The sequence below is a fragment of the Chelon labrosus genome (genome assembly GCF_963514085.1).
Source record: "Chelon labrosus genome assembly, chromosome: 4".
In the NCBI taxonomy this organism is placed as follows: Eukaryota; Metazoa; Chordata; class Actinopteri; order Mugiliformes; family Mugilidae; genus Chelon; species Chelon labrosus.
Genome location: NC_140340.1, coordinates 1,602,080 through 1,658,069, shown reverse-complemented (window position 1 = coordinate 1,658,069; position 55,990 = coordinate 1,602,080). Strand labels below are relative to the sequence as shown.

The 55,990-nt window shown below is 44.0% G+C and overlaps 1 protein-coding gene across 1 annotated transcript; it reads right to left on the bottom strand.

The window, feature by feature from the left end:
- Positions 1-7,836: 7,836 nt before the first annotated feature.
- Positions 7,837-55,683, bottom strand: mmp24 (matrix metallopeptidase 24; the record flags this gene model as incomplete). Its single annotated transcript, XM_084543674.1, has 10 exons — positions 7,837-9,443; positions 10,282-10,548; positions 11,073-11,211; positions 14,201-14,406; positions 16,583-16,744; positions 26,472-26,676; positions 26,871-26,970; positions 33,065-33,181; positions 33,844-33,992; positions 55,510-55,683. 10 exons carry the CDS (start codon positions 55,681-55,683, stop codon positions 9,085-9,087), a joined length of 1,878 nt encoding a protein of 625 aa, XP_084399800.1. The 3' UTR covers positions 7,837-9,084.
- Positions 55,684-55,990: the final 307 nt, after the last annotated feature.

The following is a 55,990-nucleotide window of genomic DNA, read 5'->3' as shown; positions in this document are numbered from 1 at the left end:
GACAAACAGAGATATTTAATAAACCAACAAATGTAATATAATAGAGTACAATTAACTGCAGTTCCTCTCCCGTCCACTAGAGGCTCCACCTGTGAGTCAGTCTCCACAGATCTCCATGTTAAACCAACATGTTTACAGCTTGATACTAAAACTAATTTCTCCATCCATGGTGAATGTTTCTAGAACTCACCTGTTTATAATTGTATCAAGGACTGAAGTTCTGCAGGATTAAGGGGGCGTGGCCTCTTTGATTGACAGGTAGCTAGCGGTCTTTAGCCTCAGCTCTGCTCATGCTCCACCTCTTTATCAAATCAGATGGAAGTTAGGTGCAGTCAGACGAAGATGGAGACGGACGGAGACGCCACACTGACCTTCAGATGATATAGCTGCAAGCTAACATGTTAATGTTTCATAAAGATTCAGCTTCTTAGACAGTAATAGCTTTCTGATTAGCAGTAAACACACGTAAGAACCCTTGACCTGGTCTGGAGTCTCTCCGCTGGGAACTGATTCTGCTCCAGCAACACTCTGCCGGGCCAATCAGATCATGTGGGCTGGGCTTAACGGGGTGATGGACAGAAGAGTGAAACAAAGCTCAGCTTAGACAATGAAGTTTTCACTTTTATTGACAGTTCATTGAACAGAACATGGTGTTATTGGTTTATAATTGGCGTGAGACAGTCAAACAAACCAAACATAGAAAAAAAAAACTTCTATGTTTCAGTAAACATTTTAAATAAGAAACCTCTTAGAAATAAAACTGGATTTATAGAATAATCTCATGAACGTAAACATGCCTATCCGATGTAAGCATCGTCTTAAAAACAGTAGAACGTTATGTGCAAAGGATGAAGACATTTCGTCTTAAATAAGAGAAATAAAAATACAAAACTTCTCAAAAGCTCCCGTCGCTCGGTCTATTTACAAGAGCTCACATCCGACCGGAAAGAACGACATGATAAAAACAAATCTGTGCATTATTTTGCGTTAAGAAGTGAACAGACTGAAGATTTTTTTCCATTTTGATTTTATAACCAACCCATTTAGTCAAAAAACCCAAAACCAAACAAAACAAATCAAAGTTTTTACAGAAAACGTCTTTTTTTTATTTTCCTTTAGAAGAAACTGAATTTCTCTTAAAGCTATTTCTGATAAAATCTCCCTACAAGTAGATGTAAGTAGTAGTAGTAGTGACATTATTCAAAGAACTTCAGTACGTCGTCAAAAAGTCTGTCCAGACTACCGTTGATATGTTTTTATTACCCTACATAGTATTTCATTTTTAAGAAAAGAGAACGTTAGAAACTAAAGGCAACAACAAGTTAAAGGAAGACTCAGCCACTGGAAGCCGCCCTCCAGACTCACGCAGGCGTTGGTCGGAGATGGTTTAGATTTCTGGACGTAAATTATGAGTTCAACGGAACGGAAGGATTTACAGAAGCAGCATCTGGGGTTGTTTTATTTTCCTGTCCTGTTAGCCGAGCTCTAGCGGTCTGAATTAAACACTCGACCCTCTGTTGATAGTATATTCTGAACCAGAGACCAACCACAAACAGGCGGTGAATACACCAACGATTGGTTTACGCCACCACAACGATGCTAAAGAAGTCACAGTGTGGTTTAATACCTGTATTATTTTAGTTAGATTTTCCTAAATTCATTTGTGTTTCATGAACAATTAGCAGCAGGATCCAAATCGAAAAGTGGCTTATGCCACGACATGCCGTCAGCATGCCACGCCCTCATACCACTGCTATGCTCGTTGTATATTTATGTTTTTGTGATATGACTGTAAAGCGAGTTCACAATCTGATATGTCTCTATTTCCTGCTGAAGTACTCAAAGCTAACAGGCTATTAGCATCAGCCACAGTAGCCAATCTAACTGAAACTAACTGAGAACCAAAATGTCTTTATAGCCACCTAGCTAGGCAGATGTAGGACGCTGCCAGCGTATAACTAGTATTAGTTCTAATAGTTATATCCACACTGTTATAAACACACAACTATTCAAAGACAAACAGTTCATTTTAACAAAATACCCCGAGGTCGATGCCAATCACATCTGTACTATTAGCATGATAGCGAACTCATGTAAAGTATGAATGGTGAATAAAAAATAAATCTGTATACCTGGTTACAGTTGAGTGTGTGTTTGTGTTACAGTAAAAGCAAGAACTTTTACTGTTTTCAATTGGTCAGACTGGCTACTGTGGCTAGGCTAACAACAGCTAGGGCTAACGCTAATAGCCTGTTAGCTTTGAGTACATCAGCTGGACATAGAGACATAGTCAGACTATGAACTCACGTCACTGTCAACTCACAAACATTCAGGCAAATACACAAATGGCCAAAGCATCGTTAAGGGGCGTGGCTTACTGGTGGCGTGCCACTAGCATGTACTGGGTTTGAATTTTGGAAAACATTAATAAAAAAACTGTACTATACTGCATCGTTTTGGAAGATCTAGTTATTTGTTTTTTTTAATTTTCTGAATTTACACCATCTCCGTCAACTGCCCCCCTGTGTGGGAGTGGCCATGCCAGATAACTAAGTCTACCTTTAAAGGCAACTCACTGTTGTCCGAAGCCACCAGAACGTCATCAGACCTGGGACAAAACCACACCGAGCTCCGCCGCTAAACTCAAGTCCTTCCTTTAACCTATCTGCCCGGCACAGTGGCAACCAAGTCCCTCCCTTCATTCCTTCGCGCTGAGCTGACTTTGGGAAAGACGATCGAGTTGTGGCAGATAAATCCAACAACAGCGGCGGAGGTGAAGCGGCGTTTTCTCCCAGGTCTGCACACAATATCCACAAAAGAGGCAAATTTCCAGAGGACCCTTCGCCCTCTGCGACGAGTACAGATCTGAGCTGAATAAATAACAGAAGAGCTGTGGACCGACAGCGTCCACCACACACAGTAAAAATCTCATGTACATATATTTTGTCTTTATGCGCGTTCCGTTAAAGTAATATGAACAATGCAATCACTACAGTATGTTTTCTTCAAGTACCCTTCTTCCATTGCCACGAACAGACATCTGCTGAAATACACTGTAAACTGCTATTCTTCTGTAACTCAGGAAATATTTACACACTTTCAGACTTTTCTCCCGGAGGGTTAAAGTGGAGGAGCGGTGTCTGTTTACCACAGAGCATAATATGACTTTAACACACCTGTACAGGTTATTCTTTCAGCTAAAACACAATGGAAAGCAGCGTTATGACCTGCTCACCTTCCCCTACTTGTTCAAATTTGAACAAATCCCCGTCTTCTCATGCTGAACTCCCTACACAAGATGTAAAAACCTCCACAGAGTTAAAAAAAACAAAATCACAACCTGATGAGGATCATTTGAGAACAGGGGGCCGGTTTCACAAAGACGATTTTTATTCTGTACGTCTTATAGCTAAAAGTATTTCAGGACAAATTGTGAGCTTGGGGTCACGATGAGGGAAGTCGTGTGAAAACAAGTCACCAGCTAACGGTTAGCAAGCTAGCCGCTGGTTAGCTTAATGTCCACCAAACGTTTAGCATTCAGTGGTAAGCTGTGAAAAACCCGCTGCTCGGCAGATGTTGGCATCTAAAAGCCACCAAGGCTAACAGTTAGCGAGCTAACCGGCAGCTAGCTTAAAAGGTTTAGCATTCAGGTGATAGCGTCAGCTGTAAGTCGTGAAAACGCCGCTGCTAGGTAACAGTTTGTGTCTAGAATTTAAAAATGAAACCTTAAATCACACTATATACAATTTTTTTCAAAAGCTAACTAGCCTAGCTTACTGAAGACGCCTCTGATGGCTGTAAAGTTTATCAACCCAATGACTAATTTTTAATTTTCAGCTCTAGCTTAACATTTAGTTTGAAGGGAGTCTGTCTTTGTGAAACCGGCCCTGGGAGTCATTCATCGTCTAATCTGTTAAAAGCTAAACACAAATCCCATCAACCGACCACCAGGTCACCAGCCTCAATGTGTGTCGTGAAAATCAGCACCATGAACCGTGTGTAAGAAGCCATTCTGTCGACATCTACTGCCGAAGTGCCCTTGAGCAAAGGCACTTAATCCCAGAATGCATCAGTTCACCGCTTCGGCAGCCTGCGACATGTAAGGTGGTTCAGTCTGCCCCTGGTTAGCTCGATGCTAAAACACAGAGATCAAGCTGCAACTCTCCCGTCTCGTCACCAAACCACAACACAGGCTACCACGAAGCTAACGAACCCGCCAGCTTCACCTGCAGGGTGCACCCCCACCTGCCCCCTCCAGAAGTGTTCAGGAAGACGACCGACAAATTAAACCATAACACAGTTCTTGAATCAAGATGAACAGTCCGAAAATAAAGATAATTTCCTGTTGACCTTCTTTCAGCTTGTTTTTTTTTTGTCCTTTCATTAAAATCCAACCTGATCTGGTCTCTCCTGTCCATCTACCTGGTCTTAATATAAATGTGTCTCCATGTGCGTCCCCAGCCAGCACTTGAGATCTGATCTCAGTTTGTGTGTCTGTAAATCAGCAGCGCCATCATGTGGTCAGTAGAATATTGTACCAGCTGCTGTCTCTAATGGATCTCTACCTACCGCTGGATCAGAACCATCAACAGCTGCTGGTTGACTTGGAGACATGATCCAGATGTTGGAACAAGATGGAAAGACTCAGATTAGAACTGAACCTTGGAAGCTTCCATCCACAGAGGAACCAGGTCACTGGTGAAGGAAGGAAGGAAGGAAACTCCTCTTCCTCAGATCAGCCCTGTTGAGTAGGTGGTCTTTAATGTGACCCAGGACTCATTGTGTGTTCACACTACCAAAGGAAGGAGGTCACATGTGTCCCAGACCACCTCCACATGTGGACTGACACCAGATCAGTGTTCACACCTGGACCTGTTTAACCTGGACTCTAGAGACCAGATCAGGATGGATGTTAATGGTCTGAACGGAGCCTTTGAGCCATTAATACGACCACATCCAACAACAAAGGAATCAATGCTCATGTTTTTTTTTTTTTTAAGCCAACTAAACGTTTTCTGCTTCCGTTTCCCAACATGATTGTTCCATCTCTGGGTTTGAAAAATGTCACTTTGGGCTCCTCAGTCTCTGACATTTAATCAGGGAAACAAGCAGCACATCAGCCGATAACGATTAAATGTGAGCAGCTTTTCCATTTTACTCGGTTTAAATGTTTTTTTTAAAATCAATCCAGCAGCTCTGCCTGAATCACAACAACTCTGACCCAGCAGCAATTTCTTCCTCCAGATAGTCATTCATGTTTTCGGTCGACGTACGCGGCTTTAAGGTAAAAAGCAGAGAATGTCTTGTTCTGTGTTTATTGTACACCCTCCAGGAACAAATATGCGCTTCGTCTCCCCAGAGAGTCCAAACAGCGCTGCAGGATATTGAACGCCATCGATTTGTGCTGAACGCTGCATGCGCTGAACGGCTCTCGACAGCGGCAGCAGAGTAAAGATATGCGGCGGGAACACATTCAATTACTGCAGGACAGCGAGCTCGGGCGGATAAGGTACAAAGCCCTGCGAATCACAACGAAGGGGGGTGGAGAGAGATGCGAAGGACGCGGACGTTATGTCTCAAGCAAGCCTGAAAATGAAGTGGACGGCATCATTAAAAACATTGTTTGCCTGGGTTTAAAAACCTCTTAAAGAAAGGCAATGAATGTTCAGCAGAGTTACACACACACACAGTCTGGATTAACACTGATTTCCAGCTGGAGGTGGGAGGTCTGAAAAATCCTCTGGGGAGCTGGATAGCCTCTAAGTGAACCATTATGAGTCACGTTGGGAAGTTAATGGCATTTAAATGAGCAGCTTGTGTGTTTAAATAAAGCATGCTTTCTAGTCAGAGCTGCAGTGATGCCGTAGCGTTGCGTAACACAAAAGTTCAAACTCGGCAACAACGTGAAAAGTATTAAAATCCAGCCTCAGTGAAACCCTGACATGAAGTAAAGAGACTGGATGTAACACCAAGACGACTACAAGAAAAGGTAGATCATATGAAACAATTCATCAATGCCTCACAGAAACACTCACTACCTCTAAATCCTCATTCCTGCAAAGCCCTGGAGACGACACGCAGAGAAAAGACTGTACACAGCTTCTGTTCCAATTTACACTAAAGCAACGCAACGTTAAAAGAAACCCTCCTTCAAAGCCGACGCGTCGGAGCCAGAGACGAGAATTCTTTTGGCACCTTTGACAAAACCCGGGAGCTGAATTTGATGCTCCACAATAAAATAAAGCACCCGTTAAAAGTAGAGATGCACCGGATCCTGATTTTTAGGATCCTGCCGGATACCGGATCCACTGCTTAAGATCCTGCCGGATCCGGAACCGGATCCGGATCCTACTCCGATCATCAGCTTGTACATTATAATGCAGTAAAACAGCGGAGATGTTGAGTACACTTTAACGTTTTTACCTCGAGACAAACTTTGACAGCAAAGCGTGCATATCGCATGACTTGAATCTCCCTCTACCAGTTTAAAGTACTGCCACACAGCACTTTTTCGGCTCCCTGCTTCCATTTCCGACGAGGACTGCTAACACAATGTAGTGGATGGCTTCTCTAAACATTAACCGCGTAATCACGTTCTTCCGGGTCCGGATCCGGTTGCCACGCTAGGTATCCGGCAGTAACCGGACCCCATAAAAACGCCATTATCCGGCCGGATCCGGATCCGGAACCTGGATCCGGTGCATCTCTAGTTAAAAGATAACGACAGTCATTTGTTTGGTCGGCGTGATCGAGGCGCCGGACACCGGATGGATGCTTGAACATGAAAAAGGTAAACGTGAAGGGACGGCGAGGTCAGCGGACGGGGAGCGCCGCAACAGATGGACGATTAAAAACGACAAAGACGAGGGGCCGGAGAACGGCGTGACAAGACGGCGGGATTAAAGCCAGGGATGTGGAGGGCGAGCCGCCCCCATTAGAGCTTTGTGAACAGAGAACCTTCATTAAGCTCGGTCGATGTCGTCGGGCCACAGCCTGAATACTAATAGTCTGTCTGTGGCTCTACTTTGTCTATTTCCGCTTTTCGCTGCACATGTCTCTACATGCAAAAGAATTTGATTTTGGACTCTTGGTCAAAGTTACGAGCAGATGTTTGTCTGTTTAGACCAAAGTCTGCAGCAGACTCTTCTTGAATTTACCCAATAAATTCATATAGACCAGGAGAATAATTAATGCACAGCATGCTATTGGCAACTAATCAAGGTAAAGGTTATTTTTCTTGCTGCTGAAATGTTTGTTGAACATCTTCAGATGATGCCTTTGCATATACATATGGCGCACTTACAGCAAAAAAATAAAAAAAGGGTGTTTCATCAGATGTTTTTATGACTAAACGAGCAAGTGAGTCACAGAACTTGGTCAAGTATCAAGCTTCCAAGCACAAGTAAGAAAAAAAAAAAATACAGAATTTATGATCCACACATCAAGAAGAGCTGCAGAGAAGGGTTAATACAGAAAAAAAAGATTTGCAGGGACTTTAAATAAAACAATTTTTTCTTCCTGAACTGAAACCAAAGTGCTTAAACAGTATGAGAACATAATTTGTAGGAGACAGGGCTATCCTCAAAAAAAGGAGGATTAAAAAGAAAAACTAAACTAAATCTAGATCTACCTGCATTAAAAAGGTTAAAAGCAGGAAGTGCCAATCAGACACAATCATTTGTCCCACTTACTGCTCTTTCTTAGGTGATATGTTTTTCTGCATAATCCCGTGTAATTGTAGTTTTTCTTGTAGAAATTTTTTAATCTCCAGTAGCAATCTAATATACTATCATAATATAAAACAGGTATAAGTCACTGAATTAGAAACTAAATTCTACTGTAATATATGAAATTCAGCTGAAGAGAATGTGACTGAAAAACTAAATAAATACTTTGTTGTTATGGTTTGCACCAATGCTACATGCTAATAAAGAAACGGCGCTCAAGTAAAATGCAAATAGAGGGCTAGATTATTATAATTATTATTTTTTTAATAAACTGATTTACACTGTTCCATGACCCACCGATACTTTCTACAATCACTAAAAACATTATCTCATCAGGTGTGTGCTCACTCGTTTCTAATCTACAGCCATCAAGGATATACTTTAAGCTAACCGATGACACCTCTGGAGCTCCCCTTGGATCTGAGAGCATTTAAAAGACGTAGGAAATGTGAAACCGCTTAAATTCTTACATTAAAAGTGAAGGTCTGATTCCATCGTTTCACTTTGAGCAGCAGCAAACATCTTGACATAGATAAGGCTGTTGAGCTGTTGCGTTTCTATCCCTACACGCCGACGATTGACTATTCTATGTCTGCATAAAACCATCGGTCTGAGTGGCGCAAATCAATACCTCTCCAGTGTTGTTGTTGTGTGACTAGCCAAGCTGTAAGCTAGGAATGGTGCTGAGTGTGATTTGTTGTGTATGGTGAAAAACAAGAGAGAAAAAGGTCCTCTGACAGTTTTATGTCTCCATACAACTGAAAATAAACGAAATTCAGTGATCCACAAGAGATCATTGGTTTTCTTTTTCTTATGGCCCTTTTACCTGTATTTTATCTTCAAGTTTGATGTTTTTAAACCATTTATTTTCTTTTTTTTTATTAAATTCCATCCTAACTCACGTGTACAAGCTGTTGTACAAACAAACTTGGAGGTGGTGTCTGGCTTAGAGGAGCATTTTATTTTATGCCCCAGATCCTTTTTTTTTTTTTTAACTTCTTTTTGTTTTCACTGAGAAGAAGAGTGGTGCGTTAGGTCCCAGAAGAAGAAGAAGAAGAAGAAGAAGAAGTAGTAGTAGTAGTTCATTTTCCCCTCATAGCTTCCCATTTTATTTTCAGCCAGGGAAGATCCAATCAGTTGTTCCGTCTTTCAGATCTCTCTGGTCGGCCATGTTTGACACAAATCTCACAGTCACCAACAGTCGAAGTCTAAATCTACTCCTACAGAGCTTTTGTAGTCTTCTTATAGCTAGCACAGTTACTGTCTTTGCTAACGCTTTTGGCCAGTAGCTAACATCAGCTAGCAGCTTGATCCCCTATCCCCAATTCGTGACCTTTGACCTTTTGCAAAATGCCTGTCATACCCACTCCTGGACTGGGTATTTGTAGTAGTGCTGCGTCATGGTGTTCTGCTGCACCCCTTTGTTTTTAAACTGGAATATCGTGTACACCAGCACCAGGATGCACAGCGACAGAATGCAGGGGATCACCACGGCAATGGCGTTGACCGTCGTAGGGACGTCGTTGATGGCGACCATGATGTCCACGTCGTCCAGAGGCAGCTGCCGGTCTCCGCGGTTGCCGCCGGAGCGCTCCATGTCGGACTGGTCGCAGCCCATCCAGTCGCGCAAGATGGACTTGGGGTATCCGGGTTCCACTGTCAGCTTCTGGTTGTCGAACTTCCAGTACTCCTTCCCCTTGTAGAAGTAGGTATAGTCTGAGTAGGGGAGGGCGGAGGGGAGAGGACATGGGTGATGGAGGGGGATGAAAGGGAAGGTGGATAGGATGTGAAAGAAGAAAAAGGGGAATTCGTAAGAGTGGCCCTAAGGAGGGTTACTCTACTCTGTAACTCTGTGTCTATGAGATTTGATCAGTTGCGGTTGTTTGGCAAGTACGAAGAGTCCTTCATCCTCCGTTTGCTAAGTCCTGTCTTGAAGAGGGACCCCATTTCAAAATTTAGCCATATTTAGTCAGCTGTTGGGAGATGACTCTCGCCTAAGACCCAAAATAAATCAGGACTATCTCCAGAATCATCAGGTCCAAGTTCCTAGTCTCCATGACCCTGGTCTCTATGGACTCTGGTCTCCATGGACCCTGGTGACCTCATTCAGCAACCCCTTGACTAAAACTGGACCAAGAGTTTAGGGAACTACCACAAAGGTTCTAGTTAAAATAGAACCAGGCCCACTCTCCATTTGGACATGTGGAGAACCAAAGAACCCAAAGTGTTCCACATTGGGTTCTTACCTCTTGAAAGGGAATCTGGCTACAAAATCCTACTGATTCCACTACAGGTGGCAATGTACACACAATTCAACCTTTGGACATTTTATTTAGCCTGGACATCATCACATTCTACCACTGTGCACATTATACAATCCAAAAGAAGATTGATATCCATTCATTAAACTGACTAGCTACAGATGTTGTAAATGTGTACTTTTACTAATAAACATCAGTTACTTCTAGTTTCTACTCATTAGGTAACACACATTATAACTGATCTGACAACGAGAACCAGATCAAACCTAAAGAATAATTTGTTGAACACTCACATCCCTCCCGGCTGATGAAGGCTCCCTGAGGAGCGTCCGGTACTCCCTTCCACACAGTGATGGGTTTGGGGTATCCCGGGTCGGCCGTGTGCTTGTCCTCGTTGTAGCGCCAGTATTGGTCGCCCTTGAAGAAGTAGGTCTTCCCGACGGGCTCCCAGCGAAGCGCCGTGTCGATGCCATCTTTGGGGAGGCAGCTCCCGAGCTCCACCAGACTGTGAGGGTAACCCGGCTCGGCTGTGACCTCCTTGAACACCCAGAACTTATCACCTGGAACGAGGAGGAGGAAAAGTGAGTCAATGCTATCACAAGTTTGTTGTCAGGCCCTAGTCAAAGCAAACATCTCTCACATTTTAAAAGTTGATTTTAAGACTTTAATTTTGCATGAACAACTTTAAGGAAGTTTCCTGCTACAAAGGGCGAAAGAAACTTTCACATTCTTAGAACAAACATTTTTTAACCTTAGCACAACTCTTCAGTATATGAGTCACTGTCTGTTTTTGGACACACCATTTCCTAAATGATTGAGAACCTTAACAAAGGACTTGTTATGTTTGTAGAAGATGTTTCCTCAAAGTGTTTAGCTCTAAATGGAACATCTGTGGGTGAAGTCCACCTGAAGGAACCTGTCCTGATTCCGTCTTCAGTCAATGATTCTCTAATTAACCATTAATGTCCAGAAGCATCATCAGTCTCAAGATATGAATTAAACTGCTCAGGGACAGATGTTCAGACTGTGTTGGAAATTCATAGCAATTTTTTTTCCCCCCAAGTCTACATCTTTCATATTTTACCTTTGAAAAAGACGAATTTGCCATCGGACCTCTCGTAGGCGGCGTCGATGCGAGGCGGCAGGCCCTTCCAGAACTGGTCGATCTGCATGGGGTAACCCTCCTGCACCTTGTTGTTCCTCAGACGCCAAAACCACCGATCCTGGAACACAACGAGATTCAGTATCACTGCAGCCAGCTACGCTAAACCTGCAGCAACATTGGAGAAAGCTACTGGAGAGTGTTCCTGAGACGTATCTGAGTCACTGAGAGAGGCCTGCAGCTCTTTTCTACCAGACTGCCCAATCAAAATCATCCTCTGCAGCCTTAAAGCAAGGCCGTACTTTATTATTACACACTACTTATTCACATTTTACGTCAATTATTGACATCTTCTGATTGTATCTGGTCTGTCTTTTGTTCGTTTTTATAAATATATAAAATATCTGGCTCTGGTTCCAGATTAATCTCGTTGTATATAGCGATAATAAAGTCTCATCTTATCATTCATCAGAGCTGTCAGTTAATTTTAAGATAGCAGCTTGTTCGAGTAGAGAAAAGTGACAGGACTTAGAAGATGAACTTGTCATTTAAAGGGTCATATTACTTCTGACAGCCACACTTCACATCCTGCTTGCTTTCCACAGCATTGCTTCATCACTTCCTGATTTTTCCAATCAACGGCCAGAGTATGAGGTCAAAATAACATGAACCTTATAACCTCTACGACACTAGAATTTAGTGCCAGTACACCTGATGTTTTGAGTAGGGATGCACCGAAAATTTTCGGCCGAAAAACCGAAAATGCCCTTTCGGGCCATTTTCGGCCAAAATTTTATCGTCGAAACAGGATGTTGTGATGATGCAAGCAAAAACCGCAGCAATTTTCGAATTTCCGAAAATTTTCGGTGCATCCCTAGTTTTGAGAAATGATAGACCCAAATAGACCGGGATCTTTTGGTGGATGATTTTGCCAGGATGGTAAACCAACAGTCATTATTATAACAATCAGTGCTTTAATATACAACACTGAGAACAGTAAGAGATAGAGAAGATGAGGAAGATGAGGAGGAGGAGGAGGAGGAGGAGGAGGAGGAGAGCATCAATCTGAGTTCATTATCATTGGCTTCACTGAATCTAGGACACAGTCAAAAACAGTTCACACACAAACTCATGTTTCTATCTGTACGAGGACATTCCATCACCCCTAACCCTAACCCTGAAGCTGTTTGAGCTTCGTCTTAGTGAAGATCATCAACCAAAACCTGACAAACTTCAACAGCTTCGTGGACGTTTTGTCCCAGAGTATAAATGTCCTCACAAAGATGGATGAACAAATACACACACTGCATCTCAAAGGATCCAACATGATCCACTTGCTGCTTTTTTATTTTTTTTTCGACTGAAGCCAAATGGAAAAAAAAAAAAACAACAACAGGAAAATCGATGCTTCACATCCTGCAAAAAGGAGCCACGGTAATCCCACACATCCCATAATAAGTGTCTCCTTTCAAACGCCCACCGGCTCTCACAACTCTGTGTCCCACACTAAAAGGGAGAAATGATGCCAGTGTAGCACACAACAACAGGTTGACTGAACAATTTACAAAATTTAACTTACGGAGACGCACGAGCAACGAAGAAGAAACGGAAAAGACGCAGAAGACACCTGGTCTCACCTGTCCATCTACCTGGTCTTAATATAAATGTGTCTCCACATGCGTCCCCAGCCAGCACTTGAGATCTGATCTCAGTTTGTGTCAACCCAGATCAGCCCTGTTGAGTAGGTGGTCTTTAATGTGCCCAGGATTCATTGTGTGTTCACACTACCAAAGGAAGGAGGTCACATGTGTCCCAGACCACCTCCACATGTGGACTGACACCAGATCTCTTAAATGTGTCTAAACTGAACAGCGCTCAGTGAATAAATATTAACATGATCATCATTAAATCCTCATGTCAATCACAGACAGATACAGATTCAGGTTTGAACAGATGAAGGACAGAGAAGAGAACGACGCCCGTTGACGGACATGGAGGCCGGCAGACGGAGAGCTGGTGACCTTTACTAACATTCAGTTTAAAGATCAGAGACGTCAAAATGGATTTTTCTTTTTCTTCACCTCTGCTCGTCACTGTGATCCTCTGTGATCTCTCTTAGAGACGGAGACCGTTCAATTTCTAGCAAGCAGGAACCTCCAAAGCTGAAAACGTAAGCTAACACAAAGAGCTGTAGTTCCTCCAGTGTCCACTAGAGGCTGGCTCTGACTGTTAATAACCATCAACTGGACTAAAGGTCCGAACAGTTTCCTGTTAACAAGCTGCACCTCCGCATGAAGCAGAGCTGGTGACCTTTACTGACATTCAGTTTGAAGATCAGAGACGTCACAATGGATTTTTCTTTTCCTTCAGCTCGTCAGCGTGATGCTTCCTGTCTCTTTCACAGACGACGACACAAGAAACTAAATATATGTTTACTCTGTACAGATTAGAACATCACATCCTCCTGTTTCTGATTTATATTCAGACATACACTTTAAAAACTAAACACTATGGTGTCACTGCTGCTTAACCAGAAACATATGAGCAGCTACGCAAAGAGCTTGCTTTAGCTCCGAGTTTTCAACAATAATCTTTTGGTAGTTTGATGTTTATTGTGTCAGGTGGGGGCCCTGTAAGGTTGTTACATGCTCCGTAAGAAGCAAGAAATTTGTTCCGTCTCCTAGGGCTGCAAGAACAAGAACAAAGTTTGCTCTGGCCAGGTCATTTATACTTAAGCTCAAGAGCCAAACTCCAGGGAAGTCCTCATAGGCCCCTCCCACTGCAGCATACATCACACATGCTAAGCATCGTGGGAGATGGACAACGAGAGACACTTTTCTTATTATTGTCGGATGTTGTCCGTATGACGATCTCTACCCAGGAGAGATTAGCGGTCACACGGAGAATATCAGCATCTGGGAGCTAACAGAGTGGCTGCTAGCATTTCCGATTTTCCACACAAACGAGGCCTGCAAGAACAAAATGTTCTTGCAGGCCGAGGAGCAAGAACAAACTTCTTGCAGAGTATGTAGGCGCTCCTACTGTCGCTAATAACTTAGCACATTGCTTTTCTTTTGTCGGGTTTGTGTTCTCGTCGAGTCTCTCCTTACCTTGAAGACGAACATCTCCCGCCTGAAGAAGGCCACCGTGTTGAAGTTGCCGTCACAGATGTTGGGTTTGCCGTTGCCGGGCAGGGCGGGGCGATCGCCGGAGGGGCGGGCAGGGCGGGAGTTCTTGCGCTCGGAGGTCGAGTGAGTCCGTCGGGACGGTAAGGTGGGTAACGGCCGGGTGGGTTCCAGCATGGCTGTGGGGATACCTGAGGAGAGACACCGATAATAACGTGAGTCGATCCCGTTTGGAGGCTGCATCCTGTTTGTTCATGAAGAGTGAATATTTGGCCCCTGGTTAAAGAGTCTCCTTGGGGCCTGTGCGTAATTGCAGCAGAGCAAACAGGATCAACTCTCAGCAGAAGGAAATAATAAAGACTTTGTTATCCACACAGAGGCAGAAATACTGTTGGCTGCTCTGTCTTAGCTTCTATTTCCCTCCAACACTGACTCTTAAATGTCACTCGTGTTTCATGACCTTTAACGTGGAGATAACTGATTATTAAAGGAAACCAGAACCAGCAGCAGATAAATGCTTGAGATTCTGACCACGTCTGGACGCAAATATTCCTCCGCAGCGTCTTATCTCCGACCTGACGGAGGCGTTTAGTTTCCGTCTCCTCGCAACACAAACAAATGTTCCGCTGCATTACAGCAGCAGTGATGGTTTCAGAAAGCCTGTCAGGAAGTGTGTCGGCTGCTGACGGGCAGTCGCTGAAATCTGAGGCATCCTCTCTGAAACGGAACAAAGCGTCTCCGGCGTAAACAGGAAGGAGAGGATTTCTAATATATTTTCTCTTTCTAAGTAAAGACCGCTCAGCTCGGTGTTGTTCATGGGTTAAATGAGAAACCGCTCTGCTGGTGGCCACTGGACACGGAGCACATCTTTATAATTCAGCTGCACTCTGGGTTTTAAGATAAATTATTCACATCCAACGTGTGCCGCTTCTGCTTTGGCAAGCTTTTGCTTTTAGGTCCCAAGTGTTCAGACCGTCCAGTATCACCAGTCTGATGTGGCTTCAATCAGCTCTTATCAGAATCAGAGTCTGGCTAACTCGTCGTTTGGATTGTACATCTTATAAAGTAGACAGAATTAGACGTTTTCAGTTTCTGTTTGTTACTGATGTACAGACGGCTATCACTGAGGAGGAGACTTAAAAAAAACTGATGATTCTGGTTCTGGAGATATAAGGAGCTTAATTTTATATATGATTTCAAATTGTCAAACAGTCCTCCAACCAATCAGAGCAATGCAACATGTGACATTAATTCTTGACAAATACTTTAATCGTTAACTGTCCTTAAAAATGTATGTCAATATCTTTTACAACGGACGTGATAGTTGACTCGCGGGTCATTTTTCGGCTGAAAACTGCTGCGGTTGTTGCTAGCACGTGTTGTTTCGGCAATAAAAGTCCGAAAATTTTCGGCCGAAAACCGAAAATGCACTTTTGGGCTGTTTTCGGATTTCGGACTTTTATCGCCGAAACAACACATGCTAGCAACAACCGCAGCAATTTCAACCAAAAAATGGCCCGAAAGTGCATTTTCGGCCGAAAATTTCCGGTGCATCCCTATTATAAACTAATTCAGATCACACGTATGACTACTGTTACTATTCTGTCCATTACCACATTAAGCCCCACCCACACTGATCCGATTGGCCCGACAGATCTTAGCTGGAGCAGAATCAGTTCCCAACAGAGAGACTCCAGATAAACTATCATCCAAAAGTAACATTTGCAGGTGGAGGAAGTTGGTTTGGCTTCCAGGCACCAGTTTTGCTGCAACAAGTCCAAAATTAGTCTCTCATTGAAATCAGAACCTATTTCTGAAACTATTCATTTTCTTTTTCTGTATTTTTAAGGCTGAGACACACAAACCAACATCAAAGAAGTAACGGCAACCAAGGCTGACTGTGATGTCTCCTGTTACTGGACCGTAAAAGCTGCACTTGAACTCACCACAAAGACAATGTCCATGTCAGAGTCTCCTTTTAACTTGTCTGGTGTTGCCCTGTCTCTTTTCTTCAAAATAAAATAATATGCAGTACAAGGCAACATCTGCACTGAACACACTCGCCTCACATTTAGTCTGAAACTCTGGTTTGGAGAAATCTGGGCCTTCTTGGAGGAGACACACATTTACTGGTTCTATTAGCAGATACTTTAGATTATTTTAACCAATATATCCCTTAATTTAAGACTTTTATTTCTTGTTTTTTTAAGTTTTTTTCAGAGTACGTCATTAAAGAAGCATCAGAAACCTCCTGATGGCTGAAACTGTACCCATTTATTTTGACTAATTAGGATTTTGATCATCTCAGCATCAGAATAAACTCTGTTCTACCTGCCGATATAAACAAACAAGCCATGTGCTGCTCACCGTAGATCTTCTGAATGCCCTGCAGGTCGTCCAGAGGCAGCTTGAAGTTGTGCGTGTCCATGTACTGGTAGAACGGAGCCATGATGGCGCTGGGATCGTTGGAGTGCTCCAAACCCAACGCGTGACCCAGCTCATGCACCGCCACCAGGAACAAGTCATTACCTGGACAGAGGACGAGAAGAAGGATTAGCGGGAGAAGGGACAGGACGAGAGTAAAAGACGGAGAGAAAACAATGAAACAGCTTCTTAAAAAAACAGAAACCTGGAGAACTGGAGCGACAGAAAAGGAACCGGAGAGAGAACACGGAGCTAGAGTCGACTCATCAGCGGTGGAGTATGAGCCTCACATCAAAAGGGGAACTTGTGAGCGACTGCCGTTAAATCCGAAGAGTCCACTTCTTCAAAGGCTGCTGCTTGACGGGGATTACTGCAGAGTACGACGCCACGTCAGACTTTAAATTTATAATCTGTGAGTGTTTAAATAATGTGATTTAAAATATGGAGACGAGTGGAGTGTAAAAATAACCGAGCGCTCCGTGATTTAATGTGTCACCGTCTGAAAGTTTCGGCTCATGAATACAACTGAGACGGCACAGACTCCAATTAAATCTCTGACGATGATTTTATAGATCTGCATCTGTGTTTTGAATCTACTTGTGATTGATTTTTGCATCTCTGGTTGTTCTGGATCTTGGTGGTTGCTTCACATCCTTTGCTCTGTGCTTGTTCTGCATTTCTTTGTGGTTGAATTGGATAAACTGTTGGCGTTGTCCGTCTATTGGTGGTTATTCAACACCCTTTTGCGACTTTTTCTTCTCTTTATTGTCCTGTTGGATCAATTTGTGGCCGGTTTTTGAATCTCTGGTTGGTTTGCATGTCTTTGCCTATCCGAGTGTTTCTGTACCTACTTAGAGTCTCTTTGAACGGTTTGGCTTACCAACAACAAATGGGGATCATGAGTGAGAGTCGTCCTCTGGAGGCCATGAATATCTTGGGATCTATTTGAGGTTGTTTCGCTTCACTTTGCGGTTGGTCTGCATCTGTTTGTTGTTGTTTTACCAAGTAGTCATGGACGGTATTTGAGATGTGTAACAGTCTTTTCCATTTTGAAGTAGCTTAATTCCTGCATGTGGATTTTCTCCACAATGAGAAACACAACAAAGAACCTTCAGACCAGAGGATCCTCGAATAAGAGCTGATTTTCCAGGTAAAGTGTCCGACGGCCTCCCAGAACCTCGTACTATTCAACAAATCAAATTAAGGATGAGAATAGAAGGCCATGTATTCCCCAGCGTCGTGTCTTCGTGTGCTCTTTGTTGAAGCAGACCTGCAGCTGCTGTCAGATGCTTAATAGCTTCTCACGCGTCTGAACACAGAATCCAAATGAATACATTTCATGGGCTCCGTAATTGGTTTGACTCCGTTTGAACCTAATTACAGAACATAATTATCTTTTTTTTTTCTCTCCTGACTCACAGACTAATGTAAAGATGGAGAAAAGCTGCCGACTGTTTCAACTCCTCCATTAATTCTCTGTGTCTCCGTCTGATTTTAACAGATCTAGATTTTCTCTCTCTTTTGCCATTCGGGGGAAATCATTTTCATTTTTCCTGCGTTCGTACAGACCCTCGAACTCATCGTGAAGCAGTTTTCACAGACAACATTCAGAGAAGTTTCTTCCTTTGTTTCCTCTAAGGTTTGTTTTTCTTGCAGACGAATGAAACGCCGTCGATGCAAGAAGAAAAATATTTACCTCCCCTCCTTCAGCTCTCACCGGCTACGTTCACATGGATCAATACGTCTCCATCCTGATCAATGGCTGCCATCAGAGATGAGCCGTTACCATGGAGATGATCAGAAATGTCAATCACTGTAGGACTTTATGGATGAAGAGGAGCATCACATCATCTACAGGAGGAAAAGAAGAAAAGAGAGGAGATGGAGGAGGAAGAGGAGCACAAGAAGGAGGAGTAGTAGTATGTCCTCCTCCATGTCCTCCTCCTCCATGTCCTCCTCCATGTCCTCCTCCTCCATGTCCTCCTCCATGTCCTCCTCCTCCATGTCCTCCTCCATGTCCTCCTCCTCCATGTCCTCCTCTGGTCCTGAATGTCTAGAGTCTTAGAAGACGACCAAGATGTCTCCACGTCCTCCTCCTCCTCCATGTCCTCGTCCTCCTCCTCCATGTCCTCCTCCTCCATCTCCTCCATGTCCTCCTCCATCTCCTCCATCTCCTCCATGTCCTCCTCCACGTCCTCCTCTGGTCCTGAATGTCTAGAGTCTTAGAAGACGACCAAGATGTCTCCACGTCCTCCTCCTCCTCCATGTCCTCGTCCTCCACGTCCTCCTCCATGTCCTCCTCCTCCACGTCCTCCCTCCTCAATCCATCTCCTCCATGTCCTCCTCCACGTCCTACCTCCTCAATCCATCTCCTCCATGTCCTCCTCCTCCACGTCCTCCTCCACCACGTCCTCTTCCTCCTCCATGTCCTCTTCCTCCATGTCCTCCTCCTCCTCCGCGACCTCCGCCTCTTCCACGTCCTCCTACACGTCCTCCTCCTCCATGTCCTCCTCCATGTCCTCCTCTGGTCCTGAATGTCTAGAGTCTTAGAAGATGACTAAAATGTCTCCACGTCCTCCTCCTCCTCCTCCTCCATGTCCTCGTCCTCCTCCTCCATGTCTTCCTCCTCAATCCATCTCCTCCATGTCCTCCTCCATGTCCTCTTCCTCCATGTCATCCTCCATGTCCTCCACGTCCTCCACCCATCTCCTCCATGTCCTCTTCCTCCATGTCCTCCACGTCCTCTTCCTCCATGTCCTCCACGTCCTCCTCCATGTCCTCCTCCTCCTCCACGTCCTCCTCCATCTCCTCCATGTCCTCCTCCTCCATGTCCTCCTCCAGTCCTGAATGTGTAGAGTCTTAGAAGACGACCAAGATGTCTCCACGTCTCCATCGTCTCTGTCCACATTGACTCCATCTTGGTTCATCTTGTGTTTCTACCTCCATGTTTCTGTTTCTCCTGGAAACTCCTCACCTGATGATGATGATGATTAGTGAAGGTTACCATGGTTATCACCACCACAACCTCTACTCTAAATCTTTAGAGGTAAACTAGTGTCATACATGAGTCTGTGAAGGTTCTCAGTCATCCAGGTACGTCCTCAAACCAAAGATGAGTCATGTGAACTTGTTGTGTCTGCAGAAGACGTTTCCTCCAAGTGTTCAGCTCTAAATGTTTTTATCAGGAACATCTGGGGGTGGAGTCCACCTGAAGGTCACATGACTAGAGTCTGGTAATGACCTGGAGGAACCTGGACCTGAAGGAACCTGTTCTGATCCTGGTTCAGTGGTTCTCCAGCGATTGATTAACCTTTTTTAATTAAGACTGTGTTGATGTAGCCCTGTGATAGACTGGAGACCTGTCCAGGGTGGACCCCACCTCTAGACCAATGACAGCTGGGATAGACTCCAGCCCCCATGACCCTTCACAGGATAAGAGGTTAGAGAAGATGAATGAATGAATGAATGTGTTGATGTAAACTGATCTCAGGTTACAGATGAATCTTGCCGCGAGCTTCCGTACGAGTTCCTGGCCTGATCACCTGACTGACTCATCATCTGTCTGGAAGCTTCCATCATCAGAGAAGAGTCAGAGTGATGACGAGGATCCATCCAATAATTACAGGAACATCTGCATCAAAGTGTTGGAAGTCAGTAAGTTTGTCTCTGTATCGGTTTAATGCTCATACATTCATTCTGCTTTCTCTCAGCATTGATTCGTTTCTTCTGTCCATGCTGCAGTTTCTTTCCTCTTTTATCTCCTGCTCTCGCCACAGACCTCCTCCTCCTCCTCCTCCTCTTCCTCCGTCCACGTCGTAGGACAGATAAAGATGATTTCTCGTACAACGGCTTGAGGGTATTCCCAGTGGGTGCGCTCAACGTCTCGGCTCGCCCCCCTCGTGGTCGGCCCGTCGTAACGATAACGCCGTCTTCTATCGTGTCGTCTGCCCGCCTGCGATAAAGAAGCCGTTTGATATCGCCGCGATGAAACGTGTCTCTCAAGTAGTCCCAGCTGGACGTGTCCTCAGAGTCTGCCCGGTTGAAGTCGGCTTCTGAAATTAACTTTACAGCTCACCGGCCCGCGACCAAAATAAATCAACAACCGGAGTCAATTTAAAACCATTGAGATGTGATTCACCGTGTCCTCTGTGAATTTATTTTACGCTCGTTAAATCACTTATATAAAGGATCAAGTCTGTAAATCACAGAAATGAAAGGAAGAATGTGTCGGTCCCTGCAGGCGGAAAATAGGGACTTGATGAAAAGAATAAAACTTAAAGTGAGAAAGACAATCTTTACAAATTAATCTTTGGCTAATATTTCATCTCGTGTGCCTTTAAAGGAGACACAGAGACAGATTTAATCTAAACTCAATTATGAGAACTTGAGCTCACGTAGTTGAAATGAGTTAACACCTGGTCTCACCTGTCAATGTCTAAGCCCCTGATCCAGATTTTGGAACAAGATGGAAAGACTCTCACATGTTAAGATCTGATTTATTTAAGGAGGAAGGAAGGAAAGAAGGAAAGAAGGAAGGAAAGAAGGAAAGAAGGAAAGAAGGAAAGAGAGGAGAGAGATAAGGAAGGAAGGAAGGAAGGAAGGAAGGAGAGAAGGAAGGAGAGAAGGAAGGAAGGAAGGAAAGAAGGAAGTAAGGAAGGAAAGAGAGAGAGAAGTAAGGAAGGAAAGAGGGAAGTAAGGAAGGAAAGAGGAAAGGAAGGAAGGAAAGAAGGAAGGAATGAGAGAAGGAAGGAAGGAAGGAATGAGAGAAGGAAGGAAGGACGGAAGGAGAGAAGGAAGGAAGGAAGGAAAGAGAGAGAGAAGTAAGGAAGGAAAGAGGGAAGTAAGGAAGGAAAGAGGAAAGGAAGGAAGGAAAGAAGGAAGGAATGAGAGAAGGAAGGAAGGAAGGAATGAGAGAAGGAAGGAAGGACGGAAAGAGTGAAGGAAGGAAGGAAGGAAGGAAAGAGGGAAAAGTCAAAGTCAAAGTCAGCTTTATTGTCGATTCTTCACATGTTCCAGACATACAAAGCAATCGAAATTACGTTCCCCTCCATCCCACGGTGAAGACAAGACATGTAGTTAAAAAAGTAACCTAGAGTTAAACATAACTAAAAAAAAAGATAGCTAAAAAAGATAAATACAATAAATAGACATTTTAACAAGTTTGTGCAGTAAATGGCATTGTAGTGCAAAGACAGTTCTGTCGTAGCAGCATGGGTGTGCAAAACAGTCATTCAGTCATTTGGGGGCGGGGGGGGGGGGGGGGGGGGGTCATCTTCTTGACAGCCTGGTGACTGAGGGGAGAGAGTTCAGCATCCTAACAGCCTGGTGGATGAAGCTGTTGCTGAGCCTGGTGGTACGGGAGTGGAGGCTCCTGTACCTCTTCCCAGATGGCAGGAGGCTGAACAGATTGTGAGCTGGATGACTTGCATCGCTCACAATTATGGTTGCCTTGCGGATGAGGCGGGAGGTGTATATGTCTTTCAGGGAGGGAGGTGGGGCACCAATGATCTTTCCAGCTGTGTTTATTATGCGCTGCAGAGCTTTTTTGCTGTATTCAGTGCAGCTCCCGCCCACACAGTGATGCAGCTGGAAAGGATGCTCTCAATGGTGCCTCTGTAAAAGGTGTTCATGATGGGTGGTGGGGCACCTACCCGCCTGAGTCTGCGGAGAAAGTAGAGACGCCGCTGAGCCTTCTTCACCAGAGATGCAGTGTTGGTGGTCCAGGAGAGGTCTTCACTGATGTGCACCCCCAGGAATTTGGTGCTGCTCACTCTCTCCACAACGGCACCGTCGATGGACAGAGGCAGGTGTTTGGTGTGACCTCTCCGGAAGTCAACAATGATCTCTTTGGTCTTGCTGACGTTCAGCAGTAGGTTGTTGTTCCTGCACCACCTGCTCAGAAGGTCAACCTCCTTCCTGTAGTGAGTCTCATCTCCCTTGGTGATGAGACCCACCAGAGTGGTGTCGTCCGCAAACTTAATGATGTGATTGATGCTGTGAGTTGTTGCGCAGTCGTGTGTCAGCAGCGTGAAGAGCAGTGGACTGAGCACGCAGCCTTGAGGGGCCCCTGTGCTCAGTGTGATGCTACTTGAGGTGTTGTTGCCAACACGCACCACTTGAGGTCTCTGACTGAGGAAGTCCAATAGCCAGTTGCAGAGTGAGGTGCTTAGTCCTAGTTTGTCAAGTTTGCAGATGAGTTGTTGCGGTATTATTGTGTTGAATGCTGAACTGAAGTCTATGAACAGCATTCTCACATATGTGTCTTTTTTGTCCAGATGAGTAAGGGCTGGATGAAGGGCAGAGCAGATTGCATCCTCTGTAGATCGTTTGGCTCGGTATGCAAACTGGTAGGGGTCCAGGGTGGGGGGGAGGGTGGATTTGATGTGTGACATGACAAGCCGTTCGAAGCACTTCATGATGATGGGTGTCAGTGCCACAGGGCGGTAGTCATTGAAGCAGGATGGTGCAGGTTTCTTTGGCACAGGTATGATGGTGGCGGCTTTGAAGCATGATGGAACTGTGGCTTGCTTCAGGGAAGTGTTGAAGATGTCTGTGAAGACCTCCTTCAGCTCCTCTGCGCAGTCCTTCAGTACACGTCCGGGAATGTTGTCTGGACCTGTTGCTTTGCAGGGGTTGATGGTGTCAAGTGCCCTCTTCACGCTGGCAGTGGAGAGGCACAGGGGCTGATCATGGGGGGGGAGGGGGGTCTTCTCCGGCCTTGTGTTGTTTTGTTCTTCAAAGCGTGCGAAGAAACTGTTTAGGTTGTTGAGCAGAGAGGGGTTGCTCTCGCAGCTCTGTGGCGCGGGCTTGTAGTCTGTAATGGCCTGAATGCCCTGCCAGAGGCTCCGTGCGTCTCTGCTGTCTCTGAAGTGGGTGGTTATCTTGTCTGTGTAATCCTGTTTTGCTTTTCTGATGCCACGGGACAGGTTGGCTCTCGCTGTTTTCAGTCCAGATTCATCCCCGGCTCTGAAGGCTATGTTCCTAGCTCTCAGCAGCTCGAGGACATCGCCTGTCAGCCATGGCTTCTGGTTAGCCCGAGTGATGATGTCTTTTGTTTGGGTCACATCATCAATACACTTGGTGATGTAGGAGGTTACAGTGTCTGTGTATTCCTCAATGTCTATCATGTTGTTATAGGTGGCTGCTTCTTTAAACATCCCCCAATCTGTTTTTTCAAAGCAGTCTTGAAGAGCAGAAGATGCTCCCTCTGGCCACACCCTTACCTGTTTCCTAACAGGTTTGATGGCTTTCACTCTCTGTCTGTATGCTGGCATTAGCATAACAGTGATGTGGTCCGAGAGTCCGAGGTGGGGGAGGGGGACTGCCTTGTAAGCTCCTTTGTGTGTGGTGTACACTAAGTCCAAGATGTTATTCCCCCTTGTTGGAAAATCAACATGCTGACGTATGTGATCCATTTTGTTGTCCAGTGATCGTACGTTTGCCAGGAGAATAGATGGTATGGCTAGGCGAGTTGGGCTGGCCGCTAGCCTGGTTCGGATGCCTCCGCGCTTGCCCCTCTTCCGCTTCCTCGCACACCGTTTCCGACGCCTCCTTTCCGGGGTAGGAGTCACAGGCGAGTCCGGTGTTATGGTAGGCCGCAGTAGTCCCAACTCTCTTAGCGTCTCTGTTGCAAAGTCCAGAACGTTGCAAATCTTGTTTCTGCTGACGTCTAGCAGATCCTGTCGACTGTACTTTTGTTTCAGACGAGACAGACACGTAAAACATTCGGACAAACACTTTTTAAACGAACATAACACCGCACGGTTGGGACAGAGAGAAGCCGCTGCATCTGCACGCGCCGCCATCTTGGTTAATGGAAGTAAGGAAGGAAAGAGGAAAGGAAGGAAGGAAAGAAAGAAGGAAGGAAGGAAGGAAGGAAGGAAGGAGAGAGAGAAGGAAGGAAGGAGAGAGACAAGGAAGGAAGGCAGGAAGGAAGGAAGGAAGGAGAGAAGTAAGGAAGGAAAGAGGAAATGAAGGAAGGAAAGAGGAAAGGAAGGAAGGAAGGAAGGAAGGAAGGATAGAGAGAAGGAAGGAAGGAAAGGGGGACAAGGATTGAATGAAGAAAGGAATGAATATATGACGTCACATCATCATCTGGTCTCACCTGTCCATCCACCTGGTCTTAATCTAAATGTGTCTCCACATGCGTCCCCAGCCAGCACTTGAGATCTGATCTCAGTTTGTGTGTCTGTAAATCAGCAGCGCCATCATGTGGTCAGTAGAATATTGTAGCAGCTGCTGTCTCTAATGGATCTCTACCTACCACTGGATCAGAACCATCAACAGCTGCTGGTTGACTTGGAGACATGATCCAGATGTTGGAGACAAGATGGAAAGACTCTCACATGTTAACATCTGATTTATTTTAGAGACAAAGACTCAGATTAGACCTGAACCCTGGGTATAATCAGCGGCTCAGCAGCAGAAACAGTTAATGTCCTTATCTGCTCCGTCACTCAGGACAGGAGACAAATCACTTGCTAGTTTCAGTTCAGCGTCTTTGATAAGGGCACCGCCGCCCTCAGTTTTGTCCTCCAGGCGTCAGCAGGTTAATAACCAACCGTTCCTCGACCGGGACGCAAACATCAGGTTTTAAGCCGAAAGTGAAAACGAGGCCCAGTTGTCCTTGCGACGTCCTTCGGAAACCGATACCACAAATGAGTTTTTACAGCTCATCCGAGGACTCGTCCGTCTTTCTATCTCATCTCTAATCTTTCAATTACTCTGTGTTTGTGTGTGTGTGTGTTAACAATGCAGACCAACCAGCTGTTCAATACTTTAGAATCGTGACTCTCAGTCTGAAGCTCAACTCCAACAACCTTTTAAACTATTAGTTCATCTGTTACTTAGTTTAAAGAAGAGTGGCCAAAGTGACTCGTGGTATTAAAGTGTAAATTATGCGTTAAACGTCGTTGTGAGAAGTTTGGGAGATCAATAAGTAATCAGAGCAGCAGTAACGCTGTGGAAAGCAAGCAGAGTCTAAAGTGCAGTTCATTTAATTGTACCCTGCAGGGGGCAGTAATCCGCTGTGTAGCCTCTAAACTTATAGAAATCCTTAAAGAAGTTATCTGTATCTATGTGGATGTGAACTGAGTTAAGACCTGAGATGTTAAGAGTAAAACAAACCTGAAAAGATTTAAAGAAGATTTAAAAAAAAAAAGTGCGATCAATTTGCGTTAACTGCGGAAATCACAGGACTAATCGCGATTAAATATTTGAATCTATGGTTTCTATTTGTGCTGTTGTAGTTTCTGTACGTTGTTGTGTATTTGCGGAGTGTTGTCAGCCTCGGGAAGAAATCAGGAAGTGATCGAAACAGCGGAAACGCCGTGGAAAGCAAGATGATCCCGAAGTGCAGTCATTTCTGCGATCTGCGTAAATTGCGCGATTAATCGCAAAGGAACGAAGGGAAGAGAGAAGGAAGTAAGGAAAGAAGAACAAGGAAAGGAGAGACAGTAGGAAGGAAGGAAGGAAGGAAGTAGGAAGGAAGCCGTGATGTGGCTTCTCCGTCAAAGCTAATTCTCTTTTGTGCTAATCTCTCCAACCAGATTCCTCTCTCCTCCATCAGTCCTTCTCTCTATCAACACCTTATTTATTCAAGCAGAGGGAATCTGGCAGAAGTCATTTGTCAAACTGAGATAGAAGAAGAAGAAAAACACCAAGTCCTCCATTTTTCATCAGCGTCTCAACAGCGTGACGCTCAAAGACAAAGGAAAGATGACAGAGGACATCTGGAGTATCTTCGTCTACGTTGATTCACTCAATAAAAAAGGAAGGAAGGAGTTTCAGCATTTTTCTAAACAGTGGGTGGTTGCCGTGGTTACAGCCTCACCGTCGTGGTTGGCGTTGCCGAGCGTCCAGGGCTCGTCCGAGTCAAAGTGGGTGTCCCCTCCGATGCCGGCGCCGGGGAAGTAGGCGTGGGCGAGGAAACCCCCCTCGCCGTCGAACGGAGAGCTGTCGCCGTGGAAACCGGAGGCGAAGAAGATCATGATGTCCGCCTCCTTGCCCTCGTTCTTGATCTCCGAGTACGGGACCTCCTGAAGGGAGAGAACACACGAAAACATCCTCAGCATCACTTTACTGAAGAAGACAACTGCCTGACGAAGAACACACACATCTGTGAGGTCTGATTGAGTTCTATCTGATTATTTGGTCTCCTCCAAGCCTCACGTACTGAGAACCTGAGAACCTGAGAACCTTCAGACGTCAATAATCTCTAAGGTTTTGTTACCTGGAAGGACAGAGGAGTGACTGTCTGCCAGACGTTGAAGGCTTGTCTGATCGCTCTCTGGGTGTCCTTCTCTCCCACTTTAGGGGTGAAGTTAGAAATGCTGTGGACAACGAAGAGGAAACACAAGTTACAACCACAAACACATGAACCATCACACCCAGAGGTCAGGAGAGTCAGCAGGCTGGAACGTCTTCCTTCAACATGAAACCACAACAGCCAAACATACAACGTTAAAAAGTCTAAAAGAACAATTCAGGACTTCAGCAGGAAGCTGTGGAGTCTGTCAGAGGGATCACTCTGATTGGCTGACCAGAGCACGAGAACAGAACCAGGAAGTGACGAAAGTCAAGAGAACAATGACGATTCTAACATTTCATCTCATGTCTTCCTAGCATCTCTGATTCTGATTCTGATTAGTAGCCACCTGGTTAATAATAGCTCCTCCTAGCCTCACAGCTAATCATAGCTATTCCTAGCTTCCCGGCTAATAGTAGCACTTCCTAGCTTCCCGGCTAATAGTAGCACTTCCTAGCTTCCCGGTTAATAGTAGCACTTCCTAGCTTCCCAGCTAATAGTTGAACTTCCTAGCTTCCCGGCTAATAGTTGAACTTCCTAGCTTCCCGGCTAATAGTAGCACTTCCTAGCTTCCCAGTTAATAGTAGCACTTCCTAGCTTTCTGGCTAACAGTAGAACTCCCTAGGTTCCCGGCTAATAGTAGCCCTTCCTGGCTTCGCGGCTAACAGTAGCCCTTTCTAGCTTCCCAGCTAATAGTAGCACTTCCTGGCTTCCCAGTTAATAGTAGCTCTTCCTAGCTTCCCGGCTAATAGTAGCTCCTCCTAGCTTTCAGGCTAATAGAAGCTCCTCCTAGCTTTTCGGCTAAAAGTAGCCTCCCAGCTAATAGTAGCTCTTCCTAGCCTCCCAGCTAATAGTAGCTTTTCCTAGCCTCACAGCTAACAGAAGCTTCTCCTAGCCACCTGGCTAATAGTAGCCGTTTCTAGCCTCCCGGCCAATAGCATCTCATTCTAGCCGCCTGGCTTGTAGTAGCTGACTATAATTTGTTCAGAAGTCAGTGTTGTGCTACTACAACGGTGCAGCAGAGGCCTTTGAAGGTTAATGTGATGAGTTTTTAGTAGAATTACTGGATCAATACTTTGGGTTAGCAGCAGCAGCAGCAGCAGCAGCAGCAGCAGCAGCGGGACGGGTAACGTGCAGGGAGATGCATGTTCAGCTTTAAGAGGCGGCTGAAGCAGAAAGGTCATTACAGAGTAATTGCAGGAGAGGAGACGTGCCGTCCACTTCTATTCAGCTGTGAGAGAGGAAGGTTTTATCTCGTCACTGTCACCGTGCGCTCTGGAAACACTTTCATGTAGCATCTTTAAAAAAAGAAAAACCTTTTAAACTCTCTTTGGTGTCACTTTCTGACCAGAGGAGACGACAGAGACGACACGAGGAGGGAGGCAGCGTTGGAGGACAGGTGGAAGTAATTGGCGGAGGTAGAGATGGAGGATGGGGGGGGGGGGGGGTAAACAAAACCAGGACTCGAGAACGAGACGGAGGAAATTAGCGGCGGGATGAGACGGCAAAGCGAGTTCATTTCACACAATCTGTCTCTCAACAGGCGGCTAACGCTTTGTTCCCAACCAGAAAAAATACATTATGGAAATAAAGACCAGCACATTTACACAAGCCAGCAGCTTCCTGAAGAGAATAAATAAATCTGACAAAGAAACAGAAATGTTTACAGCTGGACTGGATCGTGGATTCAAGGACATTGAGACAGAAAATAAAACCTGGTTTGAAGGAAGATGAATCTGAATGAAGATGAAATGAAGCTTATTTCTGTGCTACCAGTCGTCACTGTTGCGTTCTCAGTGTTTGGGGATAATTTAGTACGATGTTAACACTTTACTCATAACACAACTGAATACAGAAATAAGGCGCAAGTATTAGATATGTTTCCTCAACTCTAGGACAGGAACAGGAAGTGACGAAAGTCAAGAGAACAATGACGATTCTTCTAATTTTTCATCTCATGTCAACATTAAAATCCACAAATATTTCCTCAACAACAGACCGACTGATCAGCTGATTCAGGAGAGACCAGCTCTGTATCGAGCTTCCTAGCATCTCTGATTCTGATTCTGATTAGTAGCCACTTGGTTAATAATAGCTCCTCCTAGCCTCACAGCTAATCATAACTATTCCTAGCTTCACAGCTAATAGTAGCCCTTTCTAGCTTCCCAGCTAATAGTAGCACTTCCTAGCTTCCCAGCTAATAGTAGCACTTCCTAGCTTCCCGGCTAATAGTAGCACTTCCTAGCTTCCCAGTTAATAGTAGCACTTCCTAGCCTCCCAGCTAATAGTAGCTCTTTCTAGCTTCTTTCTTTGATTCCAAGTTAGATCAAACCAGAGTCCATGTGTTCAGAAGTGTTTCCATCAATGTAAGGAGACTCAGGTGTGGTTCAGTTCCTGGTTTAGTTTCAATAAATCAGGGATTTGTCTCAGTCTGATTTTCACAACACATGTTTGTGGACAAAGGAGCTTTCTGAGGAGCTCAGAGAAAGAGTTGTTGTTGCTCATCAGGCTGGAAAATGTTCCAGAACCATCTCTAAAGAGGTTGGAACCGACAAATAATCCACAGTCAGACAGATTGAAGACAACTGTTCCCCTCCACAGGAGTGGTCCACCAACAAAGATCACTCCATAATAGTCTGAGAGGTCCCAAAGGAACCCAGGGGAACTTCTAAGCAGCTAAAGGCCTCTCTCTCATTGGCTAATGTTAATGTTGATGAATCCACTCAACAACCATGGTGTGATGGACATTGCCTTTTTATCTTTCTCCTTTGAGCTCAGTTTCCGTCTAATGTTCTCCGTTTGCGGGAAAGTTGAGAATAATGTTCCAGAAGCATCGACACAAAAGTTAAACATCAGTCCTGGGATTTCTCCGTTTTCCCTTCACTTCCATTTTCACTTCTCTCGCTCCGTCTTTCTTAAAATCCAACTCCTGCCCGGAGGCCTCAGTTGAAATTTTCATTAGATGCACGGTTGCATAATCCTGCAGCTCCAGCGTCGAGCAGAGACGACGGTTTTCTGCCCTGATATTCTTCTACATCCGTCTCCATGCATCGTCGTCGGTGGATCAGTTTTTAAAAAAGATCTGCACGAGAGTTTAGATGTTAGGCTGAATGTGGGATGGATTTAAAACTGTGTGGCTGCAGGATAGAATACAGTTAAAACACTGGTTCTTTGGAAACCTCCTGGACTCCTCTAGTCCTCTGAAGGTGAGCTGTGGTATCTGGATCCAAGATCCTTTAAGTCCTGCAGGTTGAGAGGTGGAGCCTCCATGGATCAGACTTGTTTGTCCAGGACGTCCCACAGATGCTGGTTGAATCTGGAGGCCGAGTCACCACCTTGAACTCCAGGAACCGTTCCTGAAGCAGGGAGCATCGTCCTGCTGGAAGAGGCCATCAGGGACCCAAGGTCTCCCAGCAGAACATGGACCAAAGCATCAAGAGAACATGATCCACCAGAACCAGAACCACCTTCCTCCTCCATGTCTCCTGCTCCAGTTCTGATGTGTCCATTGTAGGAGCTTTCATCAGAGGTCAGAGGTCGGCATGGACACCCTGACTGGTCTGCAGCTCCACAGCCCCAAACTAAACAACCTGTGATCCACTGAGTGTTCTGACTCCTTTCTATCAGAACCAGCATCAACTTCTTCAGCAGTCTGAGCTCCAGTCGCTCGTCTGTTGGATCAGTTTCGTATCATGCTAAAGTAAAAGCTAAAGAACCCGGAGATCCAAAATGACCCAGAACCACCACAAAAAAACAAAGAACAAGGAAAAACATCAGCAACAAAATGTTAAAGAGATCGACAAGGGTGAAAGTTTTTAGGATTTTTCGCGGAGATTCATGGTCTCCAGAGGATGCAAGATACCATTCTCGTTTATCAGAAATTACACGATGTACATTATCAGGATGACGACTGGTCGGAGACAGGCGCGGCTCTGGAGCTGGTTTGGCGCCTCAGAAGAAGAATAATTAGGTTAAAGGGATAGTTCACCCTAGAATGATATTTCGCTCATTATCTACTCACCCTCATGTTGACTAAGGGCTGGAAGAAGTTTCAGAGTCCTCCGTCCCTTCTCTGAGTTACAGGGGGTCTTGGTGTAGCAGTGCATTTCAATGCAACGGTTGTAAAGGGACACCAGAGCTCTTCGTAAAAAAACACACACAAAAAAACATCCAAATACCTCCATGATGCTCGTATGTAATGTCCGTCTTGTGCTGAAGCCCCAAATTGCGTAATTGTCCCGAAAAAAATTAAATAAGTCCACATTCCAAGCATGTTTGTAGCATTAGCTCCGAGTGTTGTTGTCCCGGCTCTTCCGCTGCCAGCGCGCATGCGCAAGGTTCGCACTGAGACTCGCTTCCTTGTTTACCCCGGCGAATTGAGCCATGGCTAAAATTGCACGAAAAAGTGTTGTCCCGGTGCAAGGCAGGCTATTACGGGCTGCTTCTAGTCCTTCGCCGGGGTAAACAAGGAAGCGAGTCTCAGTGCGAACCTTGCGCATGCGCGCTGGCAGCGGAAGAGCCGGGACAACAACACTCGGAGCTAATGCTACAAACATGCTTGGAATGTGGACTTATTTAATTTTTTTCGGGACAATTACGCAATTTGGGGCTTCAGCACAAGACGGACATTACATACGAGCATCATGGAGGTATTTGGATGTTTTTTTGTGTGTGTTTTTTTACGAAGAGCTCTGGTGTCCCTTTACAACCGTTGCATTGAAATGCACTGCTACACCAAGACCCCCTGTAACTCAGAGAAGGGACGGAGGACTCTGAAACTTCTTCCAGCCCTTAGTCAACATGAGGGTGAGTAGATAATGAGCGAAATATCATTCTAGGGTGAACTATCCCTTTAAGAAGATTTCCAGTAACGCAGCCTGAAGAAGAGCTGAAGACTAAACCTGAAACATTAGGAGGAGACTCTGCTACAGAGAGAGGTAACGTGAGACGACTCCCATCTCTCTGTGGGTTTTCTGCAGAGCTGGAGAGAGATGCCTTCAGAGTCTCCAGGGAGCGCCGTAATTTACATTAGACCCAGAAAACTCTGAGTGGGATGGTGTGGAGGAAAAAAAAACAAAAAGAAGAAGATGAGAAGATAGAGCACGAAGAGATGTTTAGTGACGGAGGAGATGGACTACGGAAAGATCTTTGAGGCCATAAATGGAAATGAAAACTACAGACACAACAAAAATCACACAAATCAGGTCATTAGAGAAGGAAACAGACACAAACTGACCCCAAAATGATGACAAAAAGGTACAAAACAACTCAAAATGGACACTTGAAAATGATAAAGACACAAAATACGAGAAGGAAAACCAGAAATAAAGAGAAACACAATGACAAGACAACTCAAAATAGGCAAAATTACCACATAAAATAGACGCAACAAACCATAAATAATGACTGTTACACACTAGAAGACGATAAATGACCAAACAGAGCAAATATAACAAGATGATAAAGAAGCAGCAGCAACGAGACGAAAAACAAAGAAACCAACTGAGATAAAAACGTTAAAGAGATGCAGAACAAACATCGTCTGAGATTATTTAGTCAAGACGATGGAGTTTATTCAAGTTTGAGTCACTTTTAGTTTAGAAACTGTCCAGATCCATCGTTCCCGTTTTATTCACGGACACAGCTGGAGAAAGAAGAGACAGAGAGGACGGAGTGGGCTACACCAGGAGCCGGGATGTGTTCAGGGTCCCGTGGGACGTCTCTAATCTGCGTTAGACTCATATTACATGACGCATCATGACAGTGGAGGGTTTTACTGCACGTCTACGGACGGAGGACAAAAGACAGAGAAGAAATGGAGAGACAGAAAGATGGAGAGACGTACTGTACAGATGCGAGATGCATTCAGGTGCCGTGGGACGCAATTAATTTACATCAGGCCCGGCCACGTACAAACAGAAAGAGAGAGGATAAACGCCCATTCAAAACCCCATAGACATTTTAACTATTTTAAAGTTCATATGTAGTGAGTTCACTGTCCAGAACAGCTGCAGGACAAAATAGTGTCTGTGGTGAGTTCAGTGTCTTATAAGTGTCTAGTTCAGTGTGAAACCGACATGTCTTTGACAAAAATGGACAAAAAAGACAGGTGTAGCTACCTGTAGGAGATCTTTTTATCTCTCCACCTTTGTCCCGTCAGGGCGTAGCGTTTGTTCCTCTGCCGACGGCTGGTGTTTGGATGATCTGGGACGCCACAGCGAGGTCTCCTCATCCACCTGAACACAACGTAAAAAAAAAAATTAAACACACAAGAACGCTCGCAACTCTTAGATTTATGTAATTTCAACATCCAGGCTTCACAAATATAATTAATTTAATGAAAGTAGAAAAGAACAGGATTCACATCTAACGAAGCAAAATTAACGTCACTCTCAGATTTACTCTGATCTGGTCTCAGGTTAGACAGGTCCAGGTGTGAACACTGATCTGGTCTCTAGTGTCCAGGTTAAACAGGTCCAGGTGTGAACACTGATCTGGTCTCCAGAGTCCAGGTTAAACAGGTCCAGGTGTGAACATTGATCTGGTCTCTAGTGTCCAGGTGTGAACACTGATCTGGTGTCAGTCCACATGTGGAGGTGGTCTGGGACACATGTGACCTCCTTCCTTTGGTAGTGTGAACACACAATGAGTCCTGGGTCACATTAAAGACCACCTACTCAACAGGGCTGATCTGAGGAAGAGGAGTTTAACTCATTCATTCAACCACTATTGCTCCTCCCTTCCTTCCTCGCTCATTTCCTTTCTTTCTTCCTTCCCTGTATACCCCTTTCCTTCCTTCTCTAAAATACCTTCCATCATAAATAAATCATCTACACTCAGTAGATTTGATTATTTCTACTTTAACCGACATCAATCAAACACTCAGAGAGGGACTCACTCTATAGTCGTCTCGTCCAGTATTCCCGTCACAGGGATCCCGTAGAAGCGCTGCATGGCGGCCACGGCCGACTGCATGGCTTTCTCCTGTCGCAGGTCCGACGTTCGGACGTCGTGAGGCAGCAGGTAGCCGTAGTTCTTCAGCCACGTCTGAGAACGAGCAGAGAAGCAGGAGGTCGGTTAAATCAGTAGATCCACTGGATAAAAGCCCCAGAGATGATCATTTAGACTTTTAGGCTCGTAGGAGCAAAACGATGATAACCTCTACTCTTCAGATGACACAGATCTGACACCTGAGCACCCCTCAACATTTATAAACACAGCTCTGATTGGTTGAATTCTGAATTCTTTTTATCCAGTTTATCACAACAGCTTCTTATTGAAGTAGAGCTTAAGAACTCTGGGTGCTGTCCATGGTACTGGAGTTAACACCAGGCCAAAGGACTTCAATACAAACATGTGAAAGTTATTTTTACATTTTAAACCATCTCACACAGATAAATGAGATCTTTTAAAATGGTTTTAGAAACTGTGGTTCAGCAGCTGCTCGACATGACGACATGAGCCAGACCAACTTCCCCCAGCCACAAATATGATTGATGGTGGAGAGTCTGATCACCTCAAGCCAGGACTTCAATATAAACATGGGATTTTATCATTTTGTTTGCTCAAAAACAAAATGATTTCACACAGAATTAGAAGTTTAAAGTTTTTTTTTTGGTAGCAGTAGTTCACCTCCTTTTTGGTCAGACACATGATCCACCAACAATTTTATCACCAACTCAAGCCACAAATCTAATCTGAAATCAGTTCAAAAACAAGAATCTCCTTATTGCTGCAGGGCTAACAGCTGATTCTGCAGACTTTTCTGAATGCAAACACACAGAGCATTAAAAACTTTGCTGCCCACAGCTGGCAATGTCAAAGAGACGCTTCATGTTTACGCCACAAACGGCAGAATTATCGGAGCCGAAGTTCAAAAATGCAATAAAGAGCAAGACGAGAAAATGAGAAAAGATTGAGGCCGATCAAAAGAGAGAGGACGACCGAAGAAGTTAGAGAGAAACTGAGAGGAGAGAGGCGTGAAAATCTGATTCAGCGATCCAAAAATCGATGCAGAGTCCACGGTTTCCTCAGACGAATCTTATTATGTCGTATTTTTTTCACTTCTCCTTAATGTGTCATAACACAGTCTCACCAGAGACGGACGGAGGACAATTTATGAAGGGAGAGGTGAATGAAGAGGGGGGGAGACAGGAAGAAAGGAATATCAAGAGGGATGCTGAAAGAAAGAAAGAAAGAAAGAAAGAAAGAAAGAAAGAGCAGCAGAGAGAGAGATAAGAGGTAGATGGGAGAGGAGGGTGAGGTAATGAGGGGGAGGCTGAGCCCTTCTCTACAGCAGCTCATTAATAATTCAGATTGTGGCGGCCTCCATCAGCAGCCCTTCGCTCAGCCACCAGCTGAACTTCGTCGAAGCGCCACGAAGGCCGGCAGGTTTCCAGCGTCGAGGAATTAAAGTAAAAAGTCATAATTTAAAAAAAAAAAAAAAAAAAAAAAAAAAAAACTGTTCATGTAAAGACAGAAGTTTGAGTCATTAAGTCAAGTTTATGAGATGAAAACTCAAGGGATGCACTGAAATTTTTTTGCTGAAAACCGAAAATGCACTTTTGGGCCATTTTCGTGCATTTTCGGTTTTTCTGCCGAAAGTTTTCTGCGTATTCCTAATTAGAGACTCTGACGCTTGTCACGTAAGTTAATATCCTGCAGGGAGCAGTGACGTGACCACCAGATCAAAACCGACAAAATCGACAGGCGACAAACAACGCGGCCCAAACAGGATGTTGTGATGATGCAAGCGAATTCCAAGGTGCATTTTCATTTTTTCAGCCGAAAATTTTCGGTGCATCCCTCGAAAACTCATAAGAAAAGGGAACGAAAACTACAAAATATTCTTGACTAAGAGGAAAAAAGTCTAAATTTTTACATATGAGATCAAACGTCCGAGATAAAAACAGTCAAGTTTATTAAAAAGAGAAGCCACAATAACGACATGTAAGTCAGACTTTTGAGATGAAAAATCTAAAGTCTGACACGTGAAAATATGAAGAACCGTTTAATTATATTTAGAGTACAAATTACGACAAAACTAAAATCTAAATCTAACTCACACGTCACATGAGATAAAATGTTAAAATACGAGATAAACAGTCCAGTCTATAAGATAATAATTAAAATAAAGACTTTTGAGATCACAAGTCAAAGGTCTGTCAGATATAAAGAGATAAATGGTTAATAAATAAAGTCACAATTACAGGAAAAACTAAAAAAAAACATTTTTCTGTCTTTATTTGTTGGTCACAAAATAAACAGACCTCAAATTTTAACATATGAACTCAACAGTTTGAGTCATGAAGTAAAATATGAGAAACAATGTTTAAGTCAAAGCAACGACATATTCAATCAGACGACTTATGAGATGAAAAGTCAAAAATACGACTTTTCATGTTAACTCCAACATACTTCATCAAAAATAAGAAATGATTTATAACTTAAACCAAAATTATTGTCAAAATTATGAAAAATCAAAAACCAAACATTTTTACGTCTTTACTCAAACGTCACAAGAGAAAAAACGGCAAAATATTAGTCGACATGAAACTGTTAACCTCGTATACGTACAGTATGTGAGGAGATAAATGATTCATCTTCTCATTTAACAATCCCTGAAAGTTAAAATACTTTATAATAAAACCATTAATGAGCCGTTACTCTGGTATCAACATTAAAATATATCTTCGGTGTCAAACTGATCGTCTCAAATGAATCAGTTATTTAAGATTCAATGAATCATTAAGTTCTTTTTAAATCAAATCAGACACAGATCATCTTATCGGCTGTTTTTCTGACTTTGATCAGATTAAATCTCAGTCTACTCTACACTCGTGTCTCCTCTCGTCTTCATGTCGACTGTACAAACTAATTATTGTTTCTGTTTCTGTTCTCGTCCTTATCTTTAATCCAGAGTGTAAACGTAGACACAGCGGGCCACATGCTCCGTGAGCAGAGAGGAAACAGAGCAACGATCCAATTAAAAGCTTTGCTACCATGAGATCTCTACGCCAACAAACCTGAAGCAACAGATTCATTCTGTTCCTCAGATTTACCTAAAAATAAAAACAAAAACACGTCTGAGCTTCAGGAAAGAAAACGTTTCTCTGCCTCATTCAGGTCCAGACTTAATTTAAAAACCTAGAAAATAAATTAGAACGTGACAATAAAGAGCAGAGTGGACGAGAACAACATGATCTAGAATTAATAAACTGATCAACTGATTGAGGAGAGGACAGCTCTGTACGACGAGTTGTAGCTCTTCCTAGCCTCCCAGCTAATAGGAGCTCTTCCTAGCTTCCTAGCGTCCCAGCTAATAGTAGCTCTTCCTAGCCTCCTAGCCTCCCAGCTAATAGTAGCTTTTCCTAGCCTCCCAGTTAATAGTAGCTTTTCCTAGCCTCCCAGTTAATAGTAGCTTTTCCTAGCCTCCCAGCTAATAGTAGTTTTCCCTAGCCTCCAAGCTAATAGCAGCTCTGCCTATCCTCCTAGCCTCCCAGCTAATATGAGCTCTGCCTATCCTCCTAGCCTCCCAGCTAATATGAGCTCTTCCTAGCCTCCTAGCCTCCCAGCTAATAGCAGCTCTTTCTAGCCTCCTACCCTCCCAGCTAATAGCTGCTGGTATGAAGAATTTTTTCTTCTCAGCTGCAGAGCAAGTGTTCCAGTGCCAGTATTTGTTCCAGACTTGAGACGACGTTATTTCTCTGGTGACCAGGTCTTAAAACGTCTGACCGAACTCTAAACCTTGTAATGAACGTCCTCGCTAAGTTGCTTCAACTTAAAATCCGTCCACACAAACACAACATTAACACAACATGAACACACACACTCTGCATTGAAGCCTCTGAGGACCTGAACACTGCATCAGTCTGTACGTATGAGTGTGTTCATGCTGCCGTCTCAGAGGAAGGAGTCTGAATTCAATAATTCACCAGCTGTTATTATAGAACCATTACTACAGAACCATCAGAGCTCTGACAACACACAGCCGTGTTCCCACAGACACTGCACCGGCTCTCCTTCACTTCCTGGACACTTAAACTACAACCACAACCTTTACAGCAACATCCAACCAAAGAATGATGACGTTATGTGTCTCTCCTCAGATTAAAAGAATCAACAGAAACCATTTCCTGGGTACTTGAAAAGTTTCTGCACGACAACGTGACACATCCATAAATAAAACAAAGCGTTTTAGTGAGTGACAACAGAAGTGGTTTCATTTAAATATTTTAATGCTTTAAATCATTTTACTTGCATGAACCCCGATGAGCCAACGTTACTCTGAACCCGAGCGAGAAATAAAAATCAATCAGGAATTTAAAATCCTTGAGCCCGAAGCTGATTATTCATCAGGAGTCATGCTGCGTTTAAATCAGTTTGTTCTGGACGTTTACTTCACATTTCTGCGGCCGTTGTTTCACACGTTTGGATTTTCATTCATCGCCAAAGCCTTCAGGGAGGCGTCTGCGGCGGGACGGCGAGCCAAAACCTAAAAGAACAACATCAGAATAATCAGACGCTAGAAGAACAAGGAGTCCTGCAGCAGATGGTCTGAATGCTGAGAGACGACAGGAGAACGGAGACCGGTCCTCCAGGAGGCAGCCAGCCTGGAGGAGGCTGAGTTAATGTCACTTTAAAGAATCATGATTCAGTGACGGCTGGGTCTAGAGATGGACTCTCTGGGACGTCAGCCATGTTGGTCAGGTGACCCCCCCCATGGAAAGACTGTAAAAGTCTTCTTGTGAGGGTGTGGTGGTGATGGATGTGACTGTGCTGCAACACAACAGCATCAGTCATTATGTTCTAGTTGAGAACATTGTAATGTTGATTTAAAAAGTGAACTTATTTGGTTTGATAGTGAGTCTCTGAGCTGAAGCCTCTGTGTCTTTTAAGGGACATTTGAGTTTGAAGGTCTCGGGACAGTCCAGGTCTCCAAAATGTATAAGTACACGCTTGTCATTTTAACCGTTTATAAAAACTTATTTGAGTTAAAGTTAAATAATAAATATAGGAATAAACTGCTGATTATCTTCAGCTATAGCATGAGTGTCAAACATATGGCCCTAGGGCCAAAAGTGGCCCACCAGAGGGTCTAAACTGTCCTGCAGTATGAATGTATGAAAGTGTGACAATTACATAGAAGACTGCGGTTTTTCAATGAAAACAGCTGCTGTCCCTAATGTGTCCACTGTTTTAATCAGAGACGTGGACAGAAGACAACAATGAGACCCAGGACTCTTAAGAAATGTCATTTTTTTTTTAAAGGATAGTTTATTAAATGTAAACATTCTTGCACTAAAACAAATGCAAAAGATTATTAGTCTGTTGTCTTACTGGTCCGTCCCGCGAGAGATCAAACTGGGGCTAAAATTAGGTATTTACATCCAAATTACCATGTTTATACAAAATACTAGTCTTCTTCTAGTTTAATGGAGGTTTTCTAGCATCAAAATGACGTAATATTAATAAAAACTAGAACCCTGAGTCCTGTGTAAATGAAGGTATAAATGAAGGTAGTCCTCTGTTAGTCAGTATCTAGTGTAACGTGGATGTGTGGTGAGGTGGTAGTAGTTGATCATCTAAACAGAATCCATGGAGTCCACTCAGTCAAAGGCTGCACCCAAACAACAACAACAAACACTGAACGTTTAAAAGAAGAGAAAAGTTTCCTGGAGACAGCGTCAAGGAGAAACATCTTCCAGAGAGGGTTAGGGAGTTTATGGCAGCGTTGGATGACCAGAACATTTCTGGAGTAGAGAACACAAGGTACCAGCTACCCTCTCCACACTACATTAACTTTGACTGAAAGATTTATTGGACTGAATCCAGTCCACTCTAGGAGAAGACAAGGAAGACAAGGACAGACTTTAGGAAGACACAGGAGACCAACTCTAGGAGAAGACAAGGAAGACAAGGACAGACTTTAGGAAGCTACAGGAGACCAACTCTAGGAGAAGACAAGGAAGACAAGGACAGACTTTAGGAAGCTACAGGAGACCAACTCTAGGAGAAGACAAGGAAGACAAGGACAGACTTTAGGAAGCTACAGGAGACCAACTCTAGGAGAAGACAAGGAAGACAAGGACAGACTTTAGGAAGCTACAGGAGACCAACTCTAGGAGAAGACAAGGAAAGACTTTAGGAAGCTACAGGAGACCAACTCTAGGAGAAGACAAGGAGAGACTTTAGGAAGACACAGGAGACCAACTCTAGGAGAAGACAAGGACAGACTTTAGGAAGACACAGGAGACCAACTCTAGGAGAAGACAAGGAAGACAAGGACAGACTTTAAGAAGACACAGGAGACCAACTCAAGGAGAAGACAAGGAAGACAAGGACAGACTTTAGGAAGCTACAGGAGACCAACTCTAGAAGACAAGGAAGACAAGGACAGACTTTAGGAAGCTACAGCAGACCAACTCTAGGAGAAGACAAGGAAGACAAGGACAGACTTCAGGACGCTACAGGAGACCAACTTTAGGACATTTAGGACCAGAGAGGGACTCTGGTTGAAAATAGACATAGAGGTGTTTTTCTTTTGACACAGAATGAACTCCAGAACCAGACTCTAAAACTACTTGGTTTGTTGTCGAGGATCTTTCCGAGGAGCTGCTCATATTTAAATATTAAATATCTGACTTCTTTACGTCTTGTTCGTCTCACTTCTTTGTGCATTATTAATCATTTATTTTTATTTTTAGACGACCTCATGTCTGGAAGTTGATTTTTAAGTGAACATATTTAACGCGTGACTCATTTAATAAGAGTAAAGACTAAACCGATGCCTGGGCAGATTCCTCTCCTTCCTGTCTGCTCTGTCCATTTTCATTTGAAGACGTTTTAGTTTGACCGAGCGGTTTTATTTGACTTCTCTTGACTCATTGAGACGTTTCAGACCAACGCGGGAGGAAACGTTCAGGACGCTAAACGCTCCACTTATCACCCACCTGGACGGCGCTGGTCGCACTCAAGCTGAGACGGTAAATAGTTTAACAGGAGAGACCAGGTCTATTTTTATCGCAGCAGACAGACGGAGGAGACACGCTGGCAGGCTGACGCACGGGTTCAGGCTTCAGGGGGAGAGGCGGCCAATCAGAACGGAGACGGACAGGAACGCAGCCAATCGGACGGACGGACGGGTGGACGCAGATGCAAAGAGACAGCCTGGTGCAAACCTGCAAGTGTTTGTCAGCGCTCAGTGTTTCTGCAGGAGAGGAGACACCAGAAGGAGTGATGCAACGAGCAGACCCGCCACTGAAAGGAATAAATGTGAGACACTTGTAGTTGCTCTTTGGAAAATACAGCAATGACAACTGATCCCCTGAAAACAAGAGACGTCCTGATCTGGTTTCTCTTCCTCTGAATCCAACACGGATCATTTAATATCAGAGCCATGAAGACATTAATGTCTCTGTTAACTCTTGGTCTTTGGAAAACTCTAGACATCTCACTGTGGATCTGATTGGTCCAGCAGATTGGTCCAGCCTGTCCTTGTCTCCCTTGTCTTCTCCTAGAGTTGGTCTCCTGTGTCTTCCTAAAGTCTGTCCTTGTCTTCCTTGTCTTCTCCTAGAGTTGGTCTCCTGTGTCTTCCTAAAACTGTGCTTGTCTTCCCTGTCTTCTCCTAGAGTTGGTCTCCTGTAGCTTCCTAAAGTCTGTCCTTGTCTTCCTTGTCTTCTCCTAGAGTGGACTGGATTCAGTCCAATAAATCTTTCTGTCAAAGTTAATGTAGTGTGGAGAGGGTAGCTGGCACCTTGTGTTCTCTACTCCAGAAATGTTCTGGTCATCCAACGCTGCCATAAACTCCCTAACCCTCTCTGGAAGATGTTTCTCCTTGACGTTGTCTCCAGGAAACTTTTCTCTTCTTTTAAACGTTCAGCGTTCAGATTTTTTTTTGTGTTTCTTATAATTTATCAATAAGAGAAAAAGATCTGATCACAAGTGGACAAAGAATCTGATGGAGGACAGAAGAGACAGGGTTCAACACAAAGTCTCCACCTGGATTTAACTAATCAAATAGGTAGGAGTCTCCTATTGGATAATTACTGCATGGGTAATTATCTTTCAGCTGACAACAAGTTATTTAAGCCCATGAGTAGCTTCTCATTTCTTCAACAACCATGTCTAAAGACACATCCTGTGGTCGTCTGTTTGAGAAGGGTCAAATCATTGGCATGCATCAAGCAGAGAAAACATCTAAGGAGATTGTAGAAACTACTAAAACTGGGTTAAGAACTGTCCAAGGCATTATTAAAAACTGGAAGGATAGTGGAGAAGCATCAGGGTAAGAAGAGAGGCAGATGAAGTGATGCACCCATCATGCCTAGTGTCTACTGTACAAGCCTGTGGGGGCAGTGCTATGATCTGGGGTTGCTGCAGTTGCTCAGGTCTAGGTTCAGCAACATTATGTGTCCAAAGAATGAGGTCAGCTGACTACCTGAATATGCTGAATGACCAGGTTATTCCATCAATGGATCATATTCCAAGATGACAATGCCAGGATTCATGGGGCTCAGATTGTGAAAGAGTGGTTCAGGGAGCATGAGACATCATGTTCACACATGGATTGGCCACCACAGAGTCCAGACCTGAACCCCATTGAGAATCTTTGGGATGTGCTGGAGAAGGCTTTGTGCAGTGGTCAGACTCTCCCATCATCAATACAAGATCTTGGTGAAAAATGAATGAAACACTGGATGGAAATAAATCTGGTGACATTGGAGAAGATTATAGAAACAATGATACAGAGAATGTGCTGGAATCAAAGATAAAGGAGGTCCAACGACATATCAGAGTGTGGGACCTTTTTATTTTTGTCCAGTCGGTGTATAAAGTCAGTTTAAAGTTGGTGTTCGGCCCGTGTTGTAAACATGATGTCAGATTATATCTCAGCCATCATTTACTATTCCTACTACACTCCAGTCTATTTATTTCTGGGTAAAAGTGTCTCCGTTAGAGATCAGTGGAGTCTGAGCTGGAGACGTTTTCAGCCTAAAAGCAGAGACCGGTACGAGCCACCAACTGGAGCTGAAGACGGAGCAGAGCACTAAAGCAGCGAAGGTTAAAGGTTCAGCTCCCACCGGGGCAATCCAAACTTTAGACGCATGCAGTCATGTCGCCGTGAGGCACTTTGGATAAAAGCATCTGCCAGACGCGTCGTGTTGTCGCTGTAGGGGGAAAAACCTCCGTCTCAAAAAATGTCAAACTTTACACGAACCAGAAATACCAGCGCCGTTTTAAACCTGATGACGAGGCGGTCTGGAGGTTTGTCCTGAGGCCGTCAGGAGAGGCTTGAAAAACACAGACGTCTGCAGGTTCATAACTTTCAACGCTGCATCAAAACTTATTTTAATCTGTCGACTGTTCCCTGAGTAATCTATTAATCCTTTAATTAACCAATAAATAATAAACAGAACCTCCTCTAATAAAGGTTTGAATATTATTTTAACATCATATCTATGAATAAAGAATCTATTTCAAACCATACTATACTAATAAGGCTCAGCTGAGCTAGATTTCCTGAACTGATTCACTTAGACAGATTTCAGTTTGGAAGCAATTCTCTTAGTTTCATGAAATAGATTTTCATCAAACAAACGTCCTCATTGATTCCAGATGTTTGTGGTGTCTCCTCCATCTTCTCATCTTTCCTTTAGTCCAGCTCTTCTCTGTCCTCAGACTTTTTTAATCTCTCAGATTTGGAACTTCTGTCTTGTTCTTGATCTCCGCTAATCTCGTAAAATGAGAAGATGCCGGAAATGGTGTCGATTTAAAAATAAACCAGGTGACCCAAAGATTTAATGAATCAGTGCCAGATCTCTCAAATCAGTCTTGATTTGAACCAGACAACCCCTCGATGCGTTGTCCAGATCATGACGAGAGGTTTCAGAACAACTGTCTTCCATCGAAAATTTGTAGGCGACGAAAAATTATGTGGATTGAAAAGTCAAACTAAAATTGATCGGGTCATTTTATGAGTCGGTGGTGAAGAGGTTAGCACTGATGCCTCACAGTAAGAACGTTAAAGTTGAACCTAATCCATTCACTGCTAAAGGATGCTAACACCCACTTAGAGCGGAGCCATCATGGAAGTTTACCTGCAGAAATATGCTAACCATTAGCATCACCAGATCTTTTCTCAAACACAGCGTCTCTCAGACTCTGACCAACAACCGTCAGACTAAACTCTCTGGAATACTCAGCGGTGAGTTCAGCTTCTTCTTTTGGGATTTTGTCAGTTTTGATCTGCTGGTCACGTCACTGCCCCCTGCAGGATATTAACTTACGTGACAAACATCAGAGTCTCTAATTAGGGAGACTCTGACGCTTATAAAACTTTTGGCCGAAAAAACGAAAATGCAGTTTTGGGCCATTTTCGGCCGAAAAATTGCTGCGGTTGTTGCTTGCATCACCACAACACCCCTGTTTCGGCCGTGTTGTTTCGGCCGTGTTGTTTCGGCGATAAATGTTCGGCCGAAAATGGCCCAAAAGTGCATTTTTGGCCGAAAATTTTCAGTGCATCCCTATCTCTAATGAATTTCTCCACTTTTGATGACAAGTTTCTGCAGCCCCAACACCTTCTCTTCCAGTTTTATGGCAAAAAGTATTTTTGTATTAGGGAGAGGAATCCATGTCTGATTTAATAGAATCTACAGAAAACAAACAGTAATCTGATAAAGTGATAGTGTTGACGTGAGCGCAGCCAGTGAAAAGGTTTCGTCGTAACGTGGTCTCGCATTCAAAGCGCTCCCTACGTGTAACGTGAAGCCTTTTTGAAGAATATCCAGGTGGGACTGATGGGCTCACAGCTATGAGCTCATGTCTGTGGTGTCGTATAACACTCATACATCATCCACACACACACACACAGACCAATCAATGGCTGCCAGGATATAGATGATTGCCGTGTTAGAAAGAAGCTGCAAAAGGGGAACACCAGTCTTGAGAAAACAAGATCCCAAAACGGTTTCTATTAAAACTATACATCTTCTCTGGCAACCAGAAACACCACGGCAAAAAAAATAAAACGTTTGAAACATAGAGAAAACCACCAGGAGCAGTTGTGCAACAGAATAAGCGTTGATAGATATTTCAGTCTGGACCGAAGCGGTGGATCGACCCACGCCGGCCGTCCCTAGAGGAGCTAGCATGACTGAAAAATCCAGAATCTGTCAAAGCAGTAGAAACGTAGACGAAAGCCGCGGGTCGACAACAGGAACGCTTTCCCATCAGAGCATCCTCCGTGTTTCAGGTTCACATCACAGTCTGCTGTTTTCTCACAGCTCCTGTCGGGTCATTTGATCCAGTTCACCATCCACGGTGCCTTCACACTCACTGGGATTTATGATACATGTGAGCTGTGTTCAGGGACTGAAATGCTGAGTGGGGAATGTCAGGTCTCTGTGCTATCAGCCAGCTTTCAGCGAGCTGTGGAGTAAGGCAGCTTGTCTCTAAAACATTGTGGAGCGACTTCTACATTGAGTCCATAGACACGTCCAGAAACGTTTTAACCACTTTGTGAATATTTTGTACTAAAACTAAACCTGTATTATTCTCACTGTACGTTTTTTCTTCAATTCAGAAATGAATACCTTTCTGCAGAAGAAATAATCAACAGATTTTAACACAAGTCCTGAAAGTAGACACAGATAGAACCCAATAAACACATGGAACAGAAACATTAGACTAAAATGAGCCAATATTACATATCATGTCCTCCTTGTTTCCAGTATCTGCTGTGACCTCCTTGTAACTAAATGTTTCTGGTAACTGCTGATCAGTGGTCTACAGCAGCTTGGAGGAATTTTAGCCCATTCCTCAGAACATCCCATTCCACTTCAGTTCTGAGATGTTGGTGGGTTTCCTCACATCAACTGCTTGCTTCAGGTCCTTCCACAACATTTCTATTGGATTAAGGTCAGGACTTTGACTTGGCCGTTCCTAAACATTCATCTTGTTCTTCTTTAACCGTTCTTTTGTAGAACCACTTGTGTTCTTGGTTCTCGTTGTCTTGCTGCATGACCCAGTTTCTTTTCACATTCAGCTCATGGACAGATGTCCTGACATTTTCTTTTAGAGTTCACTGCTAGAATTCAGAATTCATTGGTCCATCAATGATGACAGGACGTCCTGGTCCAGATGCAGCAGAACAGGCCCAAACCAGGACATTAGCACCCCCATGTTTGATGGAGGGATGAGGTTCTGATGCTGGAATGATGCAGTGTTGTTTCATCTCATTTAAACCAAACTATTCTACTTTGGTCTCATCTGTCCACTAAACATTGTCCCAATAGTCTTCTGTCATGTCCACATGATGTTTAGAAATGTTCTTCTTGGAGAGCAGTGTCTTTGTCCATCACACCATGGTTGTTCAGTGGATTCATCAACATTAACATCAGCCAATGAGAGAGAGGCCTTTAGCTGCTTAGAAGTTCCCCTGGGTTCCTCTGGGACCTCTCAGACTATTATGGAGTGATCTTTGTTGGTGGACCACTCCTGTGGAGGGGAACAGTCGTCTTCAATCTGTCTGACTGTGGATTATTTGTGGGTTCCAAACTCTTTAGAGATGGTTCTGGAACCTTTTCCAGCCTGATGAGCAACAACAACTCTTTCTCTGAGCTCCTCAGAAAGCTCCTTTGTCCACAAACATGTGTTGTGAAGATCAGACTGAGACAAATCCCTGATTTATTGAAACCAGGAACTGAACCACACCTGAGTCTCATTACATTGATGGAGACACTTCTGAACACATGGACTCTGATTGGATCCTAGAGGAGCACCTCTCTGATATGTAATATAGGCTCATTTTCCTCAATAAATAAATATACCAGCATAATATTTCAGTTTTATGTGTTTGATTTTGTTCTCTTTCGAAACCTTTAAATCTTTCATATTTGTACATTATGTACATTAGTGAACACATTCTAATATGAATCAGGACAGCTCTTGTGTTCAGTTGATGTTGAAACAACAAAGAACAGCTGAAGACTTACTTAAGGTAGCCATGTAACAGCGGTGGTCCAGAACTTAGTCCAAACAAAAGAGTAACCAGATGAAAGGTGATCCAGAATAATCCACAAAAACTAAAAGAAGTTAAAAAAAAATACAAAGAGCCAGGAAACACCAACGGGAACCAGTGAAGGAACCCAAGCAAGGAACCAGACACATGGAAAACTGGTCAAGTAGAAGGACTATATAGAAACACTGGGAACTAATGAGGGTGAGACCAATTAGAGAGGAGCAACCAATCAAAGAGAAGGGGTGGCAGAGTGAACAGGAAGAACAACTAACTGAAAGACACAGAGTAAGGGACCATTTCAAAATAAAACAGGAAACAAAAAAACTAACTAAAAATGAGAAGAATATAAGTGCTGCTGAATGTTGTAGTTAACTATTCACTGTTCAATGTCTTCTTTTATTTCACATCTTAATTACGTACTTCTATTAGTACGTATCTTCTATTATTAATTAAAGGAAACAGCTTCTAGAAAACAAGTCTGAATCTGCATCTGCACAAAAGTAAACTCTTTAAACTGTGACTCCATAGACAGGTTGAAGACTTCCCAGCGATGAATACGTTATGACCAAACCTTCACTGTAACCGGAGCAGCGTCGGCCGCTCGGCTCGGCTCGGTCTGCAGCGACGGGCAGATGGACGAACAGATTTCTCAACAGATCAGCGGAGATTTGATGGATGGACGGAGCAGAAGGGAGGAGGAGGACTGAGTGATGGATGAAAGGACGTCTGCTTTGTCGGCGTAGACCCTCAGACTGCTGTCTGAAATCTTGGTTAATTTCCGACAGAATCTGCAAATGTTGAATCACTTTTTAAAACTAAAATGACAAAAATCTGTTCGTTCCTGCTCCTACGACGTGACAACTTCAGGACATCAGCAATAAGAGAAGTTGTAAAACAAACGCACCCAGAATTAAAATCTAGATGAAGCGTTACCAGGATCTAATTCTGATGCTCGTACGTAAAAGAAATCTCCATGACCATTTAGTTCACAACTGCATCCAACATCAATGGCAGTTTTTCAGGCGTTACTCCTGAATAAACAAATACTCAAGTCTAATGTTTCTGCTCCATGTGTTTATTGGGTTCTATCTTTGTCTACTTTCAGGACTTGGTGAAAATCTGTTGATGTTCTGAATCGTTTTTATGCAGAAATGCAAAAATATTGTGAAGGATACAAACACTTTCAAAGCAGCACTGCGTCTCTCCAGAGTTGGATAAAGAGGTCAGTGTGAATTATGCCGGTTGCCCTAAATTAACTGAGTCGGTCTAAAGGAGTGAGGATTCAACAAAAACAGAAGTTCTAATAACTTAAAAATATGCATCCAATGTTTTACGTCTTTTTGACAGATCAGCAGTTACCGGAAACATTCAGTTACAAGGAGGTCACAGCAGATACTGGAAACTTCACTGACCTTATCACCTCGCTGATACATGAATGAATGAATGAATGATTAACTTTTCACTTTTTTATCCGTGAATCTGTGGCACAGAACAACACTCCACACAGATAAAACACCAGCATACGTCTCAGCTGACAGCAGATCCAACAGCCTGTCCATGAACCGTTTCCTCGAAAAGGAGGCAAACGTCAAACAGAAACAGCTGGAACCCTGTTTCCCTCATGTGCATTTCTATATTCCATTTATTTATTTTTAAATCTTATTACGTCCCCTGAAACATTTCAATTTAGCGTAAGGTCAATAAAGACCGTTATACACCGGGATGAGGTGCACTAGCTGCGGGCACATACCATAATTAAATTTACATCTGGGTGTGGAATGGTTTCCTCCTCCTGCGCTGCCACGCTGATCAAACGTAATCCTTCTGCGCTGCACCCGGGGAGCTTATCGAGAACCAAGAAGCTGTTTCTCAAAACAGACCGAGCGCTGCATCATATTCATTTATAATTAGAACTGCACTCAGGGCCTCTGCCGCGCTGCAGGACTCATCCAGAGCTTCAATCTACTGCTGCAAGAAAAACACAATGTTGTGCTATTAAAAGTGATGAGAGTGATCTCCTGGCTGCTGCAGCAACTCACAAATGACTTCCCATCAATCAGTCAATTGATCAGTTACTCATCTGACTGAGGATCATATATAAACTGCAGTGATGCTTCAAGGTATTTGCACTCTTGGGAATTTTCTACATTTCTGCATAAAAATTAGTCATAAAATTTTTGTTTAAGTCCTGAAATAAGACACCCTTGTGTATTGGGAAAATGAGCCAATATTACATATCTGTGAGTTGCAAAAGTAAGTGCACCTCTGGGATTATAAGTTAATGATGAGACTGCGTTCCAGCATCAGAACCTCATCCCTCCGTCAAACATGGGGGTGCTAATGTCCTGGTTTGGGCCTGTTCTGCTGCATCTGGACCAGGACGTTCTTGTCATCATTGATGGACCAATGAATTCTGAATTCTACCAGTGAACTCTAAAAGAAAATGTCAGGACATCTGTCCATGAGCTGAATGTGAAGAGAAACTGGGTCATGCAGCAAGACAACGAGAACCAAGAACACAAGTGGTTCTACAAAAGAACGGTTAAAGAAGAACAAGATGAATGTTTAGGAACGGCCAAGTCAAAGTCCTGACCTTAATCCAATAGAAATGTTGTGGAAGGACCTGAAGCAAGCAGTTGATGTGAGGAAACCCACCAACATCTCAGAACTGAAGCAATGGGCTAAAATTCCTCCAAGCTGCTGTAGACCACTGATCAGCAGTTACCAGAAACATTTAGTTACAAGGAGGTCACAGCAGATACTGGAGACAAGGAGACTCTGTGTCTGCTTTCAAGACTTTTGTGAAAATCTGTTGATGTTTTGAGTAATTTTTATCCAGAAATGAAGAAACTTCTGAAGGATACAAACACTTTTAAGTGGCGCTGCGTCGACATAATAACACTCCCAGCTTCAGAACAACAAACAAGGTGTGAAATCACCCTTAGAAAACCTGCCAGTCCTTCTATCCTCTACATGAGATGCAGAAAGTCCTCAGCGATTTAAGACGATGCCTCAAAACCTCCTCCACTGCAGTTAATGACAGAAGTCCACAGCTGCATGGAGCTTCTCCTTGCACAGAGGCAGCTCCCAGAACGGAGGCCCACACCAGGCAGCGATGCATGTTATGAATTTATATCACGGCTGTTTGAAAAGCACGTGAATTATTTAACAGGGCAGGTTGATTGAGTTCAGCCGAGCTAACCAGCTGCCACGTCCTTGCATCTCAGCCCTGTAAACGGTTCTCGACTGCTTCCAAACAGAACAATACCCTCATCAAACGTGCACTGACATCTCCTCTTATTTACAGCTGCAGCTCGCACTGAGCGAGCGGTAGGCTGCGTGGGCCGGCGCTGGAAGACAACAGCTGGGGAGGAAGGAGGTGGAAAAAAAACAAAACTCAAAGACGAATGAATAGCGAAGGACAGAGAGATGGAGGACTGCGAGACAACAAGGCTGTCAATCAGACAGCTAAGACGTTAGCCGGTGCACGTGAACACGGAGAAGAGTTTCTGTACTTCCATTCAACAATGGACCGTCAGGACAAAGCCCAACGGTAACAGGCGTGAGTTCACACCGGCCCACACAGTGAGCATACGCATGGGCCTCGGATAAGTGCAGCGCTGCAGACTCAATTAGAAACGTTTCTCAGGTGTAATGTGGTGTTTACTACACTCCAGGGATCAGCCTTCGCCCCAGAGCTCCTCCACTCCTGGGAGGAGGCAGAAAAACAGACCATCCCAGAGAAGTCTGAACACACTCTCATCTGATAATCTGACAACACCAGGAGAATTAGTGTTATTATATAATATTACAAAAATAGTGCGTTCTCAAAAATGAGAAAGTGGTAGTAGTTGATCATCTAAACAGAATCCATGGAGTCCACTCAGTCAAAGGCTGCACCCAAACAACAACAACAAACACTGAACGTTTAAAAGAAGAGAAAAGTTTCCTGGAGACAGCGTCAAGGAGAAACATCTTCCAGAGAGGGTTAGGGAGTTTATGGCAGCGTTGGATGACCAGAACATTTCTGGAGTAGAGAACACAAGGTACCAGCTACCCTCTCCACACTACATTAACTTTGACTGAAAGATTTATTGGACTGAATCCAGTCCACTCTAGGAGAAGACAAGGAAGACAAGGACAGACTTTAGGAAGACACAGGAGACCAACTCTAGGAGAAGACAAGGAAGACAAGGACAGACTTTAGGAAGCTACAGGAGACCAACTCTAGGAGAAGACAAGGAAGACAAGGACAGCCTTTAGGACGCTACAGGAGACCAACTCTAGGAGAAGACAAGGAAGACAAGGACAGACTTTAGGAAGACACAGGAGACCAACTCTAGGAGAAGACAAGGAAGGACTTCAGGAAGCTACGGGGTTAAATAAGGAGCATGTTGCATTCAATGGAGCCCAGGACAGGACATCATTGACTGGTTGTTACTAAGTGAAAATCTGTTCATACATCAACATGGTGCACCCATTCTCAACGCTAACCCTAACTTTAATGTTAAACTTAAATGCACGACTACTGACACGTCCCTGTGAAACATCACCATTAGAAGAGTCTGAGACGGCGGTTTAATTCTTAAACTTGCTCTATAATACTATATTAATAAAACCTAAACAGACTTTACTGCTGTTGATTCCTCCATCGACGTAATAAAAAAACTAAAAGATGTACATTCACAAAAGACGTGCGCTTGAGCCTCTTAAACAAAAAGTGCGTACGTACAAATAACTGCATTTAGGTTTTCATGTTTTCATGACGGATTTAAAAACATCTGTTGCTTCTAACCTGTAAAGATTGTTCATGAATATCGGCCGTTTCACTTGAACTCTATAAATAATAAATTTAAATGTCTAACGACCACTTGGAGACCACTGACGCTCCTCTGTCCCTCCGTCTGTGACCTGCACACACTGCCACCCTTTGTTTATCACCCAGTCAATGAACCAGTCGATCGCTGCATCAAGACAATCACCGGCGCCGGGTTAATCTGTTTAACGATCGCCACAAAAAGGTGATTCAGCAGCGCTGCAACCTCTACGGCCCACACAGCAGCTGCCTGAAGCCGCCAGCTAAAAATATTCACACCGAGACACGCGGTTTCTGCAGAAGACATCTGACCTGTTGTGTAAACGGGCAGACAAAGAACTCAACACCTCCTCTAGAACCATCTGTTTCATTCGTGAGCTGCATCTCGGTGCAGCTGCAGACCTGCATGTCCCCGTCACTGGTACAAACGCAACGTTAAGGTGATGCTAGGACGTGAGATGTTTGGGGGTTCAGTGTGGCTCCAGTGTCTGACAGAGCTTCCTAACGCACATAAAACTGAGCTCCCATTGGTCCATATCTACAGGAAAATGGACAACACATGAGACGAATCGAATATTCCTTAAATTTTAGCCAAAAACAGCAAGAAATTATCAATGAATGCGTCAACTAACAAGACAATGAATTCAACTAGTTTTGAAGGAAAAACTTCAAATGATTCTACTTTCATCTTCTATAACTAAGATTTAATGACGTGTTTCATCTTATGTCATAAATAACTGAATATTTGAGGTTTTGGATCTTTGCAAGTGCAACTCAAGAAAACACATGGAAGAAGACAAAAACACAAGACAAGTAAGATTCATCAATTTGAAACGAGCAACACATTGCAAGAAAATGAAAATGCCCCCAAGTGACCCCAAAACCTGATGGGACATGTCTGTGAAGGTTCTCAGTCATCCAGGTCATGGTGTAGCCAACAAAGCTTCAAAAAAAGCAACTGGACTTGTATAGTTGGACCTGTTGGGACATGTTTGTTGTTAAAAGATTTGTTGATTTTGCTACTTGTTAGAGTTTGTTTGAAATAATAATTATCTGTATTTTATTTTAACTATTTCCTTTTTCATGCGTCGTTTATCAACAAACAAAATATGCAAACTCTGTACTGGTAGTCCGCACAAGTTCGACTCCGGATTACGGGTAAACGCAGTACAGTCACTCTGTTAGAACAGCAGCGTGATGATGACCGGTGAAATGCATTCTGGGATACCTGGCTGCACCAAGTCCGTCTATTCATTCTTGATCATCATGTTGCTCTTGTGGAAATATTTGTGGATTTTAATGTGCAGATGAGATGAAGGTGATCTGTTGTCCTCTGATTGGCCAATCTATCTCACTGATGCACTGACGCTGAAAACCTGTCATCACCCTGATCACATGATTCCTTAGAAGACTTTTAGAATTTCATTCCAAGCATTTCCGGCACTTTTTAGGTTCACTGGAAATATTTCAGTTGTCGTTTGTGGCCAATTAGGTAAAACTATTTCTAAACTGAAATATCTCTAAATGAATCGATTCAGGAAATCAGCAGCGACACTTATCTCTATACTGTGTTTTATCTGTTTGCATGCACATGTCCACTGCATTCATTTTCATTTTCACCATTTTCGACTAATTTAAACAGAACCAAACAGAGGATCCTGAAGCCTTGAATATGAATATTTGAATTCTTTCATCGGACGTTTTCAAAGAAAATAGAAATGTGCCTCAGTAGAATGGAGCTGAAGCAACATAACTGACTTCTACTATTTTACATAATAACTGATTTATTGTTTGAGTCGATCAAAGTAAAACTGGTGAAAAAAGACTCGGAATTAACTGGCAACACATCTTACGATCACTTTGCAGTGATTTTTCCATGAACATTTTCTCCAACAAAGACCTATTTTAACATTTCAGGAAAAGATTAGTTGCTTGGCATCTGAGGATGTTGCCTTCAACTGTGTGAGCAAAGCAAAACAGAACATACAGCTGGACAATTGATTAGTCAACTCATCAACAACAGACTGATAGGCAGCCCTGTTTAGAATCACTTTTCGGTTATTTTTCTGCTGTTGACAGTTGTGAAAGAAATGCAACTATCTGCAGATTTCAGGATACTATTTGTTGCTTTGCATCTAAACATGATGCCGTCAGACCTGTAAGACATACTGTGGAATATCTGGAGACTCTTTTAATAATGTTTTTTTTTTGTTGCTTTTCAAGCAATTGTTGTGAAATAAATGTAAAATTTGCAGATTCCTGCATCTGAGAAGATTTTGTGCTTTCACGCCGCTAAAAACTGACGGTTTGGATCTTTTGTTCTTCAAGTCGAACAAAAACACATCTGGAGACATCACCTCGTGCGTCTGAACAAAAGAGTCTGATGACATCTCCGTCTGCTCAGCAACAATTTTGGACATTTTTATCGAGAATCAATAATGAAAATGATGTTTGGATCCGTGGAGGGAGCCCTCTCAGACCCTTTCTAACATTTTTGCAATCAGACCCCAAATTGTTGCAGGGAACTGTTTGGCATCGGCGCGACAGCAGCGCAGGCGGGATTCTGGTTTCAGTGAAAACATCTCATCCTTTGTGATGACGCCTCGGCCGCTGGCAGCCACGGGCGCTTCCTTTGTCTGAATCAAAGTGTCACCTGCAACACGAAACATCACTAAATAAAAATAATCACATCTCCTGCTGCCGGGATGCATGACCCACATTCCAAACAAGGCACCTCTGCACATTCAGCAAACAAAGCAGCTCTGCTCGGACCAAACGCATCAGCTCGCACCTGCGGAAAGAGAAAAAAATAAACCTCTCTGCTTCACAAAGAACTTTCCCCTCCGTGCGGCTGCAGCCCGAGACAAAGCCCGGCCTCCTGGAGACGCTCTAATATTTAGACTTGAACTCATCTGTGTGCACCTTTTTCCTCCTCCTCTCATCCAACTCCCTGCCATTTCCATAAATTATGGAGAGGAGGCTATATTTGGACTCGGTGAGGAGGGGGATGCTTTGTTGCAGCAGGGTTCACTCTTAGAGCTCCCTGGACGTTTGTCCAGTCTTTCCTGACACAACACATTACAACACGGAAGGCACAACACAACGAGGATTCATCATCAGCCTGTAAATGAGGAGTTAGTCACAGTTTCCGGAACCACTCCATCTTGGACCGACTCCCTGCTTTGTCCGGAAGCAGAGCCAGAACCTCTTGTTTAATTCTCGACCCCAGAGCTCTACCTGACGAACCAGCAGGAAAACAATTAAGCCTGATGAGCAATTAAGACACTGTTTGTTGGTGATTACAGGGAGATGCGTCGGACTGGCAGCTGCCTGCGCGCCAACCGAACCACAGAACAACAAAAGATTTCGTCAGTGCGCGTCTCTCTCTCTCTCTCTCTCTCTCTCTTGTTGCTTTAATTCACTCACATCACGGACTCGTGAATCTTTAATCTAGGCCACCGTGCTTACAGGAGAGGTGGCTATCACTTTCACGGCAGGTTTAAAGGCCGGATGGAGGAGGAGGAGGAGGAGGAGGAGGACGGTGCGTGAAAAGATGGAAACAAAAAAGCCTCCAGAGGAGAAGAGCGCACGGCTCTCCTCCAGCCTGAGCGCGTAAAGCCTGATGAGGATGATGAAGATGATGATGAACACACACACACACACACACACACACACACACACACACACACACACTTTCCTCCCATTGACTGTGTTGCTGCTCCTCTCACCTCCACAATGAACGTCTTCTCCTCCCCGCACACGGACACGACCCAGAACAGAATGGGAAAGTAGCAGGTCTTCCAGCAGAATCCCGGGAGCCCCGCTCTCTTCCTCCGCCTCACTCCTCCTCCTCCACCACCTCCTCCACCACCACCACCACCATCTCCTCCTCCCGTCGCCATGGCTGAGACCCCGAAATCCCCTCCTCCTCTTCCTCCTCCTCCTCCGCTTCCCGCCGGTGATTTCCAGGCTCCTGCTCCGCTCCTTTTACCGGAGGAAACGGTCCGCACGCTCCGGTTTCATCCCCGGCTCTGACTCTCTCTCTCTGACTCTCTCTCTCCCTAACCCTCTTTCTCGCCGTCCTCTCTCTCCTCCCCCTTTGTTCACCTGCGCAGACGCGCTGTGGGTTTCCTCCACTGATGAGGAGCTCGGGCTCGTTTAGGTGAAGCGGAGTCTGGATGCAGCGGAGCGGAGGCTGCAGGTCGGTCT